General features: G+C 36.5%; 4 protein-coding genes across 6 annotated transcripts in view; 2 read left to right on the top strand and 2 right to left on the bottom strand.

Moving 5' to 3' along the window:
• The window catches only part of LOC132127504 (secreted frizzled-related protein 1-like), a 4,241-nt gene extending 1,357 nt beyond the window's left edge, over window positions 1-2,884 (top strand). The window contains exon 3 of the mRNA XM_059539404.1: window positions 2,120-2,884. Within this exon, the coding sequence (XP_059395387.1) occupies window positions 2,120-2,445 (326 nt within the window). The 3' untranslated portion in view covers window positions 2,446-2,884. The remainder of the gene's footprint in view (window positions 1-2,119) is intronic.
• An 18,986-nt stretch (window positions 2,885-21,870) lies between these two features.
• LOC132127482 (zinc finger matrin-type protein 4-like) lies at window positions 21,871-48,161 on the top strand. 3 transcript variants are annotated; one of them, XM_059539381.1, is made up of 7 exons: window positions 21,871-22,026; window positions 25,617-25,718; window positions 30,948-31,037; window positions 35,203-35,359; window positions 41,032-41,256; window positions 45,060-45,156; window positions 47,659-48,161. In XM_059539381.1, exons 2-7 carry the CDS (start codon window positions 25,617-25,619, stop codon window positions 47,672-47,674), a joined length of 687 nt encoding a protein of 228 aa, XP_059395364.1. In that variant the 5' UTR covers window positions 21,871-22,026; the 3' UTR covers window positions 47,675-48,161. The 3 variants fall into 3 exon arrangements, with proteins under 3 accessions (XP_059395364.1, XP_059395366.1, XP_059395365.1); XM_059539382.1 differs by lacking the exon at window positions 21,871-22,026 and adding an exon at window positions 22,713-22,769; XM_059539383.1 differs by lacking the exon at window positions 30,948-31,037.
• Window positions 48,162-56,771: 8,610 nt separating this feature from the next.
• Window positions 56,772-57,430, bottom strand: LOC132127198 (transcriptional and immune response regulator-like). The gene has a single exon (XM_059538947.1). It carries the CDS (start codon window positions 57,390-57,392, stop codon window positions 57,090-57,092), a length of 303 nt encoding a protein of 100 aa, XP_059394930.1. The 5' UTR covers window positions 57,393-57,430; the 3' UTR covers window positions 56,772-57,089.
• A 10,928-nt stretch (window positions 57,431-68,358) lies between these two features.
• Window positions 68,359-72,089, bottom strand: part of LOC132127759 (serine/threonine-protein phosphatase 2B catalytic subunit gamma isoform-like) — a 24,984-nt gene continuing 21,253 nt past the window's right edge. The window contains exons 13-14 of the mRNA XM_059539836.1: window positions 70,290-70,327; window positions 68,359-68,864 (exon numbers count right to left, since the gene is read on the bottom strand). Of these exons, the coding sequence (XP_059395819.1) occupies window positions 68,689-68,864; window positions 70,290-70,327 (214 nt within the window). The 3' untranslated portion in view covers window positions 68,359-68,688. The remainder of the gene's footprint in view (window positions 68,865-70,289; window positions 70,328-72,089) is intronic.

The following is a 72,089-nucleotide window of genomic DNA, read 5'->3' as shown; positions in this document are numbered from 1 at the left end:
GATGAATTAGTATTTTAAAAAATCACCCTAAACTAAAGTACAGATTGCATTCAAGTAATTAGTTTAAATATGTATTATATTTATTTTAAAAGATTAAATCCAAGATAAATGATTTCCTTGATTAGGGAGATTTTCCAGTTAAGTTGCTAATTGAGATATTTATTGTGTCTGACTATTAAAAAAAACAAACATATTTTGTCTTTACCAACAAGAGAGAAATTATAAACTAGCTGTATTTTTTCTTGACTAGTATCAACACGCTGATCGGTATAAAGTTGAAATGCACTACAAAGAACAATTCTGAAAATGAGCTCTTATATAGACTATTATGGACATCTGTCTAAAACATATTGCAACGCACCTCAGATGTGAAAGGTTTTGGCATAGTCCTTTTACGAACATAAAAAGCACCGAAAGGCAAAACTTGTTCCAAACACTTTTCAGCATGCTGCTACTAATGCAAGTGATTTTAGAATGCTTCATTTATTGGCCAACGCTTAATGACTTCAAGAGAACAAAATCTGATCGTATGATTCCCATCATTGTGAGTCCTGGTCCAGGTTTTCAGCCCACACATTTGTTTTCAATAATATTGTTGACTGAAAAAAAAAATATATCTAATATTACTTTCCGGATTTGCACTCTTTAAATCTATTTCTCTCTTGAGACAGTAAGAGTGGTAAGAGTGCTGCTTAAACATAACAGCATGTGTGTCCAATATTGTTTACCTAATAGATCTTTTTTGTTGTTCTATTTCCTTTTTTTTTTCCAAATGCAATCTAGCATGGGCAAACCTTTTTTCTCTCTGTATATTTATAGTTTTTTTTACTATTAGATTTCAACTGCAAATGGAGATATTTGTTTTTTATAAAAAGCAGAGCTACTTCTTTCATTGCAAATGCTGTTTCTAAGAACCAGTGATGTGGTCAGAATCCAGAAGGTTTTTTTTTCAGGGTTTGAGATGTTTTCAAAGACAGGAAGCTTTCCGCTGGCAAGAATTTCATGGGACCTTTTATTTTATCGCAAGCTATCAAGCACCAATCCAGCAAAGGCTTTTTCTAGTCATTATAGGATGACTGTCTTAAACTCTGTGAAACACTGTTGAATGTGAAAATGAAAATATGCGGTTGTTATCTTAAACAGGTAGATATGTGAGATATCTGAGTTTAAATATCATTTTTATTAACATATATATATTTTTGATTAATAAAACAGAAAATGTAATTGTAACCTCATGAAGCACATTTTAGGTTAACTGAATATTTTTACAGTGTATTTTTGTTAATGCTTTAAGCAAAATGCTTATTATTAAAATTTGAGAAAATATGAGAAAATATATCAATGGAAAACCTGATGTAGTTTGTGTTTCTCTGCTTTCTTTTTTGAACATTTTCCTTTCATTGCACTAGTCAAATGATAGATGTTTTGTCAAAATAAAGCTCGAGGGAATAAAAACATTTTGCAGCTCAGAGGATGTGTTGATATGTGTAGTATTTGTTCTGTTTTGTTGGTAATGCTAAACAATTCTATCCACAATACACCCATTTAATAATAACCTTAAATTCTTTCATAATTCAATGCTCAAATAACCGATTATTTAAGGAGTGCCTCAGGGATCGGTAATAAGACCTTTTTTTGTTTTAGCATCACTAATAGAGCAAGTATAGGAGAAATTGTGCAGTCTCTTTTTTGATCTTGGTTGGAATTAGTATTTGATATGTACCCAAGAATCATATCCTCACACAAAGGGGACGATATTGCGATACAACACATTGCACCATGCAGCTTTGCACAATTAGCACAGAATAGCATCTGAAAGACATAAACTAGAATGAGTTCTTGGCTAAAATGTGACAACAGATGATGAAAACAGCCAAGTGTTCAGCATCTCCATGGCAAAGAAATTAAACAGTGACCTTAAGCAAAAAAACTTCAAATATTTGCCTTTTCCGTCAGTACTTGAAGGATTTTTTTTTATGAAGGTTTTACATAACCGTTTTATGTTACATAATTTTTTTTTTATATATATTTAAGACTTCATAGGTGTGGAAAGAAATTGTCTCATTTAAACTTTCATGAACATTAATGACTTCTGAAACCTACATTTTTCTTTTTGCAGCAATCAAGACGAAGATTAAGGAAGTCCAAACAGACAACTTAGACCGAAAAGTCATTCTGCAAAAAAGGAGGAAGGCAGTGAAGCTTGGAAATCTGAAAAAGCAGGACCTAAAAAAGCTTGTACTTTACCTGAAAAATGGAGCAGACTGTCCATGCCAACAACTGGAAAACCTAAAGAGCAACTACTTAATCATGGGCCGCAGTGTTGGGAAACAGTATATATTGACAGGCATTCATAAGTGGGACAAATCTAGCAAAGAACTTAAGAAGGCCCTTAAAAAACTTGAAAGCCATAAATGTTCAACTTTTGAGACCGTGTTCAAGTGATTTTTGATCAGTTGGTTACTAATCGTTGTGAACTTTCCATTATAGCATTATATTACATTTTGCATTACAGTACAGTATAGAAAGGAACCATAGATTCCACGATCCAAATAGTTAGTTTGTTTGCCATATAAATGTCTCAATACATACAAACAAGTGCCATTTAGTTCACTTTTTAAAATGTTCTTGAACATTTCTAACCAATCCAAGTACAAAACACAGTTATCCACATTTATTTACATTCCATTATGCTACAAGTCAGTTGAGTGAGTTTTGCTTTTGCAAATACTGCCTTATGGTGTATCTTAATGTTTTCCTGGTGGAATAATATCTATATCCATGCAATCTGTTAATAATGTTTATCTTTTATAATAAACATCACAGCTATCAGGTATTCAGAAAAATGCACAAGACATGCAATAAAGAGATTTTTTTGACAGTTTGTTGTTGCATAGGATGCAAATCACACTTAATCATGCAGTAGAAGGTGTATAGCATGCCGAGGACTTGCACAATGCACTTTAATCATTTAACATTAAAATAGAAAATATTTTTAATATGTTTGACTGCACTCTTTATTTATTATTATTATAAAGAGTGCTTAATCATGGAGAAAAACGAAAAAGGAAAAAAAGACAAGTAGCAGTGGTGACCTGCCAAGCAGTCCAGCTATAACAATTACATGCTGTGAAATCACTGCAAAATAATCACTTCAAATCAGATCAGATTAGAGACATTTCAGACTCTGCATGTGCCCTGTGTAAGCAAACAGCCAGATAAAGTGTTTATATTGTATAGACTGATCAGAGATGTTTGTTTTGGATTGAGGGAGAGATTTGGACATATTTCTTTCCCAGCTTTCCTGATGAAAGTCAGTTGGAGTTTTCTCTGTCTTTCTCTCTCTCTCTCTCTCTCTCTCTCTCTCTCTCTCTCTTTTGAGGAGAGTTGGTAATATATTGTGTGTCGAAACTAAAAGATTATATGATAAATTAGAATTTATACCATATGATCCAAGAGAATAAATAAATAAATTCTGAAAAAAAACCTTATCTAGCCAGTTACTCCCAATTAATGACTTAAGAGAAAGAACAGAAGACAAAATGCAAAAAAAAAAAAAAAAAAATTTGCCCATGGTGTAGAAACAATTTTTACTTAAAAATTGCTAGTATATTGATTGTATATTTGCTTTGATGTCATCTATGATGTACTTTAAAACATTGAAACCTTTGACATTTAAAATGTACTGTACACTTATTTCTCTTCAGGAAAAAACTGAACAAAAATATTGATGACTCATCCTGTACTACACTCACAATTATTTCAATCTTAAACTATAAAAAACAATGATAATGTTTATAAAACATTATGAGGTCTCCAGTCATAATTATGAGATAATAGGCTGAAAGTATGAGTTGCTGAGTTACAATTATGATTGAAATTTCGCCTGTCATAATTTATATATATACACTTACTATATGGTTAGGGTTAGGATTAGGGTTTTCCTTAGGTTTACATGCATGTAAATTATGCATAATTTATTTTTATTATAACAGTAAGTACATGTAACGTAACAAGGACACTTTAAAATATAAAGTGTTCCTGTTAACCCAAAAATATTAAAATGTAATTTCTGCCAACCTAATTTGCCTCACAGAATGCTTCTTACACAATACATCATTTGAAATGTGGTGGAAAGTTTCATGACATTCAGAATCCGCCCCTCCTCCACACAAATTCACCTGTGACATATATACAAACACTGTAAATATTGTAATAAGCAAATTAAAACCTAAAGAAATAACAAACATGTGAGCTTTTAAACCCTCTGGAATGTTGTGTCCCATAGATTGCTAAGCACATTTTTGTTTTTACAAACTGAGGGACGAGTTGAAATTGTCTGTGGTAATCGCCAGCATGCCACAGATGTTGTGCTTAGAGCTTAACTCATACTGAACCCAGAGCATTCCTTTAAAACTGTTTAGTTACTTTTGAAGACCCCCAACCTTTTGTTTTGACGTCCTTTCGGGGTGATTCAAGCCAAAAATTAAACCATCTGCAGCAAACACGTTTTGAAAAAAATCAATACATGGCAAATGGCAAAAACCCTGAGTGCGTGTTACCCCAGGAGAAGCCCAGCGATCCCAGCTCATGCAAAAGCGTAGTGATGGTTTATCCAGGTTAAGCAAATAATTGTGTTTTGTGCTCTGGGATGACATTGCCTGCCAGACTCTATGGGATGATCATTAGAAGCAGCTGTTGGCTTTGCTGCTGCATATTTCCCAGCTTCATTGAATGAAAAAGACTTGCTTTTTTGTCTCCAGCCTTGAGGGGAAGAAAGCCTATTAAAAGCCATAAATAATATGATGCTCTCACAGGATAGCATCTGAGGTAAGATGGGCTCTGTGGTAAACATACTTCCACATGGGGTTTGGACTGAAGTTCTCACATATGCCAACTGTGAAAACGGCCAGATGGGATGCGCAGACTCTGAATGGTGCCGTCACTGTTCCCAATTCGATTTTGTCTGCAAGTCTTATTAGGATTGAATTTTACGTGTTTATTTTAAGCTAGCATATTAGCACGAAATTATCCCAACTGAGGTCTGTTTGTGAAATCTATCTGATCGAGATAATGGCTACATAAATCTGACTCAGTTTGTTCAACATTTCACAGCTTTATCAAACAAATGGCCTTCTTGACTCTTGCGGGTGGGAGTGAAGGAATGCTGTCTGGTAAAGCACTTCTTGAAACTTTTGGTCCAAGAAATGTCCTTTGTAATCGAAGTGAACGACACAGGAATGGTTTATTTAGACATATGCAAGAACATGATGTATCGATATCTGGTAACTTAAAGGGGTAGTTCACCGTGAAAATAAAAATGCTGTCATTAATTACTCAACACTCAAGTTGTTCGGAACCTGGGTGACGTACATAATCTCTTCTGGGAAAAACAAAAGGAGAAGTCCAGCAGAATGAGTGCTGGATGAATTTTTTTTTTATCCATACACTAAAGTGACCTGGAGCTATCACACTTCAAAAATGACTAAAGTACCCTACAAGTGGTTTATGATGTGACTCTAATATAGTTCGTCAAAGTATTTTAATGTAATTGAAATACAGCTTTTCATGTAATTTTACAGTAAAAAACTGTTAAATGTTCAGTTTAAAGTGGAAGTGAAAAAGAACAAGTCATCTTATAATTTACAGCATAAAATAAAAACATAAATTGATGTGAAATTGATGATTTTTGACTGATTCTTATCAGTTATGTCCATGGTGTTTTGTTACATCTTGCTGTTTAATTAATGTTTTTTGCATCATTTTAGTTTCACGTATTACCATAATCTGTGTTTTTAAGGTTGTTGTTAGTGTATTATAAAGGCTAAAACTGATTTCATTAATTTGTTTTACTAACATTATTTCAGTTAATTTAACATCATTACTATTTTTAGAATTATTATTATTTACTGTAAAGGTAGAAAAAAAAATTACTGTATTTTTTTACGGTAAAGTTCTGGCCTTTATTACACCTTTATTATGATACTTTCTGAGCTTTTTGTGCATTTTGGAACTTAAACATGGTTACCATTTACTTTCATTATATGGAAAAAAGCACATGAAGATTTTGTAAAAGAAAAAGAAAAAACACATTTTTTGTGCTTGTGTGTGTGACTTATCGTTAAAGCAGGCCATTTGCCACTCTTTTCTGGCATATATTCAATGCTGAATCATATGCATTTAAAGGGATAGTTCACCCAAAAATGAAAATTCTGTAATTAATTACTCACCCTCATGTCATTCCAAACCCGTAAGACCTTCATTCATCATCAGAACACAAATTAAGATATTTTTGATGAATTCTGAGAGCTCTCTGACCCTCCACAGACTGCATGGATCCATCCTAACACGATCAAGGCTCTGAAACGTAGCAAAGAGATCATTAAAATAATCCATGTGACCTCAGTAGTTCAACCGTAATTTTACTAAGCTCCAAAACTTATTTTTGTGTGCAAAGAAATAAAAAATAATGAATTTATTTAACAATTTGTCTCTCCATCACCCTATAAAACCATTTTGGAGAGTATCACATACGTAAACAACGTATGCTGTTCGTATCAGCAGCACTTATGCTGTTTACGTTGTTTACGTATGTGATACTTTCTAAAATGGTGCTATAGTGTGAAGTGGAGGAGAACAAAGTTATTTTTGTTTTATTTGAGCACAAAAAAGTGTTCTCGTAGCTTTGTAAAATTACAGTTAAACAACTGATGTCACATGGACTATTTTAACGATCTCTTTGCTATGTTTCTGAACCTTGATCATGTTAGGATCTTTGTTTTCTATGGATAGGGTGGCCATATGCGCCGTTCATACGGGACACGTCCCTGCCAGGATTTTATTATTCCCTAAAATATCCAGGTTTAGGCTGTTTGCACTGTGCAGGTCGATCTTTGTGTGACATTCATGAGAGCTATAGAGAGCAGAGCAGACGGCTCCTTATGCTTTTGAATCGCTCTTGCACCTACTTTGGTGTCTTTTTTGATCAGTGCGCAGCTACGCTTCAAGTCAAACGAACAAACAAACAAACACGTGTACATATTTGCATCGCTTTGATCGTTCCTTGTAGGTCTCACCTTCTCACGTGCAGCCCCATGATTGGTTGATTATGTACAATACCTGCATGTTATTGGTCAAACTGCTTTGGATGTTTTAGGCAATATTAAAATCCTGGCCAGGACGTGTCCCGTATGAACGGTGCATATGGCCACCTTATCTATGGAGGGTCTATTATGATGCAGATGGGGTTCGAACTTGGGTCTGTGGCATGAATAGCTTTGGTGCTTACAACTGCTCCACTGGAGCAGGTCTAACACAGATGCAGAGAAAATAACCAAGAGGCTCAGGCCATGTCCACATGTACACAGGTATTCCTATAAACAGAGTTTTTTCTTCTTCCGTTTAAAAAAAAGAAACTCTGTCCACATGAAAACTCAAACGCACACTGTGATGCACTGTCAAGAGCATGCTAATCCAACAGATGGTGATATAATCTTAGCTTCAGTGTTGAGTGGAGATGAATGTAGTCCTTAAGTGACTAAGTGTGCAAAAGACAGAACATCGCAGTACACAAAGCTAAAGGCCTCACTGTTATCACCACATCATATTAACCATAAAAGTCAGTATCAGTATCATAAAAAGATCCCTACTAACATACTGTCTGTTCGAGCTCCAATGTGATGACATCACATCTGAGGATCGACGACTGAAGATATCTGTACCTTCCTTTCATTACATGGACCTTCTCTGGAAACCTGGGACTTGTTGGGACTGAGTATTCTTAATAACACCACTTCACTGCCTTATATCAACATCATTGTATCTTTTGACTCAAAAAACATTGTTTTAATGTTTTGGTTATTTTGCGTAGGCCTATGCTGTTTTATTGTGTCATTTACATTGTGTTAAGAAAATAATTAATAAATAATATATAAATAAATAAATAGAAAATAATTAATTCTTTCATTAATACATTGAGTGAGTTGGACCCATGACTCTGGCTTCTTTAATCCTCTACTAGTTACTGGACACTAGTTGTGTAAATAGTCCTCTAAGGTGATTCAGAACTGTAACAGTAATCAGTGCATACTACAGCCTTTAATACATTAAGTCTTATCCAGTATGAGGGGCGAGCAGGGACCCAGGTCCGCTCCTCATACCCAAATCACTCCCAGTCCATGAGGATTTTTTTTTCCACAAACCAGTTGAGTGTCCATGGTGCTGGGGGTGGCCTGTTAGCAGGAGACAGAGGGCTTTATTCGACAGGCTTTAAGTGTGAGACATGAAAGGTGGGGGGAATGAACAAAGACTTGGGTAGCAGGAGATGGTAGGAAACAGTATTTACTTTCCTTATAACCTTGAATGGTCCTATGAACCTGGGAGCCAATTTGTGTGACTCAACTTTGATGAGAAGGTCCCTGCTTGAAAGCCAGACTTTCTGCCCTGGATGCATAGTTGGTGCTGGTCTGCGCCAATGGTTGGCCCATTGCTGTTTGTATGATTCTGTTCGAGCCCATGAACATCCTGTGTCTAGGGACATTGTGTGTTAAAGTTGATGTGCTAGACTAAAACATTGCTCATATGGCGTTTATCTGATTATTACATAATGAAGTTAGTTATGCTTATTCAGCTTGTATTTTCCACATAGTCGATTGTTTCACTTCTGCAAATGGTATATAGCTGTGCAAACTGAGGACCACGATCTGACACAACATCTTGGGGAAAACCATGCAACCTAAAGACATGCTGCAAAACAATCAGTTTGTGGAGCTGAATGAAAATTGTGGCAATTTGAAAATATAACACAGAAATTGGGGGGTCGAGGTAATCCAGCGCAGGCAAGCAGCCATCCGGTCCATCAGCCCTACGGCACTGGTCACAGATCCGCTTGACAGACTGGTGGTACAAAGCGGCGAAGGTGAGGGATGGGGGGTGAGAGGGGGTGAATGCATATCTGTATATAAGTGTGTATGTGTCTGTGTGTGTATGTATGTAAGAGTTTGTGTATTTGTAGGCCTGGAGAGCTGGCATTCAATTCTAAGTGCCTCAGTCCGCAGATTGTGATAGCGTCACAGCAAGTTGCCATGGAGACAGCCTTGGTCATGTCCTAGACAGAGTCAACAATCAACAGGTCTCTGTGGAGTGGGGGGAGGAACGCAAGAGCGTCTCACTGCCATGCTCCTCCGGGAGAATTGTTATTCCAACTTTCCAGCCTTGGCATGCTGGTATAGGGAACCGAAAAAAGATAAGATTCCAGTTGTTTGGTCTTGGGGCGAGTAGCCGCATTCCAATTTCACGGTCACTCTCTTGTCCATTCTGGTCTCCAAATCATGACGGGCAGCATCGTGAGGTTTTGGACAGCTGTTCCCGTTTTCTGAATTTTTTGATAACCCAGGACAAAGCCTAGTCCAATCAGCAGAAGACCTGTTATCATGGTTCCGAATAGGTAGATGTCTTCAATGTCCTCCACAGAAAGAGCCGCCAGACACACAACCTGCCACCTCTCCCACGCGTCTATCGTGTAGCCAGCTGCGAACGTTCCGTCAGGGCAGTCAGGTTCCCCTGAACCCTAGCTTCTCGTCGAAAAGATGGTGTCAAGTGCATTGAGAGACCAGTCAATCAAATCAAATCCATGTTTAACAGCTTTGGAGAGCAGTGCAGAGAGAGTCTCTCAGAATAGACGAGACTAGAGAGCAAGCAGGGATGACAAGGGGAGGAGAGGGAGAGAAATGCGTCCGCCTCCGTTGAGAGCCAAAGAAGAAAAACTTAGATTCATTAGATACAATGAATCGCAAAAAGGAAACCTCTTGAACATGAAACTCACTCTTCTCCAGTTTGATGAAGAGATCATTTCTCAGGAGCTGCTGGAAGACCAGGCAAAAATGCTGCATGAATTCCTGGAGGTTCTTGGAAACAATACGAATATCATACAAGTATACAAATACAAATCTGTTCAGCATTTCTTTTAGCAGATCATTCTTCAAAGTCTGAAATACTGCAGGTATACTTACTAAACCAAATGGCATGACTTGATACTCATAATGGCCAGTGAGTGTTTAAAAAGCAGTCTTCTATTCATCACCAGTATGGATGCGGAGAGGCCAGAGGCCTCCCATCTAGTGCCGTAATAGTCAGGGGGTCATCAAGGTTGGTGAGTGGCACCAGGGCCGTATTAAGACTTTTATTGTGGTGTATTGTATTGTGGTGCCCCTGGGCACGATACCTCAAATGCCCCCCCCAGACTTAATTAAGGTGATTTCTCAAATCAAATGTAATTTATTAACTTGTCCAACTACCGTATTTTTCGGACTATAAATCGCACCTAAGTTTAAGTCGCATCAGTCCAAAAATACGTCCTGACAAGGAAAAAAACATACATAAATCACACTGGACTATAAGTAGCATTTATTTAGAACCAAGAACCAAGAGAAAACATTACCGTCTACAGCCGCGAGAGGGCGCTCTATGCTGCTCAGTGTAGACTACAGGAGCACTGAGCAGCACAGAGTGCCCTCTCGCGGCTGTAGACTGTAATGTTTTAACTTTAACTTCAATGGTAAACAGGGAGAGCAAGTGAGAGTGCAGTCAATCGCTTCTGTGTCATTTTCGTCCTGAGATCATTCTTCACTCGTTTTAAAAAAAAACTTTCGATCCCTGGAAAATTTTTAATTGTAGCTAAACGTCTAGCGTCCTTGTCTTTCTTTTTGCAAAACCACTCAATTGACGTCTGTCCATTTTGATTCATTTTCTGTAGCCGTTAAAAAAATTACACATTTGCGCGTACTTGTTGTGGACCAACTCAACTCTGACAGATTGGCGACGGAAGGGGGGGACTGATAGTGGTCATGTAATCTTTATTTATTTATAATTTATTATTATTATTGTTGTTAAGTTAGTGTTCATAAACGAGTTATGTATGGTCTTTTAAGAATTTCAAGTTAATAATGAAAGTTAAGTGACGTGAAAGTGAAAGTGACGTGACATTCAGCCAAGTATGGTGACCCATACTCAGAATTCGTGCTCTGCATTTAACCCATCCGAAGTGCACACACACAGAGCAGTGAACACACACACACACTGTGAACACACACCCGGAGTAGTGGGCAGCCATTTATGCTGCGGCGCCCATGGAGCAGTTGGGGGTTCGATGCCTTGCTCAAGGGCACCTAAGTCGTGGTACTGAGGGTGGAGAGAGCACTGTACATGCACTCCCCCCACCCACAATTCCTGCCGGCCCGAGACTCGAATTCACAACCCTTCAATTGTGAGTCCGATTCTCTAACCACTAGGCCACGACTTCCCACAAGCAGCGAGAGGGCGCTCTATGCTGCTCAGTGTAGTCTACAGGAGCACTCAGCAGCATAGAGCGCCCTCTCGTGGCTGTAGACGGTAATGTTTTAACTTTAACTTCAATGGTAAACGGGGAGAGACATTCAGCCAGCCTGGTAAACAGATGTAGAGTAATAAAACAATTTACGAAAAATATTTTTAAAGCTTGTGTCATGTGGTGCCCCCCTAGTTGTTGTGAATGGTTGGTGCCCCTGGGCACTGGCCCAAGTGCCCTTATGGATAATCCGGCTCTGAGTGGCACCCTGAAATGTCTGGCAACTACCAAATCCATAAAGTTACCAGCTGCCCCAGAGACTATGAAGGCCTTTAGGGCATGTGACTGATCATTCCATAAAAGACAAGTATTTAAGAGAGCCCCAGAAGATGTAGAGTTGGGAGAGATTGCTTATCTCATCACAGTCCTTCCTTCCCTGGACGAGAGTTGGCTTTTACCTAAAGAAGCATTTCTAGAAGTTTCTATACACTCTCTACGTCTTTCTCAAAGGTGATTGTCTAGTCGAATGGCCATTTCAATTAGGGATTCTAGGTTTGTCACAAGGTCAACTGAAGAAGGCAACTAGCTGCCTAATGTCCACTCACTGGATGATCTAACACTTGCCTCATCTCCTCAATAAAGCAACTGTAATCCACACAACCTGCTGGTTGTGTAAGAGTAATAACATAAGCCACTTTGCTACTAGCTGTTGGGAATCTATTTGGATGCAATGAGCACTGGTTGAGGAAGCCCTTACATCTTCCAGGGCTTCCATCATACCTTTCAGGATAAGGCAGGTGGATATCAGAGCTTTGCACTGCAGGGATTGGAGTTGCTGGTGGAGCCTGTGGTCGAGACTCAAGTTCCCGCTGTGGGTTTGAAAGAGACTGAAGATGTTTTAGCGGTCTATATATACGTCACTTCCTGTTTGTTGTTGGCGCCCGTACTGTGTTTGAGCTCCGTCACTATATTCTTTTTATCTACTATTTTTTTGTTAAAAATCAATTTTATACACCATCGTTTCCGTTTATATAACGTGTGAATATATCCTTTATTGTATTCTACAACAAAAACAATCAGAGCTTCTCGTTATCACTAGTTTTATTTTGAGCTCCTGGGTCCGCTATTAGCTTATAGCCCGTTAGCATCAGCGGCGTGGTTGCTGCTAACTGTGCTTACATTGCTAATACTCTATTCACACACTGCTGTACTCACTGTTACTTGCTTTAATGGCGGATGAATGTCTACCTTTGATTGCAGACGAGGAGCTCGAGCCCGTTGGGAAGCAGATTCGCGACCTGGAGGTGAGGCAGGCCCAGCTGAGAGAGCGGAGTAAGTATACAGTCTCAGTATACAGATCCTACAAGTCTACTCCATGTGTTTCTCTGCACAGGCCCGGTGCACCCAGGACGTGATCTTCCCAGATGTCCTTCACTCCGGCCCCGGGACACCACGGACCCTGGGTGCATCGACAGCGGAGGACGCGAGCCAGGCCCCGGGTGACGACTTCTCCCCCTCTGGTCTTCGAGATCTCCACATGGAACCGCTTCGCTCCCCTCCGCGAGACAGGACGCGACGCTGTGATCATCGGAGACTCCATCGTCCGACACATCCGTGCTACGTTAGCCGAAGGTAAAGTGCACTCTCATTGTTTCCCTGGTGCTCGTGTTCTCGATGTTTCTGCGCAGATACCAGATACAGATCCTGAAGGCCGACGAGAGCCCCAGAGCAGTCGTGCTTCACACCGGGGTTAACGACAACACGCTTCGGCAGACGGAGATGCTGAAGAGGGACTTCAGCAGCCTGATCAAACGGTTCGCAGCACGACGCCCGCGGCGACGATCACCATGTCAGGACCACTGCCCACGTATCGACGAGGACACGAAAAGTTCAGTAGATTTTTTGCTTTAAATGAATGGTTGTTGTCATGATGTAAAGAACAGAAACTGCTATTTGTTAATAACTGGAATCTTTTCTGGGAGCGTCCTAGGCTGTTTCGCGCTGATGGCTTGCACCCCTCTGCTGCTCTCTGACAACATCTCCAGGACACTTCGCTCCATGTGACTAGTAAGACAATTCTCAAATAACTATTATGATGACTTTTGTTCCACCCGCTTAAATGATAAAAGTACTTGCGCTGTACAATCTATTAAGACTGTGTCTGTTCCCCGAATAGTGAGGTCAAAATATAAATTTAATGTAGGATCTAGAAAAAATCTTATCGTGATTAAACCAGAAACATGTAAAGTAAATGAACAAAAGCAATCTTTAAAGTTTGGGCTTATAAATATTAGATCACTCACACTCACACCCAAAGCAGTTATTGTAAATTAAATGATCACAGATAATAGTTTTGATGTACTCTGCTTGACTGAAACCTGGCTAAAACCAAATTATTATTTTGGTCTAAATGAGTCGACTCCACCAAACTACTGTTATAAGCATGAGCCCAGTCAGACTGGTCGTGGCGGAGGTGTTGCAACAATATATAGTGATATTCTCAATGTTACCCAGAAAACGGGATACAGGTTTAACTCATTCGAAATACTTCTGCTTAATGTTACACTGTCAGACATGCAAAAGAAATCTAATGTATCTCTTGCTCTGGCTACTGTGTATAGACCACCAGGGCCGTATACAGAATTCCTAAAAGAATTTGCAGATTTCCTCTCAGACCTTCTGGTTACAGTTGATAAGGCGCTAATCATGGGAGATTTTAATATTCACGTTGATAATACAAATGATGCATTAGGACTTGCGTTGACTGACCTAAAAACCCTTTTGGAGTCAAGCAAAATGTCACCAGGCCCACTCATCGTTTTAATCATACACTAGATTTAATTATATCGCATAGAATCGATCTTACTGCTATAGATATCGTACCCCAATGTGATGATATTACAGACCATTTCTTTGTATCGTGCATGCTGCGTATAACTGATATTAACTATATGTCTCAGCATTACCGTCTGGGCAGAACTATTGTTCCAGTCACCAAAGACAGATTCGCAAATAACCTGCCTGATCTATCTCAACTGCTATTTGTACCCAAAAATACACATGAATTAGACGAAATGACTTACAACATGGGCACTATTTTCTCTAATACATTAGAAGCTGTTGCCCCCATCAAATTGAAAAAGGTTAGAGAAAAACGTACTGTGCCATGGTATAACAGTAATACTCACTCTCTCAAGAAAGTAACTCGTAGTCTTGAACGCAAATGGAGAAAAACTAACTTGGAAGTTTTTAGAATTGCATGGAAATACAGTATGTCCAGCTATAGACAGGCTCTAAAACTGCTAGGGCAGAGCATATCCACAAACTCATAGAAAATAACCAAAACAATCCAAGGTTTTTATTTAGCACAGTGGCTAAATTAACAAATTACCAGATGCCATCTGATTCAAATATTCCACCAATGTTAAATAGTAATGACTTTATGAATTTCTTCACTGATAAAATAGATAACATTAGAAATACAATAGCGAATCTAGATTCTACAGCGTCTAACACTTCAGTTTCATCCATCGCACCCAAAGATAAACTGCAGTGCTTTAAAAATATAGGACAGGAAGAGCTAAATAAACTTATCATTGTATCTAATCCAACAACATGTTTATTAGATCCTGTACCCACTAAATTACTGAAAGAGTTGTTACCTGTAGCTGAAGAACCACTTCTCAATATTATTAACTCGTCGTTATCTTTAGGTCACGTCCCAAAACCATTCAAGCTGGCGGTTATTAAGCCTCTTATTAAGAACCCAAAACTAGATCCTAGTGAACTGGCAAATTATAGGCCTATTTCAAATCTTCCATTTATGTCTAAAATTTTAGAAAAAAGTTGTGTCTGCTCAATTGAGCACCTTCCTGCACAAAAATGATCTGTATGAAGAATTTCAGTCAGGTTTCAGGCCCCACCATAGCACAGAAACTGCACTTGTTAAAATTACAAATGACCTGCTTCAGATCAAGGCTGCATCTCATGTCTAGTTTTACTTGATCTTAGTGCTGCGTTCGACACCATAGATCATGACATACTCATAGATCGATTACAAAACTACTGTATACAGGTATTCAAGGGCAGGCTCTAAGATGGTTTAGATCCTACCTGTCTGATCACTACCATTTTGGTTACTCAAATCGGGAGTCATCTCATTTATCATCAGTAAAATATGGAGTGCCACAAGGATCCGTCCTAGGTCCCCTTCTATTTTCAATATACATGTTGCCCTATGGTAATATTATTAGCAAATAAGGAAATAGGTTCCACTGTTATGCTGATGATACTCAGCTATATATCTCAACGAGACCAGATGAAACCTCTAAATTATCTAAGCTAACAGAGTGTGTTAAAAATGTAAAAGATTGGATGACCAATAATTTTCTCCAATTAAATTCGGATAAGACAGAGATATTAATTATTGGACCAAAAAACACTACACAGAATCTTGTAGATTACAATCTGCAACTAGAAGGATGTACTGTTACTTCTTCTACAGTCAAAAATCTGGGTGTTATATTAGACAGCAACTTGTCTTTTGAAAATCATATTTCCCATGTTACAAAAACTGCATTCTTCCATCTTAGAAACATTGCCAAGCTACGAAACATGTTGTCTGTTTCTGATGCAGAAAAGCTAGTTCATGCATTCATGACCTCTAGACTGGACTATTGTAATGCACTTCTAGGTGGTTGTCCTGCTTCTTCAATAAACAAGCTACAGTTAGTCCAAAATGCAGCAGCTAGAGTCCTTACCAGGTCAAGAAAATATGATCATATTACCCCAATTTTAGAGTCTCTGCACTGGCTACCTATCAAGTTCCGTATCAGTTACAAATTATCATTACTTACCTATAAGGCTCTAAATGGTTTAGCTCCCGCGTACCTAACTAGCCTTCTACCACGCTACAATCCATCACGCTCCCTAAGGTCACAAAACGCTGGACTTTTGGTAGTTCCTAGGATAGAAAAGTCCACTAAAGGAGGTAGAGCTTTTTCACATTTGGCTCCCAAACTCTGGAATAGCCTTCCTGATAATGTTCGGGGTTCAGACACACTCTCTCTGTTTAAATCTAGATTAAAAACGCATCTCTTTCGCCAAGCATTTGAATAATGTATCTTAAATTGTGAGTATAGTTGTATCTGATCAAATGTGCATTCTTATTCTTTAGCTTGGGTTAAACTAATTAATTTTACTTGGTTGGAACAGCAGCTATGCTAATGATGTCTCTATTTGTTTCTATGTTTTGCCACGGGATTTACACAAGCTCCAGTCTGGATCCAGAACACATCCAGAGAAGAGATGATGCTGACCCTCAGAGGACCCCAGATGATGCTAACCCTGAATCAACAACAGAACTAACAAATATTGCTACAAGTGTGACTGCATCATATAATAATTATTAATAATATTAATAATGTTCATCATCTGGCTGACTACGACTTGTATACATTTTTCTACAAATCCTGTCATACGTGCACAAACTGACAGTCACCACTTACAAGCTATTAATAAATATTGTAGAAACATAATTTTCTGTAAAGTTGCTTTGTAACGATTTGTATTGTAAAAAGCACTATACAAATAAACTTGAATTGAATTGAATTGAATTGTAGGATGTCTGTGATTGCCTGACCCAGTTTTGATACCACCACCTCTTGTTGTGCAAGGACTTGTTCATGTCATTCAATGGTCGCAGCCTGGTTTGAAAATACAGCAAGGATGCGCTCTGCATTCGATAAAGTTTGAGCTTCCGCTGCTGGGCTCGTATCCATGGTTCAGTCCAGATGTTATGATCCAGATGGGGATCAAACTCGGGTACGAGCATGTCAAACCCAGATGCAGAGTAAATAACCAAGAGGATCAGAGTCTGACTCTTCTTTACTCAAGGTAAAACGAACTTTTAAAAAAAATCCAAAATACGGTCTTAAGAGGCATTTCAAAGGAATTTTCTACAAAGAAACTCAAAAACTAACTCCTTGATAGAAAATATGAAAATGTAATCCAAACAGTAAAGCTGTCCTTAAATGTCAGGCTAGAGAGAGAAATCACCCCCCCCCCCCCAAAAAAAACAAAAAAAAACAACAGGACACAGGAAAATCTCTAGCCACAAAGCCTTGGCAGCATCATACTCAAGCAGACATCAGGACTGAACAAGAACAAAAGGCAATGAGGCATTTAAATAAGGTTGGCCATTAGGAGTGATTCCATACAGGTGTGCTCCAAGTCTCTAACAAAAAGGTGATCTGCGGTTGAAATTGCACCATCCAGTGGTGAAACCAGGGAATTCTGATTAATGACAGAATTTAAATATTTGGGTGAACTATCCCTTTAAATCAGACAGAATGCAATTCAGTTTAAACATAACCAGGGCAGATAATAACCGGCTTGGGTATCGTGGATCATGGATTTGGCAGGGACGGGATTTGTAGACACACACTGGACTTGATTTGCTCTTCAAAAGTTTTGAGATACAGACCTGACCCCTACTGTGAGATGAGAGCAGATTTTGGCAAGAGTTGGATTTCATAAATCAGCTGATGGCCTCTCATTGCTCTGGGATATAAACACATATTTTTCATATGTTTCGTTTATGACATTGACAAATCGAAAATGGGGTAAAGCTGTGGAGTTGTATTACATTTAGCCACTAACAAGAGAAGTAAATATTTTCATCTGAATAATCTACTTCATCTATTATTGTATTTTTTAATTTATTATTATTTTTTTTTTATTATTACAGTTGGTTTGGAGACTCTGTTTGAGAAAAAAACTTTCTTCCAGGAATTTCTTCTCTCTCAATCTACCCATACTACAGTTTTGGCACTACAAACTCCCTGATGTTTGTCAGAAAAAACCCGGCTATAAATCTCAAGTAAACTCTTTCACCACGAGAAAAATATGTAAAATAAAAACTGTTTGTCCAAATTTATGACTGCTCAGTTTTTTCTGTCATTCTATAAGCCGATGTATTGGCTCAAGGGATGGTCAGTCTCTTATTTCTGTAATCAGGGCCTGTCCTTTATACTGAAACATTCAATCACTGTGATGCCTGTAGAAAACGTTATAAACATATCAGTGTCCCAAATACATCATATGACGTATGTCAGTGACATGTTTATATATCCAATGAGAGGTATATGTAAAGCAAACAAGTGATTTATGAAATACTCCACAGCAGCATGCATCATATCCATCCATGCAATTACACCAAATGTCCAATAGAGGACAACACCTACTTTACCTGCTGGTCATTCCTTTTATGCAGTAATTTGACTTTATGTTACTTTAAAAAAATTTCATGAATGGATATTTTAGAATTTGGAATTATGCTCTGGTCAGGCTTATACACTTTATTATTCATGAAATTTAAATATTGTAACCTAAACAGCATGAAAATAAAGAGATACAATTTACATATCTTTTGAAAAGTAATATAAAATATAAAATATACATCTCAAAAAATTTGAATGTCGTGGAAAAATTAATTTATTTCAGTAATTTAACTCAAATTTTGAAACTCATGTATTACATAAATTCAATGCACACAGACTGAAGTAGTTTAAGTCTTTGGTTCTTTTAATTGTTATGATTTTGACTCAAATTTAACAAAAACCTACCAATTCACATCTCACATTCTCATCTCAACAAATTAGAATATGGTGACATGCCAATCAGCTAATCAACTCAAAACGGCTGCAAAGATTTCCTGAGCCTTCAAAATGATCTCTCAGTTTGGTTCACTAGGCTACACAATCATGGGGAAGATTGAAGACTGCTGATCTGTTGTCCAGAAGACAATCATTGACACCCTTCGCAAGGAGGGTGAGTCACAGGCTACATCTACATTAATCCGGATACATTTCAAAATGGCTTTTTCATTTTAAAACGCTCTCCGTAGCGTTTTCAAGCGCTTTCCAAAAGTGCCTCATCCACACAGAAACATCAGAAAATGTTACATTTGGTTTCTGTGCATGCGTAAATCCTCAAAGTTCACTGCCTATGATACACACAGAACAGACATGAGACGGTTTCATGCAGTTTTTCTGACAGGTAATTTGATTTATTTTATTTACGAAAATAACTCACCATTCACTTATGCGTCCAGGTCGCACACACTCATGATTGTATGTCTGATCCATAACGCAATTGCCATCATGTTTTTCCAAAAATAGCGATTCCATAGCCTCCATTTTCACAGTCCACACTATGACGCGAAGATGGCATTTTCAAATTTATCTGCTTTCGAGAGCGTTTTCCAAAAGCTACGTTTTCATTAACTTAAAACGCCGTCTCAGTGTGGACGGAAGGCCAAAACGGAGAGAAAAATATACGTTTTCACACAAAAACGTATTAGTGGCTGGCTGTTCACAGAGTGCTGTATCCAAGCATGTTAACAGAAAGTTGAGTGGAAGGAAAAAGTGTTGAAGAAAAAGATGCACAACCAACCAAGAGAATCGCAGCCTTGTGAGGATTGTCAAGCAAAATCGATTCAAGAATTTGAGTGAACTTCATAAGGAATGGACTGAGGCTGGGGTCAAGGCATCAAGAGCCACCACACACAGACGTGTCAAGGAATTTGCTGAACCACAGACATCATCAGAGGCGTCTTACCTTAAGTCCAGTGTTAAGGTTCCACAGTCTTTAATGATTTGGGGTGCAATGTCATCTGGTGGTGTTGGTCCGTTGTGTTTTTTGAAAACCAAAGTCACTGCAACCGTTTACCAAGAAATTTTGGAGCACTTCATGCTTGCTTCTGCTGACCAGCTTTTTGAAGATGCTGGTTTCATTTTCCAGCAGGATTTGGCTCCTGCCCACACTGCCAAAAGCACCAGAAGTTGGTTAAATAACCATGGTAATAGTGTGCTTGACTGGCCAGCAAACTCACCAGACCTGAACCCTATAGAGAATCTATGGGGTATTGTCAAGAGGAAAATGTGAAACAAGAGACCAAAAAATGCAGATGAGCTGAAGGCCACTGTCAAAGAAACCTGGGCTTCCATACCACCTCAGCAGTGCCACAAACGGATCACCCCCATGCCACACCAAATTGAGGCAGTATTTAAAGCAAAAGAATCCCCTAACAAGTATTGAGTACATGTACAGTAAATGAACATACTTTCCAGAAGTCAAACAATTCACTAAAAATTTATGTTTTTTTTTTTTATTATTGGTCTTATGAAGTATTCTAATTTGTTGAGATTGGTGGGTTTTTGTTAAATGTGAGACAAAATCATCACAATTAAAATAACTAAAGACTTAAACTACTTCAGTCTGCGTGCGATGAATTTATTTAACACACCAGGTTTACAATTTGAGTTGAATTACAGGAATAAATTAACTTTTCCACAAAATTCTAATTTAATGAAATGCACCTGTATATGCCATGGGACTTAAAGGTGTACTGAATCCACATTTTTCTTGTCATAAAAATGGGCACGGCCATTTGTAAATTTTATGGGTCTGGCTTCCGGTCTCATCTGTTTAGCCTATAGCTGCTAATGAACCTCACCCATGCTTTCACATTGAATAAAAAGGTGGATAGTAGGCTATTTGACATTCCTAGTCGGTTAATAGTCAAGAGCTTTGGCCTACCACACATATGAAGAAATATGGGCAGTGTTCCGAAAGCTCTAAAATTCTGCCTTCGGGGTCAGCATTCAAAGGCAGGAAGGCATCAGGGCACGTCCAAATCCAAACTCTACTTAATTTCCTGTCTCCAGAAGTACCTTCTTCTCACTGAATATTTAAGGCAGCTTTCCTTAGCTATCTCACATTCCTCTGCGTTCCATTCCATGATTGTTAATATAAAAACTAAAGATGGCATCTAGAAGTTATGTTTGGTGGTCACTTTGTTTGTAAATGCATATTTCCGTAACCTTTTGCACTTTTGATGTTATTTATAGCTAGAAATCAGTGTTACAGTAATTAAACATTCATTCAGTTATCACCAAAACATTAAAGAACATTAAACCATTATGCTGCCTCAAAAGCCTGTCTGAAATTAGTTTCATGAGGTAACATTAGCCTACCTTCGTGCAAACATTTTCTTAATATTTATACATTTTCTTAAAAAAAAAATTATTTTATACTGACACCTGTTGGCCTGGATGAATGAAGTTTGATTGCCATCTACTGTCACCTCACAAAGTTGTTAATTTTTCGTTATTATTAGGCTTTTTTGTTGTTGTTAGTTTGTCCTTAATTTTACTACACATATAATGAATATTCCTTGATTCAATGTAAAAATAATTTTGTATTCTGTTTGTGATTAGCTACAGTGTTGTGAAACGTTCACGGGGGCCGTTTTTATTTCTTGCATTAGGAAGCTGCGCGCAGCGGATTGTAACAACATTCTGGAGTTTTTAAATAATTCGAAATGACGCAAAACAAGAACTTCCAATAAAATAAAATAAAAATTATACAAAAGTTCTAAGAACGTTTTTATCGCATACGTTTGGAAGAAAATTAATTTTCTTCAAATAACTTGTTTCTTGATTTGGACATTGCCGTGGCAGTAGCAGCCAATGAGCGCGGCGCGGGGCGGAGCAACCTCTGAACATGGAGCTCACTGAGGAACTGATGCAGACACACAGCACGCTCATCATCACACACACACACACACACACACACACACTCTATGAACTGTGCGATTCACAATCATCTGCCTGTTTGTCTCGATCACCTCGAAATTACAAGTAAGCATATGTTTTCACTTTTACGCGAATGTCCAGCGTTCCTTATTCTTCATAATGCATGAATTTAGTAGAAAAGCAACTTGGTTTCTTTCTGATCTTTTTAAGCTGTTCCTAAAGTGCATGAGTTTCTTTCGTTCTGTTGAAAAAAAAGAAAAGATATAATTCGAATAATGTGGTTAACCAAACAGCTGCTGGTCCCGATTGACTTACATAGAAGACAAATAAATAAATATTCAAAATTATATTTCAATAAGTCAGTGAGGACCAGAACCTCTTTAGTTACCCACATTCTTCAAAGCATCTTCTTTTGTGTTTAGAAGAAGAAAAGATTTGGAACAAACTTTACAGTGAGTAAATTATGACAGTTGACATTTTTAACTCAAGATATTAATGATTGATCTTGATCTGATGAGCCTTAAGTGTAAAACTGTTATATTAAACAAATAAGCATAAGTAAGTGATTCATACATTTTTAAGTTGATATTTCTAAGACTTCTGAACAGCAGAGGCATGTGTGTATTCTGTTGAGACTTCTAGAAACTAGAATATTGGTTTATTCTGGTTCTGAAAATCAGGTGATTATGGCACAACCATAATCAGAATATGACCTTTTTTTAAATTTAATTACTATTAGAATATTCTTGTGCTTATGAGTTCAGTCATTGTTTTAAACGATTGTGTTATAGGTGCTGGTAAATTTGTAGACACATCAGCTGTGCAGTTTTCTCCTCATATCAGAAGCGGTGGGTTTTGTAGGAATGAAAAGAAAGCACCTGCTCTCCTGTGCCTCCTTTCACTGATTTATTTTTTCTCCTCACTTCATTCTCCATTATAACATTCATTGAAATAATGGAAATTGCATTTTTTTTTCTAACTTCGGGGAAATCAATATGTGGTTCTGATGCTTACGTGAGGCAAGCAATCACTTTTCCACACATAAAAGAGCGTTATGCTCATCTGCTCAGGCCTTTGTTAGCCAGAGCTTGTACTGACGTGATTAACTTTGACAGAAGAGACTCTGATAAGATCCATCTCTTCAGAAAACCATTTGTGCACCAATTCTTTCCTTCCTTTTTCCCTCTCTGGTCTTTTTATTAGAGTTATTTCAGGGTAATTAGTTAGAGATCTTTTATGTTGGATTTCTAAACTGTCTTTGGAGTCACAAGTGTCATCTGATGGAAATCATAAGTATAGAGCAAGTCATTAAAGTCTCATATACAGTGTCTGATCAATCATGATGTAATTCCCGATTGGTTTTTCTCGAGCTGCTGTAATCCTGCACATCTAAATTAAAGGTTACATAAATTGGCAGGGCCAGATTCATCTCCATTTGACCCATTGATTATCATTTAGAAGTTCTTTTGGAGTGGTAGTTACTTCAATTCAACCCATAATTCAGTTATTTACGTTTGAGGAGGGTGTATAGAAACCTTTACCACAAAAGTTCAATGCATAATTGAGAATGCATTTGTTTGATTTTGAGAGCGGATAGATGGCTTTTTTTAACTAAAGGTTTTGGATTATTGGGTGTAAAGAATGCTGCAGGGTGTTATTTAGTTTTTGGGGGGCATCAGAGGGTCACAGATATTTTGAAACATCATTTCTGCTTGCAAACAACTTGTCTGGAATAGTTATGGGATATATAGATGGTTTGAATGTATCCCTAGGGAGAGAAGAAAGGGTTTGAATTTTATTTTATTTAAATAAAACTCTTTTATCATTATCCAAATTTCAGTTGGCAATGCCTTTGAATCACAAATGAGCCCTAAGAAGTCGTTTCCTCAGATCTGGTGCTAATAGCAGAATCTAGAGCACCATAATATCTCCCATGATAATCTCAAAATGGTTGCGAATGACTAAAGCTTCATCAAATCAATAGAAAACAGGACAATTACAGATAACTGTATACAGTTTTTTTTTTTTTTTTTAATAAAACATGTTGATTTAAAAGTAGCCCGTTTTGTAGAATATTTAACAGTCTCATTGTGTGTTCATACTTTTCACATTATTATTGTATAGGTTACTTTCTGATTTGATTATACTGCATACTGAATTGAGTTCATCCCCAAAATGGATAATTTGATCATTTACTCGCCCTCCAAAACCAAATGACTTTCTTTCATCTACTGAACACAACAGAAAATGTCCGAAAAATTTCCATATGATGAAAGTCAACAGGGTCCAGCATTATGCTGTTTTTGATCCAATTGACTGTAATCTTATGTACAAAACCTGTAGCAGCATTCTTCTAAATCTTTTGTGTGTGTGTTTCACAAAGGAAAGGAAGTCATTCCAAGTGTGGAATGACATGTGGATGATGTATGAATTTGAATAAAAAAAAAAAATTAGCTGAAAACGTACTCACCTTAAAGCCATCCAAGTTGTTTGTCATTGGAACAGATTTGGAAAAATTCAGCATTGCATCATTTGCTCACCAATGGATCCTCTGCAGTGAATGGGTGCCGTCAGAATGAGAGTCCAAAACAGCTGATGAAAACATATTAATCCACAAGTAGTCCAAATGACTCTAGTCCATCATTTAACGTCTTTTGAACCAATAAGCTGTGTCTTTGTAAAAAACAAATCCATCAAGATGTAACTTTTTTTAACTTTAAAAAAGCTAAAATATGAATCCTCTATTCATAAGAGAAATATGCATATATCATGGAAAGTAAAAATGCCCTGATAATGGATTTGTTTCTTTCAAGCGTGCAGCTTTTCACTTTACAAGATATTAATTGATAGACTGGAGTGGTGTGGATTATTGTGATGTTTTTATCAGCTGTTTGAACTCTCATTCTGACGGCACCCATTCACTGCAAAGGATACATTGGTGAGCATGTAATGCTAAGCTACATTTCTCCAAATCTGTGTTGAGGAAAAAACTAATCCTCTAATATTCGATGGTATGAAAGTAAATAAAATTTCAGCGTATTTTCATTTTTGGGTGAACTATTCCTTTAAGATCCCTGTCAGGTGCCAGGAGCTTTCCAAATGAGCGTATGGCCCAAATGGATGACCTCAGCTCATTCTGTCATTAGAAATCCATCATTACGACCAACAATCTTTTTGCAGTGTCTATATTATTAAAGGTCAGTATAAGGTTAACATCAAATGGTCCCAGATCAGCATTAAAAAGTATGCACAGCAGTCTCCTCCAGGCACAGCAGCAAGTTGGTGCCTCTTTTGACACGGAGTGGTGCCAGATTTATCTCCCTTCTCGTCTGTCTTATTATACCCCCTCCTCTCCAACATCCCTCTCCTTTCACCAAATCCAAATGCCACAGATTTCATCAGTTTGCGCAAAGAATGTCACTGTATGATAAACTCAAAATGTCACGGCGATGAAATCCTACATGATTAATGTAAGCGAGGTTATGACTTTACAAATACACAGAAAATGTTTTTATTAGTTTGGATTATTTTCTCAACTGTTATACTATTGAGAAGTTTGCAATAATGAGTTTATGATATTTGAGACGGTCTCACTAGACCTTAGAACTCTTCTAGTTTGAGGCATTGCTAATGAATGTGTGACCAATCATGTTATGTGCATAAAAATAAGTAATTGTCATAATATTCCTCTTCAGATGAAATCTACAGAAGTGGATCCGGGGTTATTCACTGACAGCTACTGCAAAGTGTGCAGCGCTCAGCTTATCTCTGAGTCACAGAGAGTCGCCCACTATGAAGTGAGTAACCTACACACACGTTCACATAAAGCATAAACATTTACTGATACCTGTTAATGATACCTCTTAATCTGCTTTCAATAGTGCTCTACGGTCTGCTACGCACTTTCTTAAATGAGGGCAGATAAGTATGTTAATTAGGTTTTTGCTGCTAATATTCATATGCAATTTAAAAGGGGGGATGAATTTCACCCACCATCAATCACGGTATGTAAATACATTTATTTCTGATGATATCATGCTAGATATGCGAGTATGTTGATATACAACCTACACAGATATCCCACAATCCTGCCCATAGGAAAGAAAAAAACATTGAGGAGATCAGAAATGAGAATTATACCTCAGTTATTTCTTCCAGACAAAAATAAGATTAAATGGATACCAAATGGAGAGTTTGGTGCATGTCTTCTGTCTGATTGTTCTCTTGAGAAATCTCTGATTCTGGTCATCTCAATATGTCAATCAAAAGGTTGAGATTTCAATATCAACTCAAACATTTATTATTAATTCTTCCAAGATTACTGTTACTGTATATTAACAGCTGTCTCACTCTTCTATTTTTTTATTAAAAGTAGTTTTAAGAGAAATGTCTAAGAAAGAGAAATCTCTGAAAAAAAAAATCTTTTCCATTCTGGTGTGTGTATGATTTAGTTGTTGGTTAGAAGAAACTTTGTTCATCTCAAGAACACAAATATATATTTTTTGATGAAATCTGAGAGCTTTCTGACCCTGCATAGACAGCAATGCAACCACATTCAAGGCCCAGAAATGTAGAAAAGAGGAAGAGAAGAATTATTGAATAAAGTTTTTTTTTGTTTTGTTTGTTTTTTTTGTTTTTTTTGCACAAAAAGTATTCTCATAGCTTCATAAAATTAAGGTTGAACCACTGATGTCATGGACTGTGAACTATTTTAATGATGTCCTTCCTACCTTTCTGGGCTTGAATGTGTCGCATTGCTGTATATGGAGGGTCAGAAAGCTCTCGGATTTCATCAAAAATATCTTAATATGACCTTCGCTGAACGAAGGTCTTACAGGTTCGGAATGACATGAGGGTGAGTAATTAACGACAGAATTTTAATTTTTGGGTAAACTATCCCTTTAAAAGGTTGGAGTCTAAAACGGGTTGTTTTGAGAATGCAGTACAATTTAAAACAAGTGCATTATACATATATTCAAATGTAATTGATTCCTGTGATAGAAAGCTGAATTTCCAGCAAATAAATTTTTGGTAATATTATAAATGTCTTTACTCTCAGTTTGTTCAATTTAATGCATCCTTGCTGATAAAAAATATTAATTTCTTTGAAAAAAAAATCAACTTCTTTAACAGTAGTACGTACTCCCTGAGAAATAAGTGTGGTCTTTATATATTTGCTTGGTTAAATCTATAGCACATTTAAATTTGTTCTAAAACAACATTGCCTTGGGAGCCCAAATAAACCCACTTGAACCATCACAGATGCAAGTCACATGACTGATTTCAATTAATACACTAACAGAGCATGAGGGGGTACTCAAATTACCCTCTTTGTGTAAGCATTTTAGTACATTAAAAAAAGTAATTGCTTTTGTTTATTTGCATCAGTTAACGGTTTGCCGATGCATAAACCCCAGTGGAATACACCATTATCTAGATGCATATAGATCACTAGCAGCGCATTGTCAGCGCTCTGTCTTTTTAAAACTCTCCCGATTTTTTGCAGCAGCTCGCTATAGGAGCCACATTATTCCTGGCAGTTTCAGAGCTGTTTGCAAAGTCAGGATCCAAGTCAGATAATTACATAGCATTGGAAATCTGCGTTTGTGATTTGTCGGGCCAAGTTCAAAATCTCAGCAAGTCAACGGTTCTCAGAAACAACCAGCTGTTCTTCATTCGCTCCTTTCAGCATGCACTATTTCACAAATAAACCTGAGGAATTAGATATGCCTGTCTTCATATTGCACACCAGGCCTCCAGACCAGCTGGGGCTCATGATATCAGATATGATATGAGTGTTTGTCCAAAAGTGTGACTTTTTGGGTTGAGTGGCCCAGTGGTTTTTGCATGCTTGATATTTGTCTTTACGGTTCTATCTGATGCATTGACTGAGACAGTGGTATATGACAGCTTCTTACATCATAAGTCATTACCTCAGCCATGAATGGAGATGTCTTAATTCATTTGCCTGTCACTGTCCTGAGGGAACGGAGCCATGTGGTCGCCACTTGCGCTGGCTGAGAACCAGCTGTTGCCTTGTTAACCCAATCTAGAGTTTGGTCTTGTCTACAATATCATGTCTCTCATGTTTATGTTAATGATGAGGCTTTCAACATGAGAAGTTCAGATTTTATCTGACCTTCTTGTTGCTTGGTATGATCGTGCAGGATATCTGTTGATACACATGGATTTGCTGCGTTCTTGACAGTGTTTCCAAATCATATTTCATATAAGTCATATTTAGAGATTGAAAGTGCAGTAGGTCAATGTCGGGTTAATCATATTTCTCCAAACAAAGAGTTTGGGATTATTACTTATCATCAGCATGATTAACAGGACGCTCATTTTAAGTGGTTCTGGAAGTTTTTTTTCCCCATTTATTTTCACTATACGCACTTCAATATATATATATATATATATATATATACACAGTATATTTATAATCATATAAAACATATCAAATATTTAGGAAATTATGTTGACTATGTATAATGTAAAAAAAAATGTAACAGTAAAATGTATAAATTATTTACGGGAAAATATATTAAAGATGCTAGTATGCTTTTTTCTTTTTTTTTTGTACTATTGAAATTACAACATTAAGAATTTTTTGTAGCGAAAATACACTGCAAAAAAAAGCTGACCTACCTAACACACAGAAAAAACAAGGCAACCTATCGCACTCAACTTAAGTTAACTCAACTAGCAACCGACAACTCAAAAACTTAAGTTCATCTAATAAATAAAAGGCAGTCTACTGAATGTTAAAAGATCTGTCACAGCAACCAAAGATTTTTAAGCATTTAGCAATTCTAATCTTTTTTACATTCCTCTTTCTTTTAGATTTATGTTTATTTTAAAAGCCTTCTACGTAAAATGGGTAGTATTTGCCTCTTAAACCTAAAGGCAAACATTTATGCTTAAAGACAAATGTTTTAAAAAAAGTTGCAATGAGATGCACACATACAGTACCTCAGCACATGATTCTCAGCCATGGTGAGGATCAACAAATTTGAAGTCAGTAAAAATATGAACTCGGATCCACATGACAGCTAACTGACAGTGACAACAGCAGCATAAATTAAGCCATTAAAAATTAAAACAATGATAATACTACTAATAATACTAAAATATAATAATAAATAATACCAAAAATAATACTTTTTTAGGAGACTCAATTATGTGGTTAGTAATGTTTTTTGTGAGTGCACACTCAGTCACTAGAGGGATTTTTTTCTCTCCTGATTCCTTGTTAACAGCAACTTTTCTGATTGCTGGATCTTTCTTCATGCGTGTAGTGTTGTGCAGTTTTTCAGTTAAAAACTTTCTATAAAAGCAGTGACAACCTCAAAGCTTATGTTGGTTTAGGTTTATATTGTTTTTGCTGAAAATAATGAAAATGAAAAAGAGCTGCACTTACAGAACTCTACAGTTGTGCACCATAGCCATGCATCATAAAGCGTTCTGCAGTTTCCCCCATTACAACACAGTGCTTGCACTCTTTCTTTCTCCTCCCAGAATTCAGAAAACAAAGCCCTGAGGTGCAAGCTTGTTATTGTCATCTGGCTGGTGCTATAATGAGGACGGTAGAAGTTTGCTGGAGAGAGAGTGATGAGGCTGTGTGGTCATGCATTTAATGAGACCGATCCGTGGGCCATCACCCCACTGAGGAGAGTCGAGCTTACTAGAACATACTAAGCCAAAACAAGCTCTAGATGGTTCGCTTATCACACCAGAATAGACCGTTAGGGTCAATGACAAACATTTATCAGAACCGCCTAACTGGGATGTTGTGGCGTCACTGGGTAAATGCATTCAGAAAACTCCGTTTGATCTATTGAGGGTCAGATACCTTAAAGTAGAGGCCTGATATTGTGTCAGTGGTTTGAAATGATCAGATCAACAAGAGAGGAAGCACCTCATGGCTGACTGAACACAACTTGATGTTATCAAGAGTGTCCCGGGTCAATTAGCACCTCGCTGCTCTATTTCCAAGCTCCTCACAGAGGTGAAAATGGGATATCAATGCTTCAGAGAGGCCTGACACAGGGTCTGCTTGACTAAATACACATAGCTTTAGTAATAGTGTTTACAAATTATTAAAATAGTTGATCATTTATCACCCCCCCCCCCCATTTCGTCCCAAACCTGACATTTTTCAAGCTGAACATTCACACTACTGTTTCCCATACAATGAAAATAAATATGAGCTAAAACAGCACCATAAACGTATGCAATGACTTGAAGAATTGAAACTACTTATCCCACAAATAACTGCAAATGACATAAAAAATATTTAAAATAAGAGCAATTATGGTAAACTAGAAAAATGTTGCGAAATTTACTGAAAGTCATTAATTGTAAGTGTAAAATACCATATATATTTTAGTACTCAAACATATACAGTTATAAACTAAAATGAAAAGAAAATATTTAGTTGAATGTTCATGCTGCTGTTTTCCATACAGTGGAAATGAATATGAGTCAAGATAAAGTCATTCATACTACAGGTTTGGAGGCGAAAAGGACTATAAACTATTTCTTTATAATGTCTGATGATTCATCTTTCTGTCTTTTAGATTCCCAAAAACCTTTGTCTTACAGGCATATACAAATCTGCTACAAATTATTTTAGTTTAAGTTGGCTTAAAGGGAGAAATAACTCCACATCACTTTACTGTTTTGGGGCAGAGATCTCTCTGGTTGGTTGATAATGGATTGAAGGTCCCCCTGTGAGAATGACTCTTTCACTGCTCATATTGCTGGCCATTCATCTGCTGCACAACAATCAATATGGACCTTTATCCACCCACCAGAGCGATCACTCACAGAGTGGAGCATATCAAGCTCTGAGAAACAAAAGCACTGGCCCATAATCTTGTTCCTGTAGCTCTAATGAGAATCGTTTGGGCCCCTGACATCACTAGTTTGATAATCAATAGCGAGTTGTTTTTTTGTCAACACTTGAATGTAACTGGCTCTTTGTGAACGCATCTCTCATATACTGTCCAATCATTTTCTTGCAGAGTCGAAAGCATGCAAACAAAGTTCGTCTCTATTACATGTTACACCCGGTGGATGGTGGCTGTCCTGCAAAGAAGCTTCGAACTGACAATGTAAGTGAAGAAACACACTTGCATATGGCCATTTAATGTAAATACATTCATATTAATAGATGGTTATGCTATTTCTATTAAAGGTAGATAAGAGAAAAAATACTAGCACCCATTGCAAGCCACTTTCCTTTTTAACAATTGAATTTGCTGGCAGTTTCATTACTCAGTCAAGGTACCCACCACAGGATGTAACTACCACAGGAAAACTCCACAACATATTGATTGACATGAATGACCTACTCGTCCGAGTTATTACTTCTGCCCAGTCCCACATCTCTCACATTTCAGGCTATCATTGGGATGTAGTGATGAAGTGGATCTTTTAGGAGTACGAAGAATGACCCAGTCAATTTTGTGACATGTTTGACATGACAAGCTATCACTTTGTCACACATGGCTCGTTTGTGGTTTGGACTGCTGAAAGTCTAGAGGTCATAATGGTTATTTTTGTAATATTCTTGCCTAAGGTTTTGTTCTTAGGGAACTGTTTCCTACCAAAACAACTTGCATAAAAACTTAATAAAATCTTGTTTATTATTTTACTAATATGTTGAAAGAAACATTTGGACTGGCTTTTTGCTCTGTTCCAGGTTGCAGTTTATTCTGGCCTCTTTGACAGGAAGAAGCTGCGTGACTGGATTCATTTTTTATATAACATAAAATATAATAATATAAATAATCATTTAATAACATGATTAAAAACATAATATTTTAATGACAATATTTACATCAATAATCAGTTAAATGTAAATATTATTTTTTTCATATTATAATAATATTTTAAATTAAATTAGAATAGAATAATGATGCCAGTATAAAAAAATTTAATTTGTAGATAGATTTATTTTGATAAATAATTGTTACATTGTATCGCACACTGTTAGAATTTAGACTATAATAGAATATTTTAGATATATATTTTAGATATAGTATATAAAAATATATCAGTTGAATTAAATTTAAATAATATTTGCATCGTACAATATTGTTTACATTTAATTTATAATATGTGACCCTGGACCACAAAACCAGTCTTAAGTAATGCGGTATATTTGTAGCAGTAGCCAACAATACATTGTATGGGTCAAAATTATAGATTTTTCTTTTATGCCAAAAATGTTCTACTGTAAATATATCCAAACATAATGTTTGATTGGTAATATGCTTTGCTAAGGACTTCATTTGGACAACTTTAAAGGTGATTTTCTTAATATTTAGATTTCTTTGCACCTTCAGATTCCAGATTTTCAAATAGTTGTACTGTATCTCAGCCAAATATTGTCCGATCCTAACAAAACATACATAAATGGAAAGCTTATTCAGCTTTCAGATGATGTTATAAATCTTAATTTAAAAGATTTGACCCTTATGACTGGTTTTGTGGTCCAGGGTCACATATAATATCACATTTTTAAAATGCAAATGATTAATTTTTTTATACATTAATTTGGAATTATTTATCAATTTATGACTGAATATTTTCATATGATTGTCATACAGTCAGTCATGATGGGAAAGACTGGAGGACCCCCTTTATCAAAGCACTTTTATGCTCTGGTCATATAGTTGAGGGTTATATTACAGAAACACAGTCGTGGTTGCCAGTTCACAACATTTTACACCTGATCCATGTGATAATTCCAGCTTTATGAGGGAATGTCAGAACTGTTCCACCGGGAACAAAGGGTGTTGTGGGGTGCAGATGGTAATACAGACTGCTGTTTTTTATTCAGTTAAATATAATCATTGCTTGCACCTGTGTTTTACCCTAGTTTTTCCCCTCTTTCATGAACTTTGCTCAGTCTTGTGATGGCATCCGCTATGTTGTTGCCTCGAGCCCAACTGCAGAAAACCTTTTCCTCTGATATAAATCTTGCTAACACCAAATCAGCATTAGATAACACTTGACTATTTTAAATCAAAAACAAACCAAAAACATCTGAGGCTCTGCTCCTGCTGTATTTCTACGTTTTGTCTCACAATGTAAACTTGTTTAAGATGCCATGTTTGTTGTGTGTTGACGCAGTTGGCAATATTAAAAATCCCCCTGAAATTAAACGGGTTGCTGTGATGCATTTCCAGCCAAGGTCAATGTCTAAACAGATCTTTTCGGTTTGGCTGGATGTTGATGAGGTCTTTCCCCTCGGGAGAGTAAATAAAGACATTATGGCGTGTCAGGAGAGGAATAACAAGAAGCAGAATGAGTGGACACAGATCGATGCCTGTGGCAGAAAAGACAGATTTCAGTTCAAAGCGCAAGGCTTACAGAACAATTAAAGCTCAGAAAGTCAATCAGGATCTCATTACTTAATGTTTAACGGAAACATTTCATGCAAAAAAAAAAACATGAAACTGCAGTCTATTTTTCAGGGAAGAAAGGATAAATGTTACCCTGGATCACAAAACCATAAGGGTAAATTTATAAATTGAGATGCATACATCATCTGAAAGCTTAATAAGCTTTCCATTGATGTATGGTTTGTTATGATAGAACAATATTTGGCTTAGATACAACTATTTGAAAATCTGGAATCTGAGGGTTCAAAGAAATCTAAATATTAAGAAAATCGCCTTTAAAGGAGTCCAAATGAAGTCCTTAGCAATGCATACTACTAACAAACACTGTTTTGATATATTTATGGTATATACTTGATATATGGTATATATTTGATATATTTATGGTAGTAAATGTACAAAATATCTTCATTTAACATGATCTTTACTTAATAATGATTTTTGCCATAAAAGAAAAATCAAGAATTTTAACCCATACAATGTACTATTGGCTATTCAACAATACAGGGTAACAAATTTTGATTTCTTGACATAAATGAGTTCATAGATTGAGTAGCAGCAGCATAGAGCGCCCTCTCGCGGCTGTAGACGGTAATGTTTTCTCTTGGTTCTTGGTTCTAAATAAATGCGACTTATAGTCCAGTGCGACTTGTATATGTTTTTTTCCTCATCATGACGTATTTTTGGACTGATGCGACTTATAGTCCAAAAAATACGGTACTATAGTATACTATATACTGTATACACTGTAGACACTATATACCGTAATTCCTCAAATAAAAGCCGGGGCTTTTATTTACCTGAACTGCAGAAGGTAACAGGCTTCTATTTGAAGCAGGCTTTTATTAGAGGCAGGCCTTTTTTTAATTCCATTTGTTTAACAAGTAATTGTTTTAAATAACCAGTTTTAAATTAAAAGCGAAAGCGTTCCAGTGGACAGAGATCATAACATTAGCACAGAATCAGTTCAGAATCAATCACCAAAAGAATCAGTTCGGTTCAGACTCGCTGTGAGTCAGTCTGTTTCACGTTGAATCACGCATGCGCAGTATCATCAGCTCCTCGGTTCTCGAATCGGACGCGTCCGACAGAAACGGTTCTCAGTTCAGTGTACTGGTGATCCGAAAACCGATGCAATGGGTTCTTGACTCGAGATCGAGAAACGCTCCAGCAGTTGGCGTGTACGTTCGTTATCTGGTTCTGCTGCACAAATTTTCCCCCGGCCTTTATTTGTCCATGTTGACCATGCCCCCGGCCACTATAAGAGGCCCGGCGTTTATTTTACTACTGGTTTTTATTTGAGGAATTACGGTATTCATATATTTGCGTTGCTAATATACATGATGAAATATATTTAGAGAAACATATTTTTTGTTTTAATTATTTGTATTTCATGAACTATATTTTTGGGAATTCGTAAAAATTTTTTTAATCTAAATATATTAATATTGCTCACTCAAAAGCTTCAGTGTAGCTATCTACATGCAGTGTATCTAATTACTTTTTCAAAGAGTAGTTTAATTGCACTTTAAATAATGATTAGCTTTTAGCTTTGCGATTTAAAGTTTCAAAGAAACTTCACCCAACAGCTCTCAGAGCCAATAGCAGTCCATATGTGAATCTCAGAGTGGTTGCATCAGAGCAGGAAGTAGAATATACGGTACACCATTCTTAGAAGTTTTTAAATTACTTCTCCACAGCACGACCCACATCTGCCAATTTGATAGCCAAACTTCATATCTTCCTCTTAAAGTTATAATAACACATTTGCTTCATAAATCATCCTGTTCTCCTGTATTATTAGCTGAAGGTGATGAATGGTCCTGGTTACAGGATATCAGAGTATGTGTCTGCTTCTGTGTCATCCCAGGGCAGTGCGGAGGGAGATGTGGACAAGAACAAGTGCTGCACACTGTGCAATATGTCGTTCACTTCGGCGGTGGTGGCCCAGTCGCACTACCAGGGCAAGATCCATGCCAAGAGACTCAGGCTACTGCTGGGGGAGCCACCTGCCATCACATCTAAAGGTAGGAGGTGCTGATCTAAGATCAGGTTCACACTGTCTAAATCACATTATTTAAAGGCCTGGCTGTTCCCGGGACAGTATTCATACTTAAATGAGTTTTACGTGTATATGACGTCCTAAGCAGCCAGTGGGGAAGTGACCTGTTCAACCATGGATGGACTCTGAATATGAGATAATGAGGCAATTATTCTTGAGAATGAGTTCATTATTATTAATGCTCAATATATTATGTATTACTGATGTTTGATGAGGTATGGTATGATATATGATATGATTGCGGTTCACAGTTAAGAGTATGGGGATTTTTAAAAATCCCTAAACCTACAATTTAAATAGCGTGTTAATGCAAATATGTAATCAGGCGATCATATGGCAGCAACTCAATGCATTTAGGCTTGTATATCAAGACCAGTGTTGGGAAGGATATTTTGAAATAGGTTACAGATTACAAGTTACCCTATGTAAAATGTAATAAATAGTGTAACTGTAATGTTACAAAACTACTAAAGTGGTTTGCTGACCCTGATATTACTGTGCTTAATTGGCCAGCCAACATGCCTGACCTGAACTACATATGCAATCTATGGGATATTTTCAAGAGAAAGATGAGAAACATTCAGTCCATCAATACAGACAAGCTGAAGGCTCAGTAGTGCCTCAGCAGAGCCACAGGCTGATCGCTTCCATGCCACACCTCACTGATGCTGGAGTTTGTGCTAAAGGAGCTCCGACCCAGTATTGAGTGCATAAATTAACATTCTTTAAAGAACTTGAACTTTTCTGTTTTGCAAATGCCTTTTTTTATTGATCTTAGGAAATATTTTAAGTGTTATTTATATAATAATAATGTGTTCGACTTTCATGAGCTATAAGCTTTAATCATCATAAAATTAAAACAAAAAACTTTTGAAATGTTTAACTTTACATGCAATGAATCTAGAATATGTTTATATAACTTTTTCACGATACAGATTTTTTTTTAGATCCACCTGTATGTGTGTGGATGTGTGTGTGAAAATATTCAGATGTAGTTGTTAATATTTTTCTAAGTAACTAATTTAATAACAAAAAAATCTCAGTAACTAACTGATTACAGTTACATTTATTTTGTAACTCAATTACGTAACGCCGTTACATGTAACTAGTTACTCCACAACACTGATCAAGACGATCTGCTGAAGTTCAAACCAAGAATTGGAAAGAAAGTAAATCAGTTGACTTTAAATGCAAGGTGGTTGTTGGTAATAGATGGCTGATCTGAGTATTTCAGACACTGCTGATCTACTGGTATTTTCATGGAGAGACATTTACAGTGAATGGAGAAATAAGACAATATCCAGTAATTAGCAGTTCTTTGGGCAAAATTGCCTTGTTGATGCTAGAGGTCAGAGGAGAAAGGCCAAACTGGTTCAAGCTGATAGAGGGTCAACAGTAACTCAAATAACCACTTGTTACAATCGAGGTTTGCAGAAGAGCATCTGTGAACACACAACACATAAACCCTGAAGCAGATGGGCTACAGCAGCAGAAGAGCACATTGAATGCCATTCCCATCAGCTTAGAACAGGAAACTAAGCCTCCACATTCACCAGATCTGAATCTAATAGAGCAGCTTTGGGATGAGGTGGAACAGGAGATTTGCATCATAGATGTGCAGCCGACAAATCTGCAGCAACAACATAATGCTATCATGTCAATATGGACCAAGATCTCTGAGGAATGTTTCCAGCACCTTGTTGAATGCCAGGCATGCAATGAAGAATTAAGGCAGTTCTGAAGGAAAGAGGTGGTACTAGCAAGGCGATTTGATGGCCTGGTAGCTACCTACAACACCATTGCGTGATGGCAGGAAATTTTGCATGGGGACACACCACTTACATTTTCAGAAAATGTAAAAAAAAAAACTTGCAACTACAGTTAGATGTCCTGTTTTTAATTCACTCATATGCAAATACATTAGGCATATTAGAGGTTTATGTTCTCAAGGCTGTCGCTTGTGGCATGTTCATGATAAGAGCACGGCCTGTAGCAGGAACAACACATCACTGACTCACTTAACATGCATAATTGCGTGTGGCCAAGACACCTGAGGGTGTAAAATGACCCAAAAAGAAGAAACCGAAAGAGCCCAGAAAACAACCCAGAATAACTGCATATACTGTACAGTACAGACCAAAAGTTTGGACACATCTTCTCATTCCAAGGGTTTTCTTTTTTTTCATGACTATGAAAATTTTAGATTCACACTGAAGGCATCAAAACTATGAATTAACACATATGGAATTATATACATAACAAAAAAGTGTGAAAAAACTGAAAATATGTCATATTCTAGGTTCTTCAAAGTAGCAACCTTTTGCTTTGATTACTGCTTTGCACACTCTTGGCATTCTCTTGATGAGCTTCAAGAGGTAGTCACCTGAAATGGTCTTCCAACAGAGTTTCCCGAGAGATGCTTAGCACTTGTTGGCCCTTTTGCCTTCTGTCTGTTGTCCAGCTCACCACTAAACCATCTCGATTGGGTTCAGGTCCGGTGACTGTGGAGGCCAGGTCATCTGGCGCAGCACCCCATCACTCTCTTTCTTGGTCAAATAGCCCTTGATGCCTTCAGTGTGACTCTACAATTTTCATAGTCATGAAAATAAAGAAAACTCTTTGAATGAGAAGGTGTGTCCGAACTTTTGGTCTGTAATGTATATGCTGAATTAGATCAAATAAAGGGAAGTTAATCTGGGTTGTGTTTCCAATACAACAATGTAACTCACTGTTTAACTACCAACTAACTAGCTAGTCATGACTGTTTGATCCGCGTTGGTAACTTCTACTAATTCATCGATTCATCGATGCTGCTGTAACAAACATGACAGCCGATGATGACTATTATTTTTTGTTCCTTGTCGTTTTGCCTTATTTGATGTTAGAGTCGACGCAGGTTCCTCTTTCATCTTGCTGTTTGCGAATGTTCCTTTGAACTATGGTTTTAGGAAACACTCAATCGTTAAACCATTTTGGTAATGACGGAACATGATGCAAAATACATGAGGTGAAATCCATTCACAAGACTAGATTTGTACATTTTCTGCAAAATTGTTAGTTTAGCCTGTTTTATCATCAAGGTAGCAATCTTATATGCAGTCTCTCAGAAAGTAATAGCACAGCTCTCATCAACAGGCCGTATGATTTAATGTGCCTTTATGTCTACAGCACAAATGGTGCGGGACGAGTTACATGCTGACTTTTTAAAGTGTTTGTCCAAATAGCAAGCATCACTAAGCAACACCATAAAAACTATTAGTAACCATAATAGGGTTCAAGAAACTGTCCTTTTGTTATTTGTTCAGCAGTCAAAGTAGTAGCTCAGCATTATTCTGTTACAGTCGGATAATTGGAAATATGCTGCTGCTTCCACCATCATAACGATCTTGATGGTGATTTTTCATGTTATTCGTGAACTGATGTAATTGTAGATGAGCTAAAAAGGTTGTTGTTTCTAGTGAGACCTTATATAATTATGATAATAATGATAAAGTGTAAAAGACCTAGATGAAATGGTCTGAGAGGCTGGAATACAGAGGAGGATAAAATTTGACTAAATTATCCATGAGTGGCATTGCTATTATTGAGTAATTGACCAAACTGCTGCAGTGCAGATCTACAAAATTACTGTAAAGCTAGTTTAAACAAGATATTATGAAAGCTTCAAATGATAACACATGGATTTATGGATTTATGTTGATCTGTAGCACCTGCACCCTTTTACTGTAAACACAGGACTCTAACGGTAAAAAGTTGGTATGAATGTTTTTTTTTTTGATACCATAGAAAACTCATTAAAACTCAAAATTCTTGTCACTAGTATCAATATCACAAAAAACTAATACTAGCCTAAATAAAAAATAAAATAAAAAACACAAAAGCTCACTGAAGACAAGTCAACATCCAGCAATTAAATAAGAATAAGAAACTAATAGAAAGCAGTAGGTCCAAAAAACTACAGTAGAACAAATAAATAAGAAATGCTAAATTCATTGTATAAAGTAATCAAATGTAAAAAAAAAAAATGCATATTCTTCACTGTGTAAATGAAATATATTTCTTATTATTGTTACAAAAGTGAATTAGTAAAGAGCAGTGAGAGATTTTCAGTCTTTTGTTGTTTGATTAACATTAATGACAGACTGCAGGAATATTAGACTGCTATCACTTTAAGAGCTGGCCAGATCCAATATACTGTTACACGTGTTTTCTTTCTTAGCTGTTTGCTTTTTTTTTAAACATAAATTACTGTGTTTACAATGATAATTGCAAAGACGGGCATTTTGACACATCTAAGTGTGTGTATTTAACCGTTCAAGGCCAATAAAGTGGCAAAAATAACTCTTGTGCCATATGAGCACCGACTTCAGATGCACGCGCCTCTCTGACAGGACTCAGAAACAATCTCTCAGACAGTGAGCACATATAGCAAAATGTGTTCTCTTTTGCTGCTTATCACAGCACATCCAGAAAGCATTTTTGAAAATGGCAGATAAATGTTCAAATAGAGGAAATAGCAAGAAATACAAAAGCTCTTAATTCTCATTCTTGGTTTGTTATGCTGATCCCATCATTTGCAATGAAAATATTTGTATTTCAAATTGGGGAAAAACTGCAAAACATTTTCACTTGTGGTCTCAGACTTTGAGCCTACAGTATTTGTCATGGTAGAGTCTCATATCACACTCTGATTATGTGTTATAATGAAAACAACCCTCCATTCAAACACCTCAGGAAATTGGATGAAAATTGAGACAGAAGGAAGAGGATGCTTTATATTATCTAGTTATTTTGATACCTTCTATAAATACACTTGTAGAGCTGCCAGTGTCATCTATCCTCCACTTGAAAAGCTGTGGAAGAGCCAAGAGACGCCCCATTTGTGCCATCTACCATTCCTATTTTATACGCTATGACATGGGTTTGCTGTCAGTGTAGTCTCTTGTTTATCATTTACTATGACGGAGTATAATTAGACGGGTGAAAACATCCCTTGTTCTCAACTTTGTAATAAAAATTCACAAAGCTTATACCTGCTAGTGTGAGACAAATGACCTCCCGTCTGTTTATGAACCATATTCATCATATTAGTGTCATGAGATTCAGAATGCATCTTATTAAGCTGCAGCCACAGGGGACATCCCGTGTTCCTAATTTGCGCCCTTTACCCATGAAATGCTTCAAACTGACATGAGCCTGTGCCCCGTAGTTTGACAGGTGAGACAGACCGCAAGCAAAATATGTCAATTGAATCTCGTACACATGTCTTGGAAATTATAATATGTGTTATTAATGCTGTCACACACCTGCTGTTGTGGACTGGATGTTGGTAAATAAAATGAAAGATGGATATGCCATTTTAACTTTAAGACTTGCTGTTAACTTGTGTTGGTATGTTGCAGAAAAAATATTTCCCTTTTTTAATTTCTTTTGCTTGCTTGCTTTTGATTTTTTCTTTAAAATGTAGAAAAATAATGGGCAGGAATGGAGGGCAAGAACATATGCTGTAATACACCTTCTGTATGAATGCCAAAGACCAATTTCTCAGGTGTTTTCACATTAATAGCTTTTACCTGCAGCCTGGTAATTAATGTATGGTGCATTAAGTATACTAAGTCTGTTATGCCCTCTTTACAGAGGTGACAGCCAGTTCAGAGCATATGGTGACTGAAGACTCGGCAGGAAGTCCTTCCATACATGGCAAACTCTCACATCGCTACTGCCAAATGTGTAAGGCCTGGTTCAACAACCCCGGCATGGCCAGACAGCACTACGACGGAAAGAAGCACAAGAAAAACGCAGCCCAAGCTAACCTCCTCACACAACTGGGTAAAAGTCTGGAGGACGGGGATGATCTAAACGGTATGTTCTGAGAGGAACTGGCAAAACATAGATAGGGACAGTTTACTTAAACATGAATTAAAAGTGATTCTGTTAGCATTTACTCAACACATACAGTGTTGGACTTTATTCTTCTGTTGAACACAATGGTTGTAAGATGAAAAAATTATGCAAAAATACCATAAAATTATTTGAAAAAAGTGACCCATTTGCACTTGTTCCCCAAGACTTCTGAAGCCATAGCTTTGTGTGATAAAAATCGAAATAAAGTAATAAAGATAAAAATAAAGCAAAGAAGTCTTTATAAAAATTAAAAAAGATCAGGATTAGTGAACACATTGTTTTTTGAATTGGATATTTTGTGTGAATTGTTTGATTTGGTTCATAGAACCACTATAAATTATTATTTTATTGGACAGGACCCGATTTCCGCAATCAATGCAATCAGAATTTTCAGTAGAAGTTTCTCAATTTCATTCTGTTCATCACACAAAGATATGTATGACTTCAAAAGACTTGAAATATAGTGCAGTTGTTTGCATCACAATTATACTGTTGCATGCTTTTTAAAGTTTTATGCTTTAATTGAATTTCACATACAAGGGTTACTGTTTTGTGTTGGAACAAAACATATATTTGGTTTCATTTATAATCTGTTTATTGGAGCATGAATGCCAGCATTTTCAGCCTGATTTAACGGCAATTCGTACATATTTTCCGAAGTGGCTAATTCGTATGAATTTGTACGACCTCATTCGTACAAATTTGTATGATTTGTGCTAAATCTGATATATTTTTCGAGTTGCACAATTCATATGAATTTGTACGAATGACCTACACTTGACTCCGCCCCATCACTGACAAATCTTTAAAAAATCGTAAGAGTGAGGTCATACGAATTCATACCAATTAGCCATCTTGTAAAATATGTACAAATTGGTCATGAGATAGCGTTGGAATTTCAGGACATTAAAGGGATCGTTCACCCAAAAATTGAAATTATGCCACGATTTACTCACCTGTAACATTTTGGAAAGTATCACATACGTAAATGTATGCTGTTCTGTATCAGCAGCACTGTAAACCACATATCTGCGCACATACGTTGCATTTATTGTTTACGTATGTGATTCTCTCTAAAATGGCACTATAGGGTGACGCGGAGGAGACAAACCGTTGAATAAACTTTTTTTTTTCTTTGCGTACAAAAAGTTTTCTCATAACTTTATAACATTACGGTTAAACCACTGATGTCACACGGACTATTTTAATGATCTCCTTGCTATGTTTCAGAGCAATAATTGTGTTAGGTATCCTTGCTGTCTATGGAGGGTCAGAGAGTTCTCGGAATGCATCAAAAAGGTCTTACGGGTTTGGAATGACATGTGGATGTGTGATAAATTACAGAATTTTTATTTTTTGGGTGAACTATCTCTTTAAAGGCTTGTATTTCACATAGAAGGGTGACTTGTTATGTGTTCTGCAGAAAAAATTTAACTTTAATGGGTTTAGAATAACATGTGGGTGAGAGCTTTAAATTCAGGGTGTACTGTCCCTTTAAAACAGCATATTCAATTGTAACAATGTTTGTTCATTAATTTGTGGTAATGGCTCATGAATAACCCCACCATAAATCCCACCGTTTAAGCACCGATATAATTTTAGCATTGACCATCCTGTTTTACAGGCCTCAGAGGCATTTTAATGGCCTTAGAGTCTTTTCGCAAGCAGGCATTTCATTAAAATTTTGCATTATTCAGCAGCTAGCTAAACTGCTTTCGTTCGAGGCAGTTATCAATAGGTAATTAATGGCGTGACAAAGATTCTCCCAGAACACAAGATCTTGCTCGCCAAACAAACCGACAACAGTGGAGGTCGCAGACAACAAAGCCATCCCGTTGGTGAGTTTTGACTCAAAGAGGGACTAGAAGAAACCACTTCATTGGAGGAGCGTACCAGCTGCCGTTTGGACAAACGTTGGATTTATATTTAGATTGAAAAGTGTCCTGTCCCTCACGTCATGCTTGTGACTCATAAATATGACTCACTGCTGCAGATTCCATTAAGGCTTCCCAGTACTTCACTCACCAATAATAGTACAAGCACTCTCTGGATTGAATATGCTCTATTTTTGTGACGTGTAACGTAGAATAGTATTTGACATGCTGTATTTTTACTCTTTAGCATTTGTCTGTTTTAATGCTGTTCTGTCATAAACTAAAAAAGTTTGTGGCGCTAACAGCAGGTTGCCAAATCAGTGTTCTGCAGTAATCGAACCCCATTGTATAGCATTTTCATTAGACTTCACACCTCACAGAAAGCCAGCGACTGATTTTCCGAGCTTCACCCAAGCTTATAATTTACTGGTCTGTCCTAGTTAGAGGCGGAGAACAGACTTGGTGTAGAAAGACAGAGCTGTGGGAGGATACGACTTATCAGCGTGTTTCACAGCCCCTTCTGTTATGTGTTTTTAATCATTGAATGTGCACAATGCCAAAGAAAAGCTGAGGCGCTGTGCATGCAAAGACGAGGCCAACGTAATCTGTGGCTTTGATTGAATATAGATCCGTGGTAAATGTTATTGATGAGGCATCTAGATGAGACCCCATTCATTATCTGGCCTGATCTCCCAGATGCTGGGATAATAAAGGATTCCCGTTGTTTAAACAGTCTTGGTGCTTGCTTTGTGGCATATGCAGGGGTCGTATGGCATATGTAAGGGTCATTTAACACTACCCATCTCCCAATATTAAATCACATCTTGCACTAGATGGTTACAAAATCAGACATGCTGTTTGAATATATGAGTCATATGTTGACATAAGCTTATGTCTATTTGTGAAGGAGGAATATATATTTGGTTTCATGCATATTGTGTTTACTGGAGCAGGGATGTCTGCATTTCCGGGTGCTATATATGAGACGAAAACTAGTCCAAGTCATAATTCACTCAAAAAAAAAAAAGCATTTTATATTTTAATATTACTTTAATATTATATTTTGCATGAAGAAAATTACACTTATATGTGGGACTATTGGGATTTTTATTTTTTTATTTAACATAATATTTTTATAATTATGCATATTTTCTTTTTGGTAATTTTCATTAGCCTAAATGGTTACTCTCATTAGTATGTACACATTTTAAAGATAATTTTAAACAAAAAAGAGAGTAACATTTATATTAATATAATAAAAAATGTCCAACTGATTAGCAATTTTTAATAATAATAATAAGTTAATATAATATATAAAAAAAAATAAGTTAAAATAAAAAAAACACTTTTTAATGATATATATGAAAACAATTATATAATATTAAAAAATACGTTTTTAATATACATTACACATGCATACATACAAACGTACATACATATGCTGTATCTATAAGGTAGCACAATAACTACTGAAGTTTAAGTTTGCATATATCTTGCATATGTATTTTAAATACATAAACATTTTCGTAACATTTTCGAATGTTCCTTAAGTTCGCCCTTTATTGTTCTTTACGCAAAATTTAATAGAATTTATTTTTTCTTCTTTTGATTTTAGAACGAAAAAGACATGTTCACCAATTCACCATTATGTTATTTGTTTTTTGCTTGAGATAGAATGGCAATGTGCTGTGCTCAGGCTATATGCTTATTTATCCATGTAATTCATGCACGGTGAAGAAACGGTCAAATGCTCAGGGTTCTAGCTGTCTGTAGGTGTTTGTCAAAATAGCGCATTATAATTACCCTCAGACAAGATTTGAGGGCATTTGCTGTTGGAATCAACACAGTTAGTCTAATAGATGTGTTTATATTTATGTATGCTCTTAGGCCTGAAGCGGAGTCACACATGTGAGGTCTGCAGTGTTACGCTCAACTCCGTGGCACAATACCACGCACATCTGCAGGGCTCCAAACACCAGAACAAGTGAGTATCATTCAGAGACAAAAAAAGACCAGAATCAAAGGTAAACCAGCAGTAATTCACATAATCATAATCTCTACACAAAACGCTAATTTTAAAAAAGCATAATAAGAGTCGTTGAATCATTCATCAACCAAGCCAATCAGGAATGTAACCACTCATAACAGACACTGACTGGTAGCCACAAACTGGTGCAAAACTGTGAAACTGTGCACAAGCAGTACTCATATCAACAGGCACGAGGTGTTAACTTGCATCATGTTCATGCGAGTGAAGTTAATGGAGTGTTGTAGATGTAATCGATATCTGCTCCGAATCAATATTCGGCCTGACTGGACCATGTCCTCACGGTACCGTACGGGCCACAGTTTCCATTCGGAGCCTGCAGCGGAGCAGGCAAGGTCACAGCATCAATGTTAGTTAGGTAGAGATGAAGGAGAAGGAATGTGAGAAGGATGATGGGAACTACCAGACGTGTCCAAGCTGTCATGGAGATGTGTTCATATACATGCACGAGAAGCAAGGACGACCCTCAATGAACGAGACCCTGAGGCTGATACATTACCGGAGCTGTTTTATGTTTTAAAGGAATAGTTAACCCAAAAATGATAATCTTCTTAAAGTGTACCCACTCTCAGGCCATTTAAGATATGGATGTGTTTATTTCTTTATCCAAACAAATGTCTAAATTTTTGCATTGCATCACTCACTAATGGATCTTCTTCAGTGGATGGGTGCCGTCAGAATGAAAGCCCAAACAGCTGATTAAAACATCATAATAATCCACATGACTACAGGTTAATCATTCACTTAAAACCATCACTTCTGGCCAACATATGAGTCCATAATCTATACTGTAATAATGCTTCCTCCGGTGGAAAAGTACATCTCCTGTTGTCTTCCCACATCAAAATCCATTGACATATTTGTTTTGAACTGTTGATCTGTGCATATTTCTCTGCTGATTCAGACGAAATTACTTTTTCACTGCCAGAAGCAAAACTGAGGACTCTTATTTTACCTTGTAAACAAAGTCTTATAAACACAACTTTTTTTCACTTCACAAAATGTTAATTGAATGATTGGAGACATGTGGATTACTTAGTGATTATTTTGATATTTTGATCAGATGTTTGGACACTCATTCTGACGGCACCCATTCACCGCAGAGGATCCATTGGTGATATGCACACATGGATAATTCTTCCTTAGCTTATTTTACCTTTAAATGAACAAATGTGTCTCGTTCAGACTTAAAACAGAGGATCATTCCAAAGGTCCAAATAATGATCCTTCACAGAAAGTTTGGTTCACAAACACAATGAGATAAAGGGTTGCCTTTTATGCATTTCCATCAAGGTTTCATATATTAGGCATTATATTTCTTGTGCAAGGCTAGGAAAGTGAGCACATACAGCGCTTTAATGCACTCAGAGCACAAAATGATTTGACATATGTTCAGTGATCCTGTTTAGTCGTGGTTGCTTAGACAGTCTCTTTGAACTCCTCACCTCTGCAAATGTTGCCAAACTGCACCAAGGATTTGGTCTTTAGCCACCTACATTTCATGCTTTTTATGTTGTTCCAGTTTGTTCATCCTTGAGTTCCCACTCCATTAACCTCAAAAACACATTGGAACTAATCATTTGACAGAGTGCAAAGAGTCACAGATCTGTCTGGATGCCAGTGTCCGAATCTCTGGGACTCGGCTCAATTAAGCGTTTGCTGCCAGTTTTGTGCCGGACACCGGAGTTGGAAAGTCAATGATGGATCAATAAGAGAGCAATGGGTGTCACTGCTGGAGTTCTGTTCGGGTCACTCATCACACACACTTCCACTCAGTGTTAATGAAATTACTCATGAAAATGCTCAGTGATTAAGAGTTTTTTTTAATTTGCATAAACGATAAAATTCGTAAAACAACACAGAAAGATATTAATTATGCACAAACAACTATTGTAACCATTTTACAAGGCAGCAATTTCTTTTGAATTCGTTCAATGTGATTCAATTGGAAATAAAATAATACATGAACATAACCATAAATGGGCCGCATGTAGATAATAAGACAATGAATGACTGAGATCATACAAATTTGTACGAATAAGCAACAATTTATACACAACATGAATGGAGTGTACAACTTTGTATCTTCACAGAATGGCACAGGTAAACCTGAACTAAGTTATGTAGCTACTTAACTGTCAGAATATCACATTGTGGATTTCCTTACCAAAAAACACTAAAACACATCAACTGAATAATTTAAGTGCAAGGTTTCACAATATACTACCAAAAAAAAAATTTTTTTTTTAGCACATTAGCATTTTTTGTTTGCTAAAATTAAATGCCATTTTAGCCTGAGTAAAAGGGACTAAATGTAGTGTGATGTAAAATTGGCATGCAGGATTTAAATGCTATTTTTATAATAACACAAAGAAATGTGGTAAACTTATTTACTTTTCATTTGAGCGATGTCATAAATCTGTTTTGCTTCTTTCTAAGCTTGAAGAACAAATGAAGTTTAATGAAGCTCCCCTCTTTCATCTCTACTCTTGAAACTATTTGAGGATCTGTCTGTGGAAGTCAAGGCAACTTTAAGACAGCACATGACAGTGATATCAGTTCATATTCTCTTGATCCACTGTGTTAATGACAGCATTATGGACACTACCAGTAAAGCCAGAGACCTGGACAGTGACAATGGATAATGGACAAGTGCTTTTTGCAAAATTTGTACATAAAAGAAAAAAAAATCACATCCTGATCACTTTAATGTATATATTTAAGGCATGTTGAATGGTGTGATTTGATTGTAATTGTATTTCAGATTTTAATTTAAATGTATTTTAATTTGTGTGTAAGAACTGAACATTTTGTATTAGAGTGAAATTGTAATTCAAATGTTGTAGCTCTCTGTAGTCCACTAAAGATAGATTGAGTTTTCTTGTTTTATTTTGTACATACAGTACAGTCTGGGAGAATTGCTCTCGGATGATATTAAAAGGAGACTTTGCCATCATTTTGAAGCTGAATTCAATCAGCATACTAGTAAAAGTAATGACCTGAAGGACAATTATTGTTTTTACAAACGCTTTTTCAACATTAGCTGCTGTATGAATAGATAGAAAATAAACTATTTACTATCTCTTGCATTGATTGTAAAAGAAAGAAACCCAAGAAGTTACTATAAGGAAGTATTACTGAAATTAAAACGTTAATAGTCTGCTATCATGCATTTTAGTGCTTTTCGTAAAGGACTAAATGCTGCCGATTTCCATTTGTGCACTGTTCCGTTTAAAAAAGCCAAAATAATCGAATAATCCCCAAAACGATAATGACCTTTAAAAATTAAGATAGGTTCCTAGCATTGTGATTAGAGAAAATACCGTTTTGTCTCTTAGAAATGACATCCTAAACAATAAAACTATTCAGACACAAATACAGTTAGTAGTCCTGTTTTCTTTGTTACGTTATCATGAAGCTTCAAACTCTATCAGTATGAATTCTCTACTTACAGTGTTGTGATGCTTATTCACACTTATTTGGCAAGTGCCACTGTTGTTTTGGTACTGGAATGAGAAGCAAACAACAGAAACGAGCGTCTCTGTGTTTCCCAAAGGCCTTTTTCATAGTGTTTTTCATTCTGCTAGAATAATGTGCACGGCAAGAGGACCCACAGGGCTTTAAAGATAAAAGGAATGACGTAAGACAGTCTTTAAAAATAAAATGGATTGCAAGTGATTCCCAACAGACAGTGGCTGGATCTGTGAAGGGCCCGGAGGGGTCTCTTTTGTATGATAGATCTGATGACTGTTCCCTGATGTACTGAGAAAGTTTCGCAAAATCTACATTTTAGCAGGTTTCAATCATGCTATGAGAAAGTCGTACAGTTACTGAAATCTTAAAACAGAATTAAGGTGGCATAATATTGAAATGCAGTTTTAGTTTATAAAATAAGCCAGTTTAACCACTGCAGTTTGATTAAGTTGATTGAGTCCGTATTTCTGAGGGTCCAGCTCATTATGCATCTGATCATGATTGATTATTCAAATACATGTCATATAAGGGCCATTGATAATGTATACAGCTCATTTACCTTTAAATAATAGCATATAGAGGGTTTTGGATGAGAAAATGTTGTGCACAAGAAGCCAACATTGTTCTGTCATATGATTTGAATTTGTGAGGTATAAGCTAAATTTTCAGAAAGTATCCCCTGATAGCACACATGGATGTACTGTATATTAGATATCTTTAAGATGAGTATGATTTAGAATGTATGTAAAACTGACATCTTAAAGATGTCTGTCAGATGTTTGAACACCGCATATGCTTTCCAGATCAAGAGATCTTTAACGGACATCTTGCAGACGTCTACATGTGCTATCTGGGACTATAATCATTAATCAGTAATTAACTACAATAAAGTCATTTGGCTAATTTCAGCCATGGCGGTGATATAAACTGTTCAGTTTTAATGGCCCTTTCAATATTAACCATGTTTAAAAAATAAATAAAATATAATTAAACCAAGGTAACCACAAATTAACCATGGGTTTTCTATGCTAACTGTAGTTTAACCATGGTATTTGTAGTAAAATTGTGGTATTTGTAGTAAACCATTTCTACATTTTGACTAAAAACCATGGTTCATTTGCGTAAGTTAAACATCATCGAGCAATACACCAAATTTTCATTATATCTAGCAGATAAAACCAAGGATTCATGTTGTATTTTGTTCTGCTTTTGCAAGTCTGTCAAGCTTTTATTTTTTTAGATGAACCGGCTGCCTCCTTTAATTTGACCATTGCAAATTGCTCTGGTAAAAACGAGCCACTAAACAGACCGTGATAGTCATCCTGTCAGTCAGGTATTACAGAGATCCGCTTGTAAACTTGTTTGTTTTTACTCATTCCCGGAGAATCCGAGAGTTTCTGTAAGGCTAAAATTCTTCCATATGTTGGCAGCTGCATGTTGGAGCATTTCTTCGGTTTGAAGACTGTGGTAATTTTGTATTTATTGGCTCCGAGTCGATTCAAAAGCTGAAGTAAATTCACGGAGGACTGGACTGAAACCATCCGCTCATTACGACTGATGGACAGGCGGACGGATAAATCATAGTTAAAGGGATAGTTCATCCAAAAATGGTTTACCCTCGAATCGTTCCAAAATGTGTATCGCTTTCTTTCTTCTGTGGAACATAAAACAAATTCATTTTATTCTCAGTGGCTTTTCATCCATACAGTTTAAGTCAATGTATTTTCTCTTGTATTCCGTAACAGATACGATTTATTTATTTTTTCCCCAGCAACTATATATAGCAATAAAGTGTTGTTCTCACTAAAAACAGTGCAGGTAAAAAACTACAGTGTAAACCTACACCACATACAAAAGTGCAAATCCTTTACTGTCCAGAAGGTGGAGGCATGTGCAAAAGTTTGCATAGAAAACCAGTCGAATGACTGCACAAAACGAATCATTTACAAATTAACAAGAGTTTGATCAAACCAGACATATTGAAATGCATCAAGAAAACCAAACACAGTCCAATCTCATTTGCTTCAGCCTGTAATAGTATAAGACAACTGGAAAGCTTTTTTATTTTTTATTTTTTACTGACAACATAAAACCAGGATGTTTAATGTGGTTTAGCCCAATTTTCAGTTTTTCCTTTGCTTTTCCCCAGGACCAGTTTCATATGTTTCTTTTTTTTATTGTTTATTCTAATTTTGACCTTTTTAAAATGTGGTGCCACATATCAAAGTGTGCATAGCATTACATTTTCAAAAATACCGAAGGCCAATTATAAGAGGCAAAAAACCTATTTGTATTCAGAAGAACTAGATAAATATGGCACAGAATAACCTCAAGAGGAAAGCATTCCAGCTACCAGTTAAATGAACTTGCAGGAAATATCTTGAGACTGAACTTTAATCAGCAGAATGCATGACAGTTTTCACTGTTTATCGCGGCCTGTGGAGATCCACTCAGAGTAAACACAGGGGAGGGACACTTTTACCACAAGATGCCTGCTTTAAGAAGATCTAAATCTAGACTGCAGTTTAAAAGTACTGAAAATAAAACAGTTGTATTAAAGAGGTTAAGAATTTATTTTAAAGAATATAAGGTTATATATTTGAGAAATCATAAATAGCCTAAAAATATATTTTCTGCTGTTTTACACACACACACACACACACACACACACACAAAAAGGCAGATCTCAGTCAGCCAGACAGGACCAAGAGTATGAATAGCCTAATATTCCTACAAAGTCTATCTTTGGGACATTTTTCCATCTTACTGCACATGGGGACAGAAGTTAGCACCATGGGCTGACCTTTCATTTCCAAGGAAGAGTTTCGTGCCAAGAGGCATTCAGGACAGAGAACCCATCTGTATTACTCATCATCATACAGTACTGATTTTGTCAATTGTAAGTTCATAGTTTAATAAGATTGTGTCAATTGTATCAGTCTAATGAAAATGCCATTAACCATGAAATATAGTTACTTTAAATAAACAAAATGACAATATAATTGTGCTACAAGTGTGCCTGCATTATATAATAATTTCTGTTAATAATGTTCATCATCTGGTTGATTATGTCTTGTATAAATTTTTCAGAAACTTTCTGTCATACAGTATGCACATAAACTGACAGTAACCACTGATAAGCTACTACTAAATATTGTAGAAACTTAATTATATGTAAAGTTGCTTTGCAATGATTTGTATCATAAAAAGCGCTATACAAATAAACTTGACCTGAATTTAATTGAAATAATAATGATAATGATAATAATAATAATAATACATATTATTACTATTATTAAATATATGTAATTTATTTAATACATTATTATTAAATATAGACTTATTACATGTATACATTTAATTACAATAATATTATTAGGTTATAAACAAGGTTGTTATTATTATTATTATTAATAATACAGGTTATTACTATTGTTTACATTATTTAATAAATTATATATATATATATATATATATATATATATATATATATATATATATTAATAATTTAATAAATTACAATAAATTACATGTATAAATTTAAATATGTAAGGTGTAAAAATTATTTCCTCACGCATCCAAAACGTCAGGAACTCACACAAAACAGATGCCATGCAACAAAACAATAAAACTAATCTGGAGAAGAGATCTCCAAAGAGAGAAAATACCACCATTCATTTAGGAACCCCTTCTCCCCTCTGCCCTCTCTTACTCTTTTTCCCCCAAAATGCTTTATATATGTATATAGCACTTATCTTGTATCTTGTGAATCTGTTTTTTTTTCTAAAGCTCTGTTATTGGTAAAATGGTCTCAATTTCACAATAGTCATTTATATTATGAGAAAGATGGAAGACTTTTAGAATTGTGTTCTGCTGAGGACAGGGTGTGTCAGCTGTGAGACTGTTTACCCAGCCTGATCCCACGGCAATTCGTACATATTTTACGAGGTGGCTAACTTGCATGAATTTTTACAACCTCACTTGTACTAATTCATATGATTTGTGATTTGTGTAAATTGTACGTATTTTATGAGTTGCACAATTCGTATGAATTTGTATGAATGACCTACACCTAACCCTGCCCCCAAACCTACCCGTCACAGGGGTCTATACAAATCGTACAAAACCGTACGAGTGATGTCATATGAATTCATACAAATTAGCCACCCCATAAAATATGTACGAATTGGTCGTGAGATAGCGTTGATAGTGTTTACACATCTCCAGCCAGGTGCGACCCCGGGGACGCGAGATCCTAACAAACCAAAAGGTCTTTTATGTAAAGGATTTGACAAAACATTGCTTGGGGATTCTGTAGCCAGAAAACCCTCACACAGTGTATGTGAATCTCTGGAGCTTTGCACCAGACATTGCTGTGTGTCTATCTGCATTTCTTAGATTCAATCTTTGAGCAATCTATGTTATGTATTTATTTGAATTGGAATGGGATTTAACTCTGAATTGGCTTTTGTTTTGTTATGTAATTGGCATGATACAATTTAAAATTGTTATATTTGACTCATTCTGATCTCTTCTGAAATCATTATTTCTAGTAGATTAAAGTGTATTCTGGTGTTTCTGCAAATCTGCTTCCAGGACAGATTATACCGAAATACTAATTAATGGACCATGGGGGACATCTTTAGGGGTTTCCGATTTCTTACTGTCACTGACTTAAGTTTTCGTGATTATAGAAAAAATCTACTTTTTTGTTATTTGCCTGCAGGGTGTAGCATACTTAAAGGTATTATAATCACCCTGTATCCTCAGAGTAAGTACAAAACCGGTGAGTTTGAAGGAATTTTATGAAGAACGGAATGTGGATCACTCGGGTAACAAGACAATATTAAGAATCAAATATGTAAACTTTTGAACGTGGTCATTTTTTATAAATTCAACTATTATTTTCTCTTATGGACTATATGTAAACATCTTTTATGTGACAAATCTTATTCAGGTCAGTACTAATCTGTGTTTTGTATGATCTCCCTTATTTTGGTAAAATAATGAACATTTTGCAGATTCTGCAAGATGTATGTAAACTTTCGACTTCAACTTTAAATACAGGTGCTTCTCTGTAAATTAGAATGTCAAGGAAAAGTTCATTTATTTCAGTAATTCAACTCAAATTGTGAAACTCATGTATTAAATAAATTCAAAGGTTTCCTGAGCCTTCAAAATGGTCTCTCAGATTGGTTCACTAGCCTACACAATCATGGGGAAGACTGCTGATCTGACAGTTGGCCAGAAGACAATCATTGACACCCTTCACAAGGAGAGTAAGTCACAAAAATGAATTGCCAATAAGCTGGCTGTTCACAGAGTGCTGTATCCAAGCATGTTAACAGAAAGTTGAGTGGAACGAAAAAGTGTGGAAGAAAAAGATGCACAACCAACCGAGAGAACTGCAGCCTTGTGAGGATTGTCAAGCAAAATCGATTCAAGAATTTGAGTGAACTTTACAAGGAATCGACTGAGGCTGGGGTCAAGGTATACAGATGTGTCAAGAAATTCCGCTACAGTTGTCGTATTCCTCTTGTTAAGCCACTCCTGAACCACAGACAACGTCAGAGTTGTCTTACCTGGGCTAAGGAGAAGAAGAACTGGACTGTTGCCCAGTGGTCCAAAGTCCTTTCATTTGGAAACCAAGGTCCTAGAGTCTGGAGGAAGGGTGGGGAAGATCATAGCTCAAGTTGATTGAAGTCCAGTGTTAAGTTTCCACAGTCTGTGATGATTTGGGGTGCAATGTCATCTGCTGGTGTTGGTCCATTGTGTTTTTTTTAAACCAAAGTCACTGCACCCGTTTACCAAGAAATTTTGGAGCACTTCATGCTTCCTTCTGCTGACCAGCTTTTTGAAGATGGTGATTTCATTTTACAACAGGATTTGGCTACTGCCCACACTGCCAAAAGCACCAAAAGTTGGTTAAATGACCATGGTGTTAGTGTGCTTGACTGGCCAGCAAACTCACCAGACCTGAACCCCACAGAGAATCTATGGGCTATTGTCAAGAGGAAAAGGAGAAACAAGAGACCAAATAATGCAGATGAGCTGAAGGCAAAAGGAGCCCCTACCAAGTACTGAGTACATTAACAGTAAATTAACATACTTTCCAGAAGGCCAATAATTCACATTTTTTATTATTGGTCTTATGAATTATTCTAATTTGTTGAGATAGTTAATTGGTGTTTTTTTGTTAAATGTGAGCCGAAATCATCACAATTAAAAGAACCAAAGACTTAAACTACTTCAGTCTGTGTGCATTAAATTTATTTAATACATGAGAACACAATTTGAGTTGAATTACTGAAATAAACTAACTTTTTCTCATTCTAATTTTTTTTTAGAAGCACTTGTATATTAAATGTATACATTTAAATACAACAATATTATTAGGTAATAAACAAGGTTATTTACAATAAAATTAACAATAATAATTAGCAATTTATAATACATTTATAAAGATAATTATTGCACAAGACCTTGCTGCCACCTTACTTGTGTTTTTGAGAATATATACCTTAAAAAAAAGTCTACTTTCAGCTTTCTTAGCTTCAAAACACTTTAATGTAGCTGGGTCTTTAAACAAAAAGTAATTTGAGAGCATTTTAAGCCAAACTAAATGAGTGCAGACAGATGGATTAGACTCAGGGTAATGTGATCCTCTGTTTGACTGTAAATAAACTGCCTTTGTAGTAATAATACCTCTAGAGACAAAGAAAATCTGAGCTTTTAACTTCATTATAGAGTCAATCCAACAGTAAACAATAGTTTTGGTCCCTAAACGTAATTTTGGTAAAACTGTTTTGCTTTTGTGTCATGAAATAAAGCATGTGAGAAGGGCCACACTACTTAACTTGTAATATAGGTCATATGCTATTTATTACTTACTAAAAACTATTTCTTATTTCTGACCCATATTGACATCTACCTTTAAGAGCATGTGAAAACTGGAATAAACTAGAAGTAACTGACTGTTCCTGATGGATAACAGCAACGGGCGGGTCAGGCTGTCAACACCCTTATCTCAGAGAACAGACACGATTAGTTCCATGATATCTGCTGGAACTCTGCTGATTTAGCGTGGAAATTTGGCTGAAAAGATTTCGCACATCAAATAGTTTGCTCACTATAAAACAATAGGCCTACTAGCTCTCAGGCCTACAGGATTATTTTTTAAGTGTTTTTTTTTTTTTCGGAAAACATATTTCATTGACATATGTCACATTGAGTGCAAATGTCCAACAAGTCTTATTGACTAATTTACAAGCTTCATTTAAAATATGTTAATAGAAAGTGTAAAGGAAAATGTTTCTGTCTGGAATATATTCACTATGTTTGCACTAAAGGTTGTTTTATATCAGGGGTGCCCAATCCTGGTCCTGGAGATCTACCTGCCAATCAGAATCCACCCAACTATAAAGATCTTGAGTTTTTAAAGGGGCAGGCGACAGAACTCCAGCTCGCTTAGTACCTTATTGTCCATTAGTGTGAAGTTAAAGCTGCAAATTTGTGTGCAAAAAATGAAAATAATAATAATAAACTCAACAGGACACCTGCACATGCAAAAAAAAAAATTTAATAATAAAAATAAAATATTTCTTTCATGCAACATTCCCAATCACCTGGATTCTTGACTAGATTTAGCCCGTGAAACTTTGCAGATCATTTGTAAATGTGAGAACACCTTAAAATCATAAGTTACTTCATTTAGACTGAATAGGTGATTTATTAACAAGTTAAAAAATTAAGCAACAGTCTCGATCCTGCAGATACAAGCCTATTATAATTAGTTTCTATTCTAATAAGCAATTATGTCTATATTTTCTTTCACTGAATTTTTTTTCATTTTATTTTGGTAGCCGAACATTTTATGCATGTGCCCATAAACAAATTATGTCTGTTTTGTCAACTCTGAATTTAACAGATGGAGCTGAAAACTACTTAGAAACCACCCTGCAGACATCCATTCATTAAATGCTTTCAGCAATATTTCACATATTTATTATCGGAGTGTTGACTCATATTGAATGACTGGCAAGGAAAACACATTTTAAGAAAAAGGAAGAATCATGAGATTGTCAAAACAATTTTATTTTTTAAGCAGACTGTAACATGGCAATACAAACACTGCTGATACTGAACCTATTCATAAGCAAATTTGACCAGGGGCTTCAGTCCATATTTCAATTGTTCTCCATGGTGTCTTTGAGCTCAACTTTCTGGCTCTGGATCAGTTCAGTCTCCTCTTTCTGTATTTTCATAGCACACCAGCATGACTCTGTAAGGACACCAGCACAAAGCCTTGAGGAACACCAGGCTCCAGTATAGAGTAAGTGATCACGGATTCTTTCTCCGTGCACACATCTGCACAGCTTCCCAAACAACAACTTCCCTCAACGAAACTTCAGCGCCTGGCGCGTCAGTCCGGTAATGAGCATACATTTGTCCTTCTTGTCCTGCTGAAGAGCCATGAGCGCTTTGGAGATGCCCTCGGGATCCTGATGCAGCGCGAGGATGCTCCTGGCTCTCTCCAACGCCTGCAGGTCTCCTGCTTTCTCGAAGAGTTTCACCAGGACGTCTTGGTTGACGTTCTCGAAGATGTTCGGCGATGCTTTCTTGCGGTGCGCCGTGTCAAATTTGACGCCGCTCACGGCGGGACTGACGCGGCGAGAATCTGAAGACGCGTATGAAGACATGGCGGTGCTGTTTTCGAGACGTAGCGTGTTTGATAGCAGCGACTGCGCTCTCAGTGACTCCAGCGTTGGAGATAACAGCCGGTTTATAGTGCGAGAAAACCCTTTCGAGATGATGTCATGCGGACGGAAAGTGAACGCCCAACTTTTACCCGCTGCTCGCAGCAGGGCGCGCGGAGGGACTCCGTTGTGATGCAGAGAGGAACCAACTCACCTAGGAATTCATAATGAGTAACTGTCTGCCTCACTATAAGCGACCCCGAACAATACTATCTCTTTAGGTTCATTTTAGTTCAGCGTTATCTACAACATAAAACTAGACTTTCTACAAGAAATTGCCTTATGACATTACTCGCTCCAAGATAGATAACATTATTTCCTTACTGGAAAGTTTAGAGTGGCAGAAGTTCTTTATTTGCAAGAGTTTAGGCTAAAATATAAATATATAGTAATATACTAAAATTGTATATTATACATAAATAAAGTACTAACGAATCTTTTTTTTTTGCACATCCTACTTTTCAAAATTTTCATATAAATTCAACAACACTATTGATTATTATTCAAAAAAAAAAAAAAAAAAAAAAAAAGATTAAACTACCCTGTAACCCAGAGGTTACAAATAGTAGCCTAGACAAGTTGACTATTTTATTTTAAAACTTTAAAATGTATGGCTTTCTTTATCAGTGCACTGATAAACAATATTTTTAGTTTAATATTGTTTTTCTTTCTTGATTCAATCAAAATCATTATTATTATACAGTACATCATTATTGATGTGATTATATAAGGTTATGGAATGCAGGTTTTGGGGTTTTTTTGCTCTGCGGTTGTAGTAAATGAGTTTCTCCTGTGTATTTTGTCGTATTGTCTGTTTTATTGATGATGATGATGATGGGGACACACATTGCTTAATTCAGATGATTTCATCTCTACAAGTTTAACATTTCAATGTTTTATGAGACCTGGGATTTATCTGCATGATGTTCACCTTCAAACTTTATGAAAATGACCTGTGTTATTTAAAATTTTAGCAATAACTTTAAATATTTCAGCACTCCTGCAGGACATTACGTAGTAAACAAGCTGTTTCATTGGCAGCCTGCTATATCTCATCAGTGATGCTGGTTTGGGAATGAGGAACAACATGCAGCTCTCTCATTTTATGAGAACATGTTCAGAAATAAGCACTGATTGTTCTTTCCGCATGACAGTACTTATCCCATGCATGCAGTATAGAACATGTGCCATGAAAATAATAATATTTTTTCATGGCATGAAAAGCCTGGCTTTTTGTATGAATTTATTGTACTATAAAATTCAGTTCAATTCAATTCAAGTTTATTTGTATAGCACTTTTTTACGATATAAGTCATTGCAAAGCAACTTTACAGAAAATTAAGTTTCTACAGTATTTAGTAGCTTATCAGTGGTGACTGTCAGTTTATGTGCATATGACAGGAATTAAAAAAAAATATATTATATAAGACGTAGTCAACCAGACGTAATGTAAACATTAAATTTGAGAAGAATAGCTGCCTTTTTTTATTTCACATTGGATATCTCGTGAACATGTTTCTTATTTAAAATTCATTAACCAAATCCTTACCTTTCACTTTTTTATATTTGAATGCTCTAAGTCTAAAGGATAGCTAAAATTACCTTTCTGAACATGAAAGAAAAGCATATTTCTTTCCGCTATTGTTTGTCATTTGTTACTATATTAACAACAAAAGTGATTCATTGCACATTATTCCAGTTATGAATTTCACACACGCACAAGCACGCACACACAAAGCCTATCGCTTCTAAAAACATAAATAAAATCAGTTAAGAAACAGACTGTACTTTTGCCAGCTAGTGTAATCAAATTTTGCAATCAGCGTTTATATTTAGCTCCCACAAGCCATTCCAGTCCTTTAAACGATGGGAAAGATCAAAATGTATTTCACTAGTAAATAAGTGCTCTTTTGATGACACTCAAAATTTCTGAGGAAACAGAAGCTATTTTTATTAAAGTTGTGTGGGGCTGTCATCAAGGGGAACAGCTGGGAACATTCCCTGAGCTCTAGGAAGGCCTACTAAAGTCTCTCATGGTATAGCACTCATTGGCTTCAGTACAGCAGCAGTGTAACATCTGGCACTGAATACTGTGAGAACCCTCCCAGTGATTTATACTTAAAGCAAATCTACATTAAAATAATCTTAGTTGTACTGGTCATTCATTCAATAGAAGGAAGGATCAAGTCACACTAACTTTTGCACATACAGAACTGATTGTATTGTTACCATGAATAATTGAATACAGTCCCAGTTCTTCACGGATTATAATGTGGCTGAAAACCATCAACAGGAGATCACTGTTATGCAGTCATGACGACAGCAACTAACAGTTGCTTTTATTTCTCAAGAACCCAATATCTATTTCCTTCACATACCCTTCCTCTATAGTCACCCATGAGAGAGAAGTCCTGGAAAAACAGCAGTTCTACAGTAATGCCACACAGTTCCACAGTAGCCTATCATCAGCTAATGACTTTTCCACATTATTGTAATTTATCTTAACTTTTTTCCCCCCTCTTATAGACTACTTAATACTTTGTGTGTGTGTGTCTCTGCCTCATTTAGGCTTGTGTTTGATCAGGGCTGTCGCTAGTGGTGGGGTTTGTCACGAAAGCTTATTATTTTCACGTGTTTTTATGCCTTGCCACTTGCCAATTTGAACATTCAAAAGAGTTTAAAGCATTCGTTACATAGATGGTTACTCGCGCGCTGTGTTCGGTGCGCACGCGGAGAGAGAGCCGAGTTCCACAGACAGCAACACTGAACCGAGCTCTCCTTTGCGAAGTTCTCCTTTAAGTTTCCCCTTCACCTGAACAAACAAATACAAATCGCAGTTTAAACAAACATGAAAGAATGTGAAAAAGCTCAGTTCAGGAGCCGTGGTGTTCTGGTGTTCAGGGCTCAGAAAATATGGGATGCGTATTACATTGGATGCATTATTATTGTTATACTGTCCATGTCCAGAAATTTTATAAAAATATCTACAATACAGGGTCAGTTAGAATTTGTTGAAACATAGAAAATACATTTTGGTACAAAAATAACAAAAATTATGACCTTATTCAGCATTGTCTTCTCTTCCGGGTCTGTTGTGAGTGCGTTCACTTCCGCTAAGTGGACATTTAGTGATTGAGAACAGCGCTCTCTTGTGGCTGAAAAGATAGACAAGTTTGGGCTGATTGAAGTTGATCAAGAAAAATCGACTGAAGCGTCCAAGCAATTAGTCATTGATTTCGAAAGTTAACCTAAGAATTATGCAATGACATCCACTTTTTAAAACAATTTCAGGGCACTATTTAAATACTTAGCCTATTTAATACAAAATTAGCCTAGAAGTTGGATGTGGCACTCCATTGAATACAGACTAGTCTTTTTGAGGGGGAAAAAATGTTAAATTAATGTAACCCTTGTTACTGAACTACTTTTTATGCTTTCACTTATTAGCGTAATTTTTGGTTTAAGCTGTGGGAAGAACACATTAAGATTCTGCCTCAGGCTTGCGTTTCCTCGATAAGAAGAAACTGCTATGCGGTTATAAGTAAGCAATAAGGCTTGTGACCTGTTTTTTAGGATTATGTAGCCAGTACCACACTAGCTGAGGCGGTTTAATATGGAAGCAGATTAGTCTCAAATATAATTCACGCAAAAAACATGATTCACACATGCGTAGACAATTTTACATGCATGAAACCTAATTCACGTACACACAAAAAATATCCACGTGCGTGAAAAAAAAATATATTCACAAAAAGCAATTCACATGCGCAAAATAAAATTATATACTCGTAAAATACATTTCACAAATGCAAAACACAATTTCACGAATTGTGTTTTGCATTTGTGAAATGTATTTTATGTATATAATTATTATATAATAGTATATAATTTTATTTTGCGCATGTGAATTGCTTTTTGTGAATATATTTTTTTTTTCACGCACGTGGATATTTTTTTGTGTGTACGTGAATTAGGTTTCATGCATGTAAAATTGTCTACGCATGTGTGAATCATGTTTTTTGCGTGAATTATATTTGAGATTAATCTGCTTCCATAGTTTAACCCACGAGTAGAGACGAGCTCCCACAGAGCCCCTGTTCCCAAGCCCTGCTATCCACCGTGAAGTCACCACACGAGAGTGAGTAAATGATGACAGAATTTCCATCCACAACCGCAGAGTATAGAGTCAAACAGAAACAACGCAAATGCGGAGTTTGCTAAGTGAATTATTTATGTAGAACCGTGTGTTCCCGAGATGTGACTCACTCCAGGCCATGTGCTCCAGCTACGTCCCTTCTCCAGGTAACAGTCTACAGTAGCCTACAACTAACACTGCACGAGGACAAGCAGGGACAGTAACATATCATTCATTTAATGTTGTCATTAAACACAAAATACGTCTACATTTACTGTGATATTGGGTTACATTTGATTTTAAGGTGTCCTTGTAACAGTGTTATTATACATTTACTGTGAGTACTCTTAATGAGCTACATGTATATGGGTATAGGATTTGGTTTAGGGTTATTTACATGTAATTACGCATAATGTATTGTTATTATAATAGTAATAGGCCTACATGTAACTGGTATAACAAGGACACCTTAAAATAAAGTGGCACCTTATTTTGTGTTGTGGACTAATACATTGTCACTGGACAATTTGAATCAACTATAGTCACTAGTGAACAGTTTCTTAACAATGAATTAAAGATCACCTGTGGTTGGATCCTTTCAACTGCTGGGGCATGGATTTCCTGAATGTACGAGGAACGCAATGCAAGAGGAATAAACAGGGTTGGTATGCTGATCAAAGATTACTTTATCAGGTCAGAATTTACCCCTTGTTCAGTAAATGTATATGTTTTCGCATTGGGTGAACCATCCCTTTAAGATAAAGCTATATGATTTGATTCAATTGTAGCCTACAGTTAAACAAGGCTGCCAAGTAGCTGCTATTTTAATAGCCTTTTTTAAAAATTCATATTATAAGCTCCATAAAAACCCACTAAGTCAAAGTGAACATATATTCTATTAATCATACTGTTCAGGCAGATGTTTCCTCATCTATGCAAATACTGTTTCTCCAACTACTCGTATGTGAGGAGGCCACCTGTGAGCAATCTGCAGTTTTAAAACGTCCAGAAGTGAGACAGCAGGTGGAGCTGTTTACACGTTTGTTCTCTTATGCGCACATGAAATACTCAGATCAGACAGTGAATGTTCTAAATCAAGGATACCACATAAATCTGCACACCCAAAAAATTATGATCTTTCTGTTTTTTTTTTTTGAAAAAAAAAAACTCCAAAAGGGGCAATCTGAACCCTTCAAATCTTTTAAAAAACATAAAAAATTGTGCAGTAAAATAAAAGCAATAAAAATGTCAGGGACTATCATTTTGCACAGCGATGGAATTTAATAAAATATAGTTTTAATGGAACATTTTTTAAAAAAGCGAAAATCAAGGCCAAAGTATCACATACCTATCTGCGTGTCGTGCCTAAAAAACACCCTCTAGCAGTCACAATACAGCTCAGCCTTGTTTTCAAGAGCACAAGCTGCATTTATAGAAATTAAAGCCTTATGATCTGGCTCTTGTATAGGGTACACGAGTAAACATGAGCTTTCAGAAGGATTCTCTACTAGAGAACGGCCTTGATAAAGACAGTCCAAGATAAAGAGACATAAATGACAAAAGAACAGCCAAAAGTAGCTGAGCCAGTGTGTGTGGGTGGTCAATAATGCTCTGCAAAGCGTTCACGCCAAAATGGGCAGTTGCAGGATTCCAACTGTTTGGCTACTGATTAAGCACACACTTTGATATGCATATAACCAAATAAATAAAACCTGAGCTGCTTTTGACAAGAAGTAATGCATATAGAATCCAATCAGAGACAATACATTTTTTTTTTTTAAATATTAGATTTTTTTTATAATATTCTATTAAGTCAGCAAGATACCAGAAATTGATAAAAAGTGATAGTTAAGTTTCATCACTCTTCATAACACAAATCATCATATCAGAATCTTTCTTGAAGGATCATTTGACACTGAAGACTGAAGTAATGATGCTGAAAATTCAGGATTACCTTCAAGAATAAATTACATTTTAAAACATAATAACATTTTATAATAGTAGTTTGTATTGTACGCAAATAAATGGTGAGCATGATTGACATCTTTCAAAAAGTCTCTGGTGACCCCAAAAACTTCAAATCTCCTGCAGTTATTATACGCTCTCAGAATGCATAAAGACATTTCTATTTTATAGAAGTATCAGTGTAATGCCATTTTATTCATCTCTCTCTAACACTCCTATACATGTGGAAGGTCTTCTCTCACTTCCTGAATTGGGTTTCTTGTATTTAGCTCTTCTGATAGCTCACCACCAAGACGTCTGTTGAAAGTGGGTTGCTTTCTTTCATGCCTCTTCCTGTACATTGAGGGAAGCAATGAGTGCAGTATTGAATGCTGCCACAATACATAACCACGTCCTTCACATTACTGAGAGAGAGAGAGAGAGAGATTTTCATTTACTGAAGAAAAATCGAGTAGCGCTCAAATCCACAATAGAGAAAGTGATGGACACATGAATAGAAGAGAGATTTTTTTTTAAAGCATCCGTTGCCATCAGATTACCAAAGCATTATTACAGGTACAGATAACTGATCTCTCAGATTAAATCCTCAACATGATGACTGTACTACATCTATTGGATCAGATAATCTCATTTCTCATTGAGCATAATGGATGAGACTGGCTTACATTTAATAAGCCAGTTTGCACAACAGCATCTCTACAGCAACAATGTGCTTTCAGGAGATTAGAAAAAATGAGCTTGTGAAGCAAATCACAGCAACAAGCCTGAATAACCGCTCCAATCCACCTACGCACCTACAGAAAGCGATGTTAGCTGCACTGTAAAGCCACTAATGTGACCCTGCAGCACCTCACCATCCAAAAAGATGGCGCTCTTCACTCGAGATAAACACTACTGACTCAACACTGAGTTCAAGAGCATTTAAGAGAACTAGATCCCTCATTTGCCTAAGTAAACGATGTGGCTTCATATCTTTATGCTGTATGCCATCAGCATCACCATTATACCTCATTGTTGATCTTGTTCTCCTGAGGCCATGCAAATGATGAACGAGAAATGGCCTAGTTTACTGAACTTTTTTTTTTGGTACATTAGCAACTGTTGAAATGAAGGCTGAAAAAGGTATGAGAAAAAAAAAAAAAACGTTTTATATAAATGTTTGACCATGATGTCATATTTACATATTTTTTGCTTTAATGGATTTAAAAGCAAATAGAAAGAACCACAGGCTGTCACACGAAAACAGGCTTTTTGCCCAGCTTGGACAATAGTTAACACTAACAGTAGTTTATACCCATGTCCTGTACAGTTTTAATGAGTAATACCATGTGTGAAGAACATTTTAATCGTCTAATGAACGTTTCCAACCAAAATGAAGGTTGACGGTACCATGAATACCTTTTAATACCCAAGGAACCTTTCCGTTCCACAAGAGTTTAAAGTGTCTGCTTTAAAGGAATAGTACACCCAAAAATAAAAATTACCTCATGATTAACTCACCCTCAAGCCATTCTAGGTGTATATGTGACTTTATTCCTTCAGACAAATACAATTGGAGTTTTATTAAAAAAATGTCCTGGCTTGTCCAAGCTTTATAATGGCAGTGCATGGGAGGCGAGATCTGAAAGCCCAAAAAGTGCAACCGTCTATCATAAAAAGGCCTTCTCAAGTGAAGCGTTGCTTTGTGTAAGAAAAATATCCATATTTGAAACTTTATAAACCTTAATCTCTAGCAAACTGCCGTACGCACATTCACGAGAGAGTGGATGATAGATACTTTAGCTTATTAACATTTTACATTTTCTTCACACTTCTTGTAGGAACCATTGCCTGAAAGATTCTTTGGCAAACCAAAAAAAGGTTCTTGTGTTGCATAATGAAAACTCTTCATAACTGGGTTGAGTGGTTTGAAGTAATAACTAGATGTCCAGTTAATAAATCGGTTTTTAAAAGGAGTTGAGAGGTTCATTTTTTCCTGCAGGACTTTCAATATGTTCAACACTATGTGCTGATATCTAGTAAGTAACTGACATTCATCTTTTCATCCTAGCGTTTCTGGGAGTTGTTCAGGCTGGTTGGGAACGAGGAGGGTTTATAATTGCATTAAATAGGCGCTTGTGAAATATTCTGTGGCGCAACAAATGTTATTTTGAGGGCGTGCTCCATTTCAAGGCCTTTCAATAAAAGAGAAGTGATTTTATTTTGTATTCAGCTACATCCTTCACATGAGTGTGTGTGAAGCTGAAAAAAATCTAAAAACCCATTCAGCAAGACCTTCAGGGTTAAAACTGAGCTTTTCAGATGATGGCCTCGTGTTAAGGACATAAACATTCCACATTTAATCAGATTACATGGGAGCAGCTAAAATAATGAAATAACTAAGGTTTGTACATATTTACTATTAAATTAAGTGCTAATGCATCATGGAAGTTTAGCTTTCTTTTTTAACATTTATTTTATTTCAAATAGTTTTAGATAACACTGTCTTACTGTGCATTCTTCATCTCAAGCACAAATATCATTCAATCTCGGCCTCCCTTGGAATGTGCATGTGTGTGTGGGCCGTGTTCAGACAGGTAACACAATACAATAGCTCGTCCTTCAAGCAAAAAAGAAAACGTAAAAAATGTGAACGTCGTAATCATAGGAAACCTTGACAAGCACAGACATTTGTAAAGATGAGAAAATGACAAAGCCGGTCTCACAAAACCTAAGTCTGCCATCAATCAGCCGCTCAAATGCTATAAGCAAATGCAATACAGCGGGTGAAGAATGTTGGAAATGGGCCAATCTCCCAAAAACACACAAATCAAAACAGACAAGAAATAAAGAAACGACAGCAGGTTTTTTTTCCCCCACATTTTTTATATTTCATTTTACTTAAATTTTTTCCTTTTTAATGGACAAAGTCAAACATTTTTTTTTTGTAGTTTCTGCAAGATATGTTTGGAATTTGTAACAGAAGCCCTCCTAAAACGGGGTCAGTGGTCTGAACGCCCCCATTCCTCTCCGATATCAAACCAAACCCACCCGACTCTCACACCAGACATCCCCTTTTAAATTAAACATGAAGGAAACTAAACAAAACAATAGTTTGCAGAGGCTCATTACATGAAATAAAGACTTGAAAAGACAAACACTTTAAAAGAGGACACGAAAAGGTGGTCATGATGATCTACTCTCTCAGGTGTTTTATATCGCAAAAAGTAAAGCGTTAACTTAGAGGCGTTTTTCTTCGTTACAGAGTGTCTACATGACTACTTCGCTGATTGAGCGCTCGCCTCATCTCAAGCAAATGAAGAGGCAGCGATTATATACAATCAGCAATTGGTTTTTTTGTCAATGATAAAGCCATATATTACATTAAAACACTGATTTTTCTTTGGATGAGAGTTACTTTTAAATACAGTAATGATAGCATGCAGGTTTACCCTCGCTGAGTCTCATTTTAAGATTGCGCAAGACATACAAACCCTGAACTGCTTAGATAAAACGGAAAATCTCGATGTCTGCACACAGAACTTTTGCTATATTTATTAGCATGGCACATGACCTCAAATGTGTAACGCACAGGAAGTTTGAGTCTTTGCGCAGCGAAATCTCCAGTCGCAGGATTATTATGCAATGATAATGGTACAGTAGAGAAAAAAAAACAACGAGAACAAAGTTCGAAAAGACGATTTGGTAAACAGATTGCAAATCCTGTCCTTAATTCTCAAAAACACACAGTACAGTAAAAGCAATCAAAATAACTCCGCTTTGCTTCAGGTTCAATCATATGCGTGGAAAATGGTCCACTCTAGAGAATACAGGCATTTAGAAGAGCGCGCAGCTCAGCTATAGAAATACTAGCGCTGAAGATAGTTATTATAAGTACATTAATTAGATAAATTGAAAAACTATTAAATGGGTTTTTAAAGTTTAAAATATTCAACTGGTGGGCTATAATTGTTAAAAAAAAACTGAAAATAAAGGCAATAGAAAAAAAAAACGGTTTAACTAATTTACTCTAGCCGAGATGAGATGCAGGATGTAAGGCATGTATGCTCATTTTCTGAGATGTTTAACATCCACCTCATCCAATAACATTTATCGCACACGTCATTGGATTCGTTCAACTGCTGAAGCTAAAAATCTGCATAAAATCATGGCAGTTCAATCATGCCTTTAACCAATGTGGCCTTAGCGAAACGTTGAAAGGTGTCAAAGTGCGCAAAAGCACGTCAAAGAGGCATATAAAAGCGCGAATGACTACAAAATGGAGGGTTGAAAGTAAACAAAAACATGCAGACACAATAGCTCCTCTAACCATCTTGAGAAGCTGCTGGGATGGTTTTTGCTTTTCCCACCTTCTTGATTACAAATTGGTGTAGTTTGAGTTATGAACAGAAAAAAAAAATAAAAAATCTAAGAAAGTAAACATCACATTTGGTTGAGGGAACACTTGAAAATGTAAAAGTACATATAAACATGCCAACACTTGTTATTAATGCACTCATCTTAGCTGTAGTTGCCATCGTAAAGGTATTTTTCCACATATTGTTTCAATACCAAAATTTCTTTTTTGTTTTGCGTCAACATTTAACATACTCGCTTTGGGTATTATTCACAAATAAGCATTCTATATAATTATGTTGGGCCAAGAATTATTTTGTCAAGCGCACAAACGACAATAAAGAAATTCTAATGAGTAAGTCTTGGTTTAAAAAAACAAAAATCAGAAATAAACCTAATTTATAAACGTAAATTTACAAAATTGATTTTTTTTTAATCTACTGAATCTAAGATGACCTTACACCACCCCAATGCTAAGTCTATATATATATTCTGTATTTTATATACACATGTAATATTCATCCTGTACGTATTCATTCATCTCAATTTTCCCACCATTACAGATCTTAAATTTCTTATCTATATCAATAAATAAATAAGAACCATGGTTTGTTTCTCATTATGCCCTCTTCATGGTATTGTGCGATTCTCCCCGAAATGGTCCTGGAGAGTTTTGCATGTAGGGGGCATCACCTCTACCAAAAAGAGAGAGAATGAGAGGAAAACAGAGGGAGAGACAGAGAAACAAAATATGAGAGACAGAAAGGAAAGGATGAGGGAGAGCGCTAGGTAGCTGCTAGGTTACTACGCCTGTGCGTTGGTGCCGTTCTTGTCGGGGGAATTGGCTGCATTGATGGAGTTGGCAGTGGCGTCTGGCTGCATGCTGTCCTTGCGCGGAGGCATTCGCTCGTTTATCCGGTCTAGTCCGCGTGCTTCCTCGAAGCTTTGGATCTTGTGTTGAGGGTTGAAGCCTTGGATGGCTGAAAGTATGGAAGCAGGATGTTACTTAATGCCAATGCTTTTGGAGTGAGACAGCAATGTTCGGTTTTGTTTTGGGTGTTATTGGTAAGCTTTAATTTTATTATATAGTCATATTGATATCTAAAATCACAAAAAAAAGCATAGAAAAGTTGGAGCTTCATTAAAAAAAAAAAAAAGCAATTAATGCCCCCTCCCCCAAACCAAGCAGTCCCACATCCCAACATTAACTTATCAGATACAACATTTTCAGTCACTAAAAGTAACATGACTACAGAGGGCTGTTCATCCCCAAAGAGCACCCAAAAAAGACTGATGAAATACAGCTAAATATACCAGTCAGCCAATCAACCAGCTGCGATAAGAAAAAGAGAACTACAGTAAAGCTTGATTAGCTTCGATAACATTAACCAGAAATGCTTATGTACCCACGTCAAGCTTGACATTAAAAGGCAAAAACAGGCCTAGATCAGAGTTTATTTGTGTGCTTTTTGGTCAGGAAGTGAAACTGATAAAAACAAAGATTCAGTCTCATGCTGTGGTCTGCTCACACCCCACTTTAAACAGCTGTGACTGAAACGTTCACGATTGCGAGACTTTCTGAAACAGTCCTTTTTCAAAAGCCAAATATACCAGTTTATCAAGCGTTATTAGGAATAGTTCACCCCAAAAATTTAAATGTTATCATTTAATCACCCTTGACTAATTTCAAACTTGTACAGCTGACTTTCTCATGTGGAACACAAAAGTTATTTTAAATAACAATTTTTGTCCAAACGCAAGCGAGTAGAGTCTAAAACTTTTTTTTTTTTAAAAGACGTTTTTAGAAATGGATAACCGATAACTCCGTTTTCAAAAATCATGTTTTATCATTGTGCACTCAAATTAATCTCAATCAAACTGCAGTTTGTTAGTAAAAAATAACAAAAAAATACAATTAACAAAACAAAATAAAAAATATGATTTTTGAAAACTGAATTTTGAGTGATCCGTTTTTGCAAATAAACTCTTCAAAAATGTTTGATACTCCACAGAAGAAAGTCATCCATGATGAGGGTCAGTGAATTTCATATTTTGGTCATCATTTTAAAATTGTATTTACTTTAACACGAGCCACATTATGCAAAATGTTTTGCGAATGTTGTTGTAGGTTGAATTTGTTATCTGTTTGGTGGCGCATAAATCTCACACTTCACTTTCAATGCAAACTGAACAAAAAACAAACAAACAAACAAACATCTCAACGTGCAAATCAAACAAATGGCTAACTTTAAACGCAACAAGCATGTGAACTACATACAAATAAATACTAAATGACATCGGGCGACTACAAAGGGACGGAATGCACACGAAGGACAGACAGTTTATCAAAGGGGGAGGGTAACAGACAGACAACACTGAGAAGTTCTCACAGATGTCTTGCATACCTCGTGCTTCCTCTGCTTCTACGGTGGCTGTGTAAGCATGAGTAGTAGTGCCATGCCCAAAACGAACGGGGAAAGAAAGTGAGTCAAGTTATCAATGCAATCACAAGTCCATTCAAACCCCCTCCCCGTTTCCTATTCATTCATCTTCCCCTCCCAACACCAGCCCGAATGCTTCACATGCCACACAGGAAGAAACCTGAGAGGTTAGTTTAGTTGCTACATCCAGAACATAAACAGATTTCAAGACTCGTTTTTTTCTTGGTCAGGTTTGTTTTTGAGAACCAGGGCTTTTGAATCTGAGATGCGGCGCCTTCTGAACTACTCTTGACATGGATCTAGTCTATTTTTAAAGCTAAAGTTATACAATAGCCAAACAAGGAAAGGCTTTCGCTGTAAAAAAAAAAAAAAAACTTGTATGCGTGATGACAGTTTATTTGTGGCCTTCACAGGAAGATGAGAGGCAAGACAGCTTTGAGCGATGTGTTGTTACAGAAGAGTCCTTTTATTTACATCCCCTCCCCCAGTGAACCACCAACACATTACAGTCATAAGACTGCCTTGTAGTTCACTGTGTCTTGACATATGACCTTAACAGCTGGGCTTTCCAAAAAATGTTAATGCCATAGATCTCCAAGCATGAAAATTCCCTTGGAACTGCATTTTCCATTAATACATTTTAAAGTCTCTTTGGTTCAAGGCAGTATTTTAATTTATTCCTCTGAAGCACAGCTAGAGTTCCAGCATCATTCCTCCAGATCCTTCAGAATTCATTCTGATATGAGGATTTGCTGCTCAAAAAATGGTTTTGTCAGAACGGTGGTCTAAGAGTTGCCTAGGCGTATAATACTCAGACACGTCTAGCAAAAGCGCAGCTTGTGTCAATTACTGATCCCACACGCCCATAAATTTCACACATTGCTATGCAGTTTCTAGGACCTTCTGGTTGACTTTGCTCTGGCAAAAAAAAAAAGTAAAAAAAAAAAAAAAAAAATCATACTTTAAAATAGAACTTGAAAATCTTAAAGTGTTAGTTCACCAAAAAAAAAGACCTTCATTCATCTTCAGAACAAAAATGAAGATATTTTTGATGAAATCCAAGAGCTTTCTGAACCTGCATAGACGGCAACGAAACTACCACATTCAAGGCCCAGAAAGGGAGTAAGAACATCATTAAAATAGTCCTTGTTACATCAGTGGTTCTAAAAGAATACATTACGCCTGTAGAATGACACAAAAAGTGTTCTCGTAGCTTCATAAATTACAGTGGAACCACTGATGTCACATGGACTACTTTGACAATGTCCTTACTACCTTTCTGGACCTTGAACGTGTCAGTTGCGTTGCTGTCTATGCAGGATCAGAAAGAATCATAATTTTCATTTTTGTGTTAATTAAACATTAAAGCCAGTCCACTCTGAAAAATAATAGCACAATTTTGAGATCTTTCAAGTCTTTCAACACTAATTGTATTACAGTTAAGGTGCAGGTGCAAGTCACATTTACTTTTGCTTAGAGAAATTTAGCAGGTGGAACCCAGTTATTTTGTAAATAGGAATCCACAAGATCAGACGGTTCATGTGAGAGCAAAAAAAAAGAAAAAAAAAAAAAAAAAAAAAGAGGTCAAGCAGATTTCGCCATGCTGACCAACAGAAAGCTTCATGGTGTAAAAGTGACTTCTGTGAAATACTTCAAACATCGCTACACTTTTGTCAACAGAACATGGGCCTTTTTTGCTGAAATTTCGCTTGACTGCACCTTTAGGGGTTAGCGGTTTGTTCAAATCCCCAACCCCTAGTATGT

The sequence above is a fragment of the Carassius carassius genome, chromosome 45 (genome assembly GCF_963082965.1).
Source record: "Carassius carassius chromosome 45, fCarCar2.1, whole genome shotgun sequence".
In the NCBI taxonomy this organism is placed as follows: Eukaryota; Metazoa; Chordata; class Actinopteri; order Cypriniformes; family Cyprinidae; genus Carassius; species Carassius carassius.
This window is presented reverse-complemented; position numbering and strand designations above follow the sequence as displayed.

Bases quoted from the DNA above. Each gene is read 5' to 3' on its own strand.
- LOC132127198 (XM_059538947.1), bottom strand. From the start codon at position 57,392: ATGTCTTCATACGCGTCTTCAGATTCTCGCCGCGTCAGTCCCGCCGTG.
- LOC132127482 (XM_059539381.1), top strand. From the start codon at position 25,617: ATGAAATCTACAGAAGTGGATCCGGGGTTATTCACTGACAGCTACTGC. The intron at 25,719-30,947 runs GTGAGTAACCTA...ATTTTCTTGCAG, and splicing joins AGAGAGTCGCCCACTATGAA to AGTCGAAAGCATGCAAACAA. The intron at 41,257-45,059 runs GTATGTTCTGAG...GTATGCTCTTAG, and splicing joins GGACGGGGATGATCTAAACG to GCCTGAAGCGGAGTCACACA.